The sequence below is a fragment of the Spermophilus citellus genome, assembly GCF_964194105.1.
Source record: "Spermophilus citellus genome assembly, chromosome: 8".
Lineage (NCBI taxonomy): Eukaryota > Metazoa > Chordata > Mammalia > Rodentia > Sciuridae > Spermophilus > Spermophilus citellus.
Window position 1 is genome coordinate 109,355,474 of NC_138189.1, and position 72,089 is coordinate 109,427,562.

The following is a 72,089-nucleotide window of genomic DNA, read 5'->3' on the forward strand; positions in this document are numbered from 1 at the left end:
TACATTAGATTGAAGTGGGTTATGAACCCCCAATTTTACCCCAAATGCAGATTGCAGAATCACGTAGGTTATACATCCACATTTTTACATACTGCCATATTAGTGACTGTTGTATTCTGCTACCTTTCCTATCCCCTACTATCCCCCCTCCCCTTCCCTCCCATCTTCTCTCTCTACCCCATCTACTGTAATTCATTTCTCTCCTTGTTTATTTTCCCATTCCCCTCACAACCTCTTATATGTAATTTTGTATAGCAATGAGGGTCTCCCTTCATTTCCATGCAATTTCCCTTTTCTCTCCCTTTCCCTCCCATCTCATGTCTCTGTTTAAAGTTAATCTTTTCTTCCTGCTCTTCCTCCCTAAAAATACAGTATTAGTTTCCAAAAACACAATATGGTGATAATGGAATGTATGTGAATTTCTTTCACCTGGTTTAAGTAGTTAGGTTAGTTGAAGTATATATTATAGTTTATTTAGTCATACTATATAGTTCAATTACAGTATAGTAGAATTTAGGTATAGCATAATTAGTAAGAGTAACAAAACAAATAATATGTATGTATATGTGTCTATCTTTCTGTGCCCATCTTTGTTTTCACTACATGATGTGTAACTCTGAACCCAGGAAAACACACAGATTTATGTTTACTTAACAATTCTGATTTATTAGGAATGAATTCTTAAAGGGTTGCTTTGAAAAAGATCATGATCCTGAGTTTGGACTCAAGAGAAAAGTTTCAAATTGAAGTGTCAGTATCTGCCACAACATGGAGCTTGGGGATAAAGGTAGATTGTGTGCAGTGTAGCCTTATTCCTATATTTGAATGAAACTGTATATTAGCTCTGTTTAGTATTTGAGAAAAAAATTGTTGGTTCCAAGAAATATCAATAGACAAATGAATAGATACTCCTAAAAAACAAAATTTCATTTCTTTCACTGAATTTGTATTAGAAATAAAATTAAATTAAACCATGCCTAAGTAGAAAAGTATTGGACATTGCCATTTTAAAATAAATCTCTATTCTTAATCTGCTTTGAGTGGTAAATATAGCTTGGATGTAAAAGACCTTTAATGTCAAAAGCATTTATGGTATTGTATGTGCACCAGGCTCAATTTGGGAATTCAAACTTAAATTAGAAACACTTGTTCTGAAGGATTTATCATTTGGTAGATGCTCTAGGCCACAAATACTGCCAGCCCAAGAAAGTGTAGAGGGTTTAATACAAACAATATTAATGAAACTGACATTTGACAGTGTTATCTACATATCTATAGGTCAGCATATATACCCACTTGCAGTTCTATGAGACACTAGAATTAGAATACTCAGCACAGGTGGATAATAATTCAGGCAGACATGAGACCAAAGAGTCATTTTATGTATTTTCCACTCCAGTGTTTTCATACAGAATCATGAATGTCTCTGTCTTTTATAGCTGGCTTCTTCCTGCCCTGCATCATAGTGCTCATTGAAGACTGCTAGTGAATGAACAATTTTGATTCTATTCCCAGGATAACATCTGTAGGAAAACAACTCAGGCAGGTATGATCAGTTATGCAAGAAAATGCTACTTTCTTTTTATCTCCAGAAAGTCATTTGAAGTGTGATTATGCAGCACCTTCCAAAATGTTATTGGGTGGTTCTTTTCCTCTTAGAAGATGTGGTTCTGATGACCTTGATTGTCTTGAGCAAAACAGGTTGTGATTAGGTCATTGTGGTCTCTCCTTGGAAGGCAAATTTCTGGATGAGACTTATTTTCACTACAGATTGTTAATGTGAAAGAGAAAAATGCCACAAATACTTGAAATAAAATGGCATGCTTGCAGCACCCAAACCTGGAGTTTATCTTCCCCAAAATAGATTTAGCTCTTCAAAACAACCTTTTCAAACTTTCCACTATCTTTCCGTCTTAATTGAACTCCTTCCCAGTGAAAATTACTGTGTTTTGCTATGCTAATTATATTTACCTTTTGTTTTGTCACCTTGTAAAAATTATATTCTTCATTAGAAATATAGGAGTACTGAATATTTTAAGCATTGACATATTGTTTCTTTACTACCTTTGTGTGTTAACCATTTTATAGTATAGTTGTTTATGATGAAATTATTTAAATTCCATTACATGTCTTAGTGCTTATCTTAGCTTTATAGAGTTCCATGGTCTCATTTTATATACATCTGCTCACATTTTGAATTCTTTTCTCAATGGGGAAACCTTTAATTTGCTCTTCTCTTTACTCTAAGAGATATCCTCTGGGTTGTTTATTTTGCACTTGGCTTTAAAAATTCACTCTGTCCCCTTCTTGACCCTACTCTGAGCCTCAGATTTTTACTTTCTGTATTGCATCATCTCGACTCATTCATTGTCTTATATGTCTCCAGTAGAAAACTACAGTGAGAGATTGATGGGCATGAAGAGAAAGCTGCCATTGTATTAAATCTCTGCCTCCCTCTCCATTATGCTCTGGTTAACAATGGCTGGTTCCTTTAAGAAAGTCCATATTTCTGGTTGGGCAGCTCCCTCTGGGAGATGGAAATCCTATGGTGTTCAATCCTAGGAAATCGGAGGGTCACCAGTTGCTGCCAATGCATCAAATGCTTCATATTCCTTCTTGATAAAGTTGTCCACACAGTTGTAAATCATCTTTTATTAAATCTTCCAATTGCCTGTTTTTCAGTATGTCACATATTTTTCCCCCTAGAAGGGTGTCTGGATTCATGTTCTGTCCACCATTACCAATGTTAGCAAAGACTAATTGGAGAACAAATGAAAAAAAAAATATGGAGTCTCAGTAAAGAAATAGAAGGTACAGAGAAGAGACGAATGAGAATTTTAGAATGAGAAGATATAATCATTGGGGAAACTGAGTAGTAAGTGTATTATTGTTGTATTATCCCTAACATCTGCATGTGAATCCAACATAATAAATAAAAAGTGTAATTTTAAAATTCTATTTTGCAAGAAGAAACTTGCGATTATACTTTGGAATTGTTGCTGCTAGTATAAAAATGTTTCAAAGCAATAACTTTAAACACAAACCCACAGTATTAACATATCTTCAAAATTCTTAACAATTGTCTGCTTTGATAACCTATAATCTGCCTCTCAATAGCTAGTTTCTTTTTTTTAGTTTATTATTATAATACATAATAGTGGAATTCATTGTTACGTATTTATATGCACACACAATATAATAATATATTTTATTTGGTAAATGTACTTTTATTTTTAAAAACTGGCTGTGTTTTCTTCCAATTATGAAGCAATCAGTTGCAATACTTTATATATTAGGAATACTGAATGATAACCATGACCAGACTATGTAGGGCCTTTGTGAACCTGGAATGGACTGAATTTTATTATAAATGTGAGTCATATTGAGAGTAAAGTCAATTTGGGTTAGAATTAGAATTTTATCTTTGTTTATGCTATCCTTTGCCAAATAATATTTTTCATGTTATGGAAGTGATTCTCTGAGGATTTTTATTTGTGATTTGAGCTTACCTAAATTGCTTAGGTCTCTTCTCTATGCAGATTATAGAAGCATTCTGATTCATTCTTCTAACATGTTTTTAAATTCACATTTAGAATTATAATGCATCTAAAATCAATTTTTTATATATCATGAAGGGAATATTTATATTTATTTTCTTTAAATAGAATATTAGGCTTACTAGAACCATTTTTGGAATATTCTTATTTGAAAATGTATTTTTATTATTATTAATTTTTTAATTTTTTTTAAGAGAGAGTGAGAGAGGAGAGAGAGAGAGAGAGAGAGAGAGAGAGAGAGAGAGAGAGAGAATTTTTAATATTTATTTTTTAGTTCTCGACGGACACAACATCTTTGTTGGTATGTGGTGCTGAGGATGGAACCCGGGTCGCACGCATGCCAGGCGAGCGCGCTACCGCTTGAGCCACATCCCCAGCCCATATTATTATTATTATTATTATTATTATTATTATTATTATTATTTCTACAGTGCTACTCTGATCAATCTCTTCACTTTCTATCTTTTCCACTGACATCTTAAACTTTTGCTACACAAATAAAAAAGGCAGGTAACTTTGTACTGTTCTTTTAAAATATTTATTTGGCAATTTCTTACTCTTATACAATCCATATAAACTTCAGAATCATTTGATATATTTTTTTTAAAAGTTCTTCATGATTCTGTTTGACATCAAATTAAATTTATGAGTTTGTATGTCTTGATGACTCTTGTTATAATCTTAACGTTTTTCTTTCATTGTTTTGATTTTTTTCAGGTATCCGTGTTCAAAAGTACATTTCATATGTCATTGATAAAATTTTTAAAATAATTAGTATAATAAAATTATACTAATACTGAAAAATAAGCTGGAAAATTATTCATGATGTTTTGTGATGATCTTTTCAAAGTGTGAAGGATATAGCTATCCATTGAACACGTGTTCAATTTCATAAATAAAACTATCTGAAATCTTTTCTCATAAAGTTTTGGAATGTTAAATATTTTCTTTCCTTTTAATTAGTTATTAAAATATGCATTTTTCTGCAAAATCATCAAAGATGTCATGCATTTGCTGGAATTATCACTTATAATAATTGAAATCACTTGTTCTGTGATTTCTAACCACTTTCTCACCCCTCTTTTTTTTAAATTTTTTTTATAAAAAGACTTGCTCTATTTAAGGAAAGAAGTTGACTCTATGCAGAATTTTGCATTAATTTATTTTCAACTTAAAGTTAATCTAAGTTTTTATCATTCCTTTCAATTTTAACAGTTTATTATTTTTCTACTTTATAAACTAAATAATAGCACACATATTTTTTGTTTTTATTTTATTTATTCTAATTTGTTATATATGACAGCAGAATGCAATTCAATTTATAGTACACAAATAGAGCACAATTTTTCATGTCTCTGATTGTACACAAATTAAAGTCACACTATTCATGTTTTCATATGTGTACTTAGGGTAAAAACGTTCATCTGGTTCCACCATCTTTACCACCCCATTCCCCCTCCCTGCTTCTCCCTCCTCTTTGCACTAGCTAAAGTTCCTCTATCTCTCCTATGCTGCCTCTACCATCCCCATTATGAATCAGCATCCTTATATCAGAGAAAACATTCGGCATTTGGTTTTTTTGAGATTGGCTAACTTCACTTAGCATTATATTCTCCAACTCCATTCATCTATCTGCAAATGCCATGATTTTATTCTATCTTAATGCTGAGTAATATTCTATTGTGTGTATATATACCACATTTTCTTTACCCATTCATCTACTGAAGGGTACCTAGCCTGACAAAAGAAAATATTTAAGCCAATACAGTTCTTTGTTTATAAGAATCTTCCATAAGTTATCTTTTAAAATCTCTTTTTTTTTAAATTCACAGATGATTTCAATTTTAAATTTGTTTAATTTTAAGCTTATTTTTGTTGCTAACTTTCTTAATTTATTACTTTAACATCTGAGTACATGGCCTCTAAAATCACTGCTTTTAACATTCACAGACGCTATGTTTGCTATCCAAGTACAAGATCTATTTTTGGAGACAAAGGCATAAAAGAAGAACATATTTTTTTTTCTGTTTGTTGCTTCAGACGCTCTTTTACCTTTGTGTTTACATCCAAGTTTTCAAATTACTTTTTCTCTTCTCATGAAGTGACAGTGATTGTAAGGATAGGGAAGGGAGACGTGGGGAAACAATACAGCCTACATCAGATGCTTCGTAAACTGATGTGCTGTCATTGCAGTCCCACGGCTATTCTGTGATTCCTTCTGAATAATGTGATTTTAGCTGCTTCCTACTTCTGTCTGAATTGATGTTTCCTTTTATTGCTGTTAGCTAACATGTTATTCAAATTCAAACCATTATTATATTTCTCTCTTTTCTGTTTCCGATCAAACCTTATTAGCACACCTGATTCCTACTCATTTCATTGCTAGTTCCCTTAAGGTATAACCAGCAGCCTTCATGCTTTTAGAAAGGGGAAGGGGGCACGATTAGTTTACTAAGAGCTGACACCTTAAAGGCATAATGTTAAAATATCTATAAATCAAAACTCATATATTAACATTTTAAGCAAAAATGTCCCAAAAGCCACTTAGAGGAGGATGGATATAAGCTTTTCTTTCCAAAGACCTCCTATCATTTCTTTTTAAATATTTTCCTCTTTGATATTTTGGCAAGGGACAAATGTGCCATTATGTACCTGCTTTAGAAAAGCCATTTTAAACAACTAATGTGAGAAAAATCAATGTGAACTCACAATCCATTTCAAGTACCATTATAGTAAGCTGTCTATCTTCATATAATATATGCATCACTCTTCAAGATGCTTAAAGAAATGTACTACATTTATAAAAGATACAGTTGATGTGAAACTATTGATCTTACAAAATGTAAAGGATAGGAGGCGTATTACTAAGTGGACATAATTTCTAAAAATTGCTTAGTGAAAAATCCAAGAAAAATGTATTTCTAGAATATTCTCTCCTATAGTTTTATCCATACCCATAAGGAATGGTCATTAAACAGCAACCTTACCAATATGAAAAACACAAAGGCACACAAGCATAAACACAAACACAGAAACCCTCATATGTTTGAATGTACTCAGATGTACACTTGCATACACAGAGTTGTGCCCACTCACACTCACTCTCAGGCAAATGCATGTATACACACACTCATACACACACACACACACAACACACACACACAGAGAAGCTCAATATTTCCATATTTCATGGCCTTGTTAGTAGCTCTTTTCAAACTGAAATTTGCATAAAAAGAATTTGGGAATGCATAAAAAAATTCTAGATCACTAGATACTTAAGAAACAAACGGGGATTAAGAATTTGCCTTTATAAAAACACCTGCTGCTTCAATGCAAGGGTTTCCTAAAATTTTATACCTCTCATATTATGCAAATAAACTTTGATAAAATCACGATTGGTGTCTGAAATGTTACTCTTTCATCTTGTTATTCTTTTATTCATCAAAATCTTTTTTAGAGTGATAGAGAGAAATTTTTAATATTTATTTTTTAGTTATCGGCGGACACAACATCTTTGTTTGTATGTGGTGCTGAGGATCGAACCCGGGCCACAGGCATGCCAGGCAAGCGCGCTACCGCCTGAGCCACATCTCCAGCCCCATCAAAAACTTAATAAAGTTTTCCTCATATTACATACATTAAAATCAATAAATAAAAGACATTACATAATAAGCTCATTTCCAGACACATTCAATTACTATGGAATTTTGCCCAAATCCCATTTTTTACTGAACCTCAGTTTCACATCTGCAAAATGGAATAAGTTTATTTCTCTTTTTCATAATCCCAAGCATGTGAAATGAGCTGAAATCTATGAATAATATTTTTAAATATAAAGTATTATACAACACTACTATTTTTAAAATCTCACATTAACATACTTTGGGAATTTTCTTCCTTACCACTCATAGTCAAAAAAATTATAAATATATATTGTTTCCTCATTCCGAGGGCCAATATATAGATATAGATATAAAACTGTATATATGTAGTTATATATAGTTTCTGCCATTATATATATATATATATAAAGCATACTAATAAGAAAGCTTTCTACAAATATTCTGCCACAAAAAGGGAGTATCCCTTTGATCTAGGAGATAGAGGACAATTTTACCTCAGCCAATAGTCAGATACTAGACCAATTACAGATATTAGACTAATCAGAACTTTAATGTATTTAGAATTTAACCTCTTTCTATGTTAATAATTACAACTATATGTATATTTACAAAATTTTAAGGGGCTGGGATTTCGGCTTAGCGGTAGAGTGCTCGACTCACATGTGTGACGGGCTGGGTTTTATCCTCAGTACCACATAAAAATAAATAAATAAAATAAAGTTATCATGTCCATCTACAACTAAAAAGTATTTTTTAAAAATTTAAACTAAGAGATGGACACATATTTTCTTAAATTACTATTAACTGGTGGCGTAACCACAATTTTTACATTTCTATATTAAGAAAAATTGCGACTGTTTTATCTTAATTACTCCCACATCTAAAACTTATAGATTTGTTTATCTTAATTTTCACAGTGATTCTTATGATTCCAAAAATCACATTGTTATTAACTTTGGCTAGCAATATGTTAAAGATTGCACAATAATTTCCTGTTTCTGCCAACTTATGCAGAATATATTTTTCCACCCACTGACTCTGAATACGTCATGTGCCATGCAATTAGAATTAATAGAATGTAATGGAAATTACAATGGTCATCTTCTTAGCGTGTCATAAAGGCTTTCTTGTCATACTGTGTATAAGCCCAAAGAATGCTGGAAAATGAAAGAACATGACCAAGATGTCATTCCCCATCCATCATTTGTTGCTTCAGCCACAAGCTACCTAATCAGTAAGCATAGAGCTGCACTGCTGAGCTGCTGCTCACTGCAAACATGAGGGAGTCCAGTTGCCTAGCTGAGCCCCACCCAAAGTGTATAATATAGAACTTTGAATCATATATATATATATATATATATATATATATATATATATATAGTACTTTTAAGCCACAATGTTGGAAGGTTTTCTATATAAAAAAGAGAAGCATCCCCCCCAACACAGACATAGGCAACACGATTTTGAGACATATCCTCCATCTAAAAACAAATGTCATTCCATGGTCACTCTGACCCATAACAATAATAAAAGCCTGACGTAAGTCCCAGATAATACCTTGTAACAAAACTGTTATCTGGGACTGGAATCTTGAGAAATGCCTAATTCAATATGAAATAGCGATGATCACAATGATGGTGATGAACACAAGAAGCCCTCCTTGACAACCATCTTGGAACAACCAAACCACAAAGAATTCCCTCAACCTTCTCGTTCCCCTATGACTTCCCTTTAAGCAAAAGAAAAGTTCCAGCCTCTGTTGGGACCTACCTCTGCAGGTAAACCTGCTATACTGTTGAGCCGCCTCTTCCATTTCTCTATTTCCTTCTTTCGGTTCTTCCCAAACACCATTCTAATAAAAGAAAATGAACAAAAGAGCCAAAAAGCAAGCAAGCAAACAAACAAAAAAAACTGTAGATATTGACAAAGGGAAAGCTGATTCTAAAATTTATATTGAAAGACACAACCAGAGTAACTAAAAAAAAAAAGTGGCATTTATACACCATGGAGTATTACGCAGCACTAAAAAATGACAAAATCACGGAATTTGCAGGGAAATGGATGGCACTAGAGCAGATTATGCTTAGTGAAGCTAGCCAATCCCTAAAAAACAAATACCAAATGTCTTCTTTGATATAATGAGAGCAACTAAGAACAGAACAGGGAGGAAGAGCAGGAAGAAAAGATTAACATTAAACAGAGACATGAGGTGGGAGGGTAAGGGAGAAAAAAAGGGAAATCACATGGAAATGGAGGGAGACCCTCATTGTTATACAAAATTACATATAAGAGGTTATGAGGGGAATGGGATAACAAACATGGAGGGAAATGAATTACAGTAGATGGGGTAGAGAGAGAAGATGGGAGGGGAGGGGAGGGGGATAGTAGAGGATAGGAAAGGTAGCAGAATACAACAGTCACTAATATGGCAGTATGTAAAAATGTGATGTGTAACCGATGTGATTCTGCAATCTGTATTTGGGGTAAAAATGGGAGTTCATAACCCACTTGATTCTAATGTATGAAATATGATATGTCAAGAGCTTTGTAATGTTGTGAACAACCAATTAAAAAATGGAAAAAAAAATAAAAGAACAAATTTGGAGTCAAATTACTTTAAGACTTACTGGAAAGATAGTAGGATACTGACATAAATAATAGGCATTTAGGTTAAAGAAATAGAATTTATAAATGTAAATATAGTTAAGTAATTTTTCTTTTTACAAATGTACAAAGGCAATTCAGTGGGTAAATGGCAATTTAGAAAAATGTCTGATTTTTGAAGTGAGGCAGAGAAAATGCAAAATTAATCTGTGGCATCTTATAGTGACATATCATAAGGAAGTTTAAAGCAAAACAAAAACCAAACACAGGCTCAGGGTATATCAAAGAAATAACAGAGCAGAATTAAATGAGCTTCCAATGGCCCAAACTGAAACAACTGAGCAACAAAATAAAGAACCTAATATTGAATTATACCTAAAAATATACAAAGATACATCTATCACTCCATATGGATACATAAATATGTGATTAAAGAAATAAGTAAACTGGCAAACAGACAAATCCATGGCAAAAATAATTCTAAATAATTTATGTAAATGCTCCTTTTGCTGGAGTATGAACCATACTTTATTTTAAAAGTTCGAATAGCCAAAAGGGGGTACTGGTGAATAATTTTACAGTAGGGAATCTTGACAAATAGCTGCCTTAATCAAGACATCATAGTTAACATTACCAGACATAAAATATCAAGTTAATAACACGTGCCCTGATATCATCTACCAAGAAAAACTCAAGCTTTCTGATGTTCTTCCTTAAAACCTGTATTTTATGTGTAACCCTCAACTTCAGGGTTTTTGGGGTTTTCACTTTTTTTAAATTGAGAAACCATTCTACAAAACTATCAGGATAAGAAACAAAAGGAAAAACTTAGAAAATGTCCCAGACAAGAGGAACTGAAAGAGACATGATAATTAAATTTAAAGTGATTTCCTGGCTAGGATCCTGGAATATAAAAATGACAATAGAGCAATCATTATAATACATCAGTGAGGTTTTCTTAGATTTTATAAAGGAACCATGGTAGGCATTAAAGGCATTAACAACAGGAGAAACTTGGTTAGGGATATATTGCAACTCTCTTTATATTCTTTGCAACTTTTCTGTTATTTGGAAAATATTCTAAAATAATAAGTTTATTCATTTACATTTTTCAAGTTACCTGATTTAATACCTCTCATTGATTGTTTTCCTCATTTCAGACACTGTGATAAACTACACACATATTGATTCATTTCACCCTCAAAACAATATAAAGTGGGTAGATTTTATGGATCTCTATGATAAAGATACAGAAAAGGTACTAATTCCTTAATGTCATACAATCAATAAACATGACACCAGATTAAAGATGACTATCAACAGCAAAACAAAATTTTAGCTGGTTTTACAATCAAACTAAGAAAAAGGATCAGCCAGGTGCATGAGCCCCAAAGAGCATTGGACTGGTTTTTACATGAGCAATTAATGGTAATGGGCTGGAAAAAGCAGTGGAGAACCAAAAATACATCAGCTCTACTTGATACTCATATGGTGGTGCAATGTAGGAGAAAAATAGATTCCTGTTGCATATTCTGCAAAGAAATCTACATCAAACAGGCTACAAGTTTAAAGGGGGAAGAGTCTATAGTGGTGTTTAATCAAGGAATCCGTGTTTCAGAATTCACAATGGAATTGTTTGAGAGAAAGAAAGCATTGTCAATGTATATTGGAAGGAGATCACGAATGAATAAATTACAGAAAAGCTTTTATCTTAGGCACTGGTCAGGGGTTCCTAGGACATGAAAAATGGTGGATAGTAAATTTTGTGTAGTAGGTTACATTTATTAAGATGCATGTTCTGAGTCTACTATACCGGGCTAGTTGTAAAGATAACCATAAAATGTTGTAATATTGAAGTTGTGAAAAGCTCTGTTAGAATTCTAGAAGTTCTTTAAGTTTTATATGCCTTTAATTAATTTATAGGACTATTTAACTTATAAAGAAACATGATATAATCCTATGAGACTGATATGCTAAGATGACAATCTTTATAATATATCATATGTATTATCACAATTACCACTTCACAGATAAAGATTATTTCTTAAACAATATTCAGAAAATAGGCTTACTAATGATATTACCAATAAAATTTTACCTATGAAAATGTGTCTTCTCTAGGACAAATGTACAAATATGAACATTTAAATACTATTAGAATTTTGCTGCACAATGATCAATTTTGTACTCTTAAATAAACCATTTTTATGTATTATAATGTCTTGAATTCTTCACATCCAAGAAATTACTTGAATGTAGATTTAAAAAACTATTTTAATGTAGTTATTTATATGTTTTATCTTTAATGTTTCAATTTTTCCAATTAAAGGAAGGTATTTTCTAAGATGAATAGAAAAATCCAAATACATACCCCATATTAGGTGACTCACATTTCTTCCTAGTACATTTTCTCCATAAAACCATGGTAACAGTCAAGTGGGTTGGTCATTTGGAGAACACTGTTGATTTTAAGTCCTTTTCTATGCAGTCCAGTTAATGATTGTCAAGAAACTTGTGTGTATTGACTTATATGCCATGTGAAGACATGGGCTATGACTTTGCAGAATGAGGGTTCATTTATAGATAGATATTTTGGAGATAAAGTGAGTCACTCTGCCAGTTCATTCTAAACTCAGGAACTTACTTCTAACTAAATTAGTTTTATATACCCAGGACAGCTTGGAAAATTGGACTATATCCTATTCTGATAGAACAAATAAAGTAATTTTCAGACAAATTTCTTTTCAAAAAATTATCTTCCATCATTCCAGTTAAATTATGTCAAATAAGGGTGAATGTTTTAGCTCTTTATTAAGTAAACAGATTAATGCAATTATCAACCTGAGTTTCCTCTATCACAACTATAAATACAAAAGCTCTTGGCATCTTCTCAAAGCTGTCAATCCTTACCCTTGTGAAGAGGCAAATGAAACTAGGTGAATGTACCTTCTCTGACACACGCAGCCAAATTTATTATCTGTTCAATGTGTAAACACAGTGATCATTCTGTTATTTACATTCCAATTAAAAGAATTTAAATCTTCTTTTCTCATAATCACATAATAAAATATTTATTTTATGTATTTTGCTATATGTGTGTTATTTGTATTCATGAGAAAATATACAACTCTTTTTATAAAGACTGTTAGATTTTCATCTACTTAACTCTTCCCATTAAATTAGAGCAAAAGAAGAGTGGTTACTTCAATAGATAAAGAAGAGAGTTTAAAAACGTATTAAAAAAAACAGGTGTTGAAAGGCAAAAATCTTGCAAACTCTAGGAATTACAGCAATCAAAAGTTTTTTCTAGGTAGAATTACATTGTTTCAAACATAAGAGGCCTCTATTCCTCTATTCCTCTATCCTGGGCAAAATTCTGGGAAATAAATTGACCTATCCTGAGTCATCCGTCCATCCTGTGTTTAGTGGAGCCAGTATCACATAGAGCAGAAGTCATCTCAGAATACTTGAGCCATATATATATATATAACTGACACACATACATTCATTTTTGTTATTTATCATGTGTCATTCTATTGATATATAACACACATACCCTACCGCCAACAACCTTTCCCTATATATTCACTTCAAAACTGTCTCTTTCTATAAAACTGACACACTTAAAATTGCAAGCAATTTCACCAACTTGTCAAAACAAGACAATGTAAAACAATGTCTAGTTCAATCTTACAAGGCCAACATCATGAGTTTTCTTTTCTCCAAATCCAGGATCTTTTGAGTATATAGACTGATGGATGGCTCAGTGTTAAAACAAAATTATCCCCCCAAATCATGTGTGGTGTAAATAAAGAGGAAATACTCAACTTCTTGTCCAATCCTCTAGTCTGAAGTCTTAATTTTCTATTCCATTAGTCAGAACTCTCAGATTAGTGTAGATCCTGACCCTAGGCCAGCACTCCTTTTAAGCAGAGTAGAAAAGAACACTGTAATGGTTGAAGATTTTGCCTAATCAGAGATTTTTTTTGTAAGGACTTGCTATTAATGAGGCTATAAAATTCCAGTTGGTCTCTTATTGCTGTTGTATGCATGTTTTAAGAGTCATATGTACTTTGGGCAAGAGCTTTACTTAATTCTAAGTGAATTGATCCAAGGCAGTCCCTTGATTTCTGTTGCTAGCAGTGGGAAAGTAGTATAAATGAATGGTACTTAAGAAATATGAACTTGCTGATGCAACTTTTGTTTTTCTTCTGAGGCTGCTCAAGCCTCCTTTTACATATGCCAAGTCTACCTGATACCATGAAGTGTGTAGCATTCTTATTTTTCAGACAGATGAGTGAGATAAGGCAGGGTCCATGTTGCCATCTAGATTACACAGTCACCAGTTAGACCAGGAATAAGTTTGCAGTGTCCCTTAAAAGTCAGTGATAAATCAGAATCTGTTCCTCAAGCTGCTTTCAAATCCTCTGAATGAAGCTAAATTTTATGACATTTTACAAATTCTACATTCCCTTACATTTGAATGCATATTACCTTGTAAATAATAATCTGAGACATTATTTGAGGAAAGTTAGGTTTCCTCTATAGGATGACCACATTATCTTTGGTCAGATAAAGTACAGTGCAGATCATTTTTGAGGGGTTTGAGAATTTGGGATTCTCCACTTGTTTGCTGTACTCCTAAAATGCCTTATGATCATCAGCTAAAAAGAATGACCTTGGATTACCAAGATCACCAGAACCATCAGGAAAGGAAAAGAGTTCTTCCCGAAGAAGTGTTTATGGGAAAGATACTAAGCAGTTTAATTTTCCACAGAAATTCTTATATCACTCTCTTTTTTTGGAGATTCATTTTTATTTAACTAAACTTTTCTTAATAAGAAGTTTTCAAACTTATCATGGTATCTATTATATCCCCCAACAAATAAATCTTATGAGATAAAAAGTTTTCAAAAATGGAAAAGAATGCTAATTTTACCTGCTCAGGACTGACTGTTATGTTATAGAAGGACTATGGTGTTCCACCCGTTGTACTTTATACAAAGCTCATTATCTAAAGTTATTTATCTACACTCTTTTATTTATTCTTAGCAACTATATAGGCTAGCTGTAATTAGTATCCCCCTTAAACAATGTGTCCAAAATTACATAGGTAATGGTAGAATTACCCCGATTTTATTTGTATCAAGAGGCACCATTCTTAATAATCAAGCTATATGACCTCATTAGATAAAGCCAATTATATGAAATTTTTTATTCAGAAAAATTTTAAGTGACCAAGGAATCTAACTGCATTTTAACAGGTAACATACTGAACTAAAAGTTTGAGTTGCTCAAAGTTGTTCTGAATAATAATAATGTTTATCATTTGCACAATGTTTAAATTCAAAGCTTCTTATGGCTAGAACTATTGTGGTCTATTAGACATAAAATTGTATTAACTGAGGACTTTGTACTCTTTTTTCATGTATGTGGCACTTTCACTAGGGGTAGGTGATTACAAAGGAGTAGACAGCTACAGGTTTCCCTAGTCACTTCAAGCCAAATACATCCCCTAAACAGCCTGTTGTCTTCTTTCTCAAAGATATTTACCCAACTCAACTTTCTAGAAGTTTTACTAAATTACAAATCCATCTATATTTCTAAGTCAAAAATATTATGGCAACTATTAAGTCTTTTATCTAAAACCTGGTCTTCCAATAACACACAAAATACATGTATACAGAATAACTCCCAAATTTAACCATTTCTTTTAATCCAGACATCTTTGCTACCTGTTTTGGTTCAGGTCCTTTATGTCTTTTAACTGGTAAATGTTCTTGTCCAAGTGTTTTTTTTTTTTATCCATTTATATGTGTGTGTATAATAGATAAAGAATAATACATACACAAATATACCAAAGTATTATTTTTTAAAGATTTTGTTACCATATTTTTTCCAACTAAAGATATCTGTTGGTTCACCGTTGCCTTCACAATAAAATCAAACACCATTGTATGTGTAAAATGCAGATAAAGTCTCACAGGATTTGGCATCTATTAATGTCTTTGATTTTATACCTAATATAAATCATTCTTAGTTTCTCCAAAAGCTTTTGCTTCAACAGAAGTAAATTCTAATATATCCCAGGTGGCAATTTAATTAGTTTTTGATTCTATGATTTTTACAAAGAGATATTTCTTATGCCAGGGCCTTTCCTTCATCCTCTTCCTGAGCATTCTTATTCGTTATTTGAAACACAAATGTCACTTTCTCTCTAAAGCATCCCCTAACTATCATAGTGCTTTCTCTGAGAGTTCACTGTCACCCTAAAGGAAGCTGCAAACTGTTGAAAAATAATCCACAAGCAAGAACTATGAATTTACTATTCTGATCATTATTAGATTAGATTAAAATGAACTGTTCCATGGCCATCTCTCTGAGAAGCTTCTGAGTTTTTGACTAACAAGACTATAAATAATTCACCCTGTAAGTCAGTGCTTAGCACTGGGCACGGCTTTTCAATTTGGGGTTCAGTAAGTTTTTAATCAAGTAAATTGATAACTGAATCTCCTAAACTAAAACATGATACCTATCTACCATGAATAATTTTGATTTGCAATTATGTTACACTACTCAAAAACTTTTAGAAATTTACAACTATCTATGTAATTTACCAATATATATTTATAATTTACAACAATATGTATAATAATTTGGAACTTTATATATATTTCAACTTCCCCCTCTAACTCCACACACAGGGTGGACCTGAGGAAAACGGGTGGTCTACTCTTAGATTTGCCTAATTATTGTTTAAAACCATTTTACTAATATTTAAAAAAAAAAAATTAGGGCTGGGATTGTGACTCATTGGCAGAGTGCTTGCCTCACATGTATGAGGTACTGGGTTTGATCCTTAGCACCACATAAAAGTAAATAAATAAAATAAATGTATTTTGTTCATCTACAACTAAAAAAAAGATTTTAAAAAAATCTAAACCTTTGTCAAGCAATATAAAGATGACCTTGGTACACTCTCAAAAAAAAAAAAATAGCAGGGAAGTGGATGATTTTAAGAGAGCATGCTTATTTTGAAATTTTATCTTACTCATTAAGATAAAGGTGTAGCATTAACTATTTTTGAAAAGAATTCCTTCAGCTGATCAAGTATACTTTTATGTATCTTTAAACATTCATCTTGGCAGAATGAAAGAAAACTTTTAATCAAAAAGATCTCACTAAAGCTATGCCCAGTGGGAGGTAGACTGTGTGTGCACAGAGTGAAGAAATAGCAGGATTCTCAGGCAGTGCAATGTTCTGACACCTATCCAAATATGCCAGGAATAAAAATCTTTAAATGTGATATCAAAATGCTTCCTTTCTTTTTCAAAACATTTTTTACATGCAGCAAGTTTAAAAAATATTAACTTCACAACTCACAAAAATTAATGGAGACAAGTATATAATAAGTTTTTTTTTAGTTTTCAAAATTCTTTCAAATTTAAAACTTGCAAGGGACAAAGATGAAAGCCCAAGCAAAAATTCATAGTTAGGTCCTTGAGAAGGTTATCTTTGTGTGAACTCACGAAGCAGTGTGGATGTTCAAGATGGAACACATTTTAGTAGCACAGATTAGCAACTGTTTCAAGGTCAGTGGTATTATTTGAGGTATCTCTGTGGTACCAGACAGTGAATCTACACCTTAACTCATTTTGCAAATATTGACAGACATTATTCTAGCATCTGGGATAACAGAGTAAAAACAAGCCTTTGTCCTTAATTAAGGGACTCACCAGATACTCTAGGGGAAAGGTTAGTGCCACAAAAGTATTGGTTCTGCAGAGTTGTAGTGATTGCCCTGAGCTTCAAGATAAAATGTTAGGAACATTTTACCAGAGAGCCATGGAGCAGTGATAGTGCCTCCAAGCAGAAGACACTCTTTCCTTAAAATATTAAAAATTCTTTTATGTAGTTAGGACAAAGTGGGATCAAAACAAGATTGTTATTTGTTGCTTTGGTTTGATTTTTAGTTGACAAGTATTATAAGTTGTGTCTGTGAGCTGAAGGAAAACAACCCAGTAGAGTGGAGAAAATTTACTGTTCAGATGAAAGAGAACAATTTCAGTGGCAAATTCTTGGGAGGTGAGTGAAATTGGATTCCCTGAACAATATATGGGGATATGAGAAAAGGCAAATTTTATGGAAGCACATACAAGCTGGTTATTAGATATGTTGGTGGGATGATGAGGTAATTCCAATCTGATGGCTTCTGTTATTTTATTTGTTCTTCTATAATGAAAGTGTAGTCTTTTCTTGATATATTTCTGAAATATCTGCTTTAAAGCTTTACAATGTATGGAGAAAGTGTGTTCCTGTTGTAGATTTGATATTGTGCTTATCATCATGGCACTGGGGTTTTATTCCTTGTTTTTAAATTTATAAGAAGATTTTATTTATTTATTTATCTATCTATTTATTTATTTATACAGAGTAGTATAAAGGCAAAGGATCCAAGCAAAATGATATAAATTAAATTTGAAAAAAAACAGAATATGATTTTTAATACCAAAGAGTGTTAAAATTGGGGGTTATTAAAAGTCATTTAATATGCATTAAATGGAAAAAGAAAAATATCATTCTAATCAGGATAATATCATTCCTCTTTCATCCTTCCTATCCCTCTTTCCTTTTCTCTCTACCTTTATCCATTATTCTCTCTTCATGCCTTTTTTATTATGTCAATCTCCTTTGAACCTGTAGATATCAGATGTCTATGAAAAAGTAATTTCAAAAACAAATAACTAAAGATTTGTTATAATTTTTTAGTCTGATTTGCTGTCAAACATCCAGATTTATTTTTTTCAGAATTTAAATTACTTTTGAAAAGTGAAAATCTACCTATTTTAAAACAGGAAATGAGAGGCAAAGTAGGAGACATTTTCTAGCTTCTCCTTTGAGAGGTGGCTTGTGTCCCTTACACAGCTAACAATATGACATCGTTACCCTATATTTAAAGGTAAATCATACAGAAGAACAGCTATAGCTCAGAAGTTAGAATGGTGGCTACTGTTGTGTATAGAGGCAGATATGACTAGAAGGGGCCATGAGGAGATTCTGGGTGGCTGATTATGTTTTTTTCTCTTCCAAGTCACGGTTTTAGGCTCAAACTCCAAGACGGTCCAATAGAGTCCTTGAGGGCAAACCAATCATCACCTTTCCTCCTCATATCTGTGCTACACTCCATCACAGGTACTTCAAAGCAGTTCTGCAAAGTGCACATGCTATATCTCATGTTTGACTTGATACTTGTTCTAGAGCCTTTTCTCACATTCAGAGTTTCTCTTCTAAGGAAGACCCTCGGAGTTAAGATAATTTAAGAGAGAACCATTGATCACTCAACCTCTCCTTTCCCCAGACTGACACATGATTTATGAAAAAAAAAATATGCCACCTGCAAAGTTTTTTCTGTTACAATGACATTTTCCCAGAAGTTTCATCATCTCTTCAGGAAAACATCTCCGTGATGGGCAACCTCAGGTGAAGAGAGCTGAGACTCACAAGAGCTTTCTTGCTCCTACAGTGCTTTGGTACCTGTTGCTTTCATTTGACACAAGGTCACAGATTGCATTTTTTGCCCACAGAACAAGACAATATTCCCAATTCTCTTGTGATTTCCATCCATTAAAGATTATAGATGTGAGTTCTGTAAAATAATTTAAACTATAAGATTTAAACCTTTTCTAGCTCTCAGTTTTTATTGTTATGTCTTCTTTCTACAGCAAATTATACAATGCTGAACTACAGAAAGTTTGTGCAGCATGAATTTATCTAAAGGCAATGTGTAAGGTAAAGTTTTAAAATGGGAATAATTTTATCTATGGTTATGGCAGGTATAGAAGACGGGGAAAACATATGACCTTATATGAGGATAATCATGTTTTTATCAATTCGATCAATTTATTAGTTTGAAACATATTTCTTGGTAGAAAGGAAATGAGACATTATTTTCTAATTTTCAAAAATATCTGTCCTGCCTTACCAACACTTAGGGTGACATTGCAAAGTACACATGACAAATTTGAAATAGAAAATGTTATAAAAATTCTATCTTGCAGGATAATGTTAGCTTTTACCTGAAGGCTTATCTTCTGTCGTGGCACTGAGGGTGACACTGCACCATTTTAAATGTATCTATATTGAGATGATAAAACATGGCAAAACTTTGGTTCCACAGAGAGTTGCAGTAATTGCTCTGACCCTAAAGGTAAAATGTTAGAAACACCAGGACAATCAGAGAGCAGTGATAGTGCCTCCAAGCAGAACCCACACTTCCAATAAAATGTTACCATTTCTTTCTATGCCCTCCTGTAACCATTCACAGCAATTTGTAAATGTACTTTTATAATTCTAAATAATAAAAATCACCACAAGCCACACTTCCCATGAAGAATGTGAAGGGCAATTAGTCACTGATTTACTGCCTCAGTAAATGTGCAAGTTAGAAGAATAATCTTGTGATATTCTTAATAGATGTAAATGATGTGACAGAATTACAGGGAATGAGAGCTAAACAGTGAACCTCAAAGTGTTTTTTTGAAACTTTTTATTTTATTTCACATGATCTATTTTTTACATAGCCTGTGTATTTAAGGATTATTCTAAGGGACCATATTTATGTATACTTCTTGAGAGTAAATTGTCAAATGTTTCCAAATTTTGGTAGCAAAGGAAAACATACAATTAGCAGATTGATTGCTTTATTTATTTGGTGTGCATTTTTCCCACAAGGCTGTCTACACCTGCACAGCAGATGTGCTTCTTTCTTTTCAAGGATTCCATTTATCAGCCTAATCTCTCATTCTTCCATTTTAATGCAGCTAAACTGTCTCATATTTTAATCCAGAATAAAAACTTAGATTTCAGAAAAGATACAGTAGACATCTGCTATCTGTGGGGGTATACATTCCAAAACTCTCACTGGATGCCTCAAACCCCAGACAGTACCAAATCCTATATATACCTTGTTTTCCATATATATATATATATATATATATATATATATATATATATATATAATGATAAAGTATAATTTATAAAACAGGCACAGTAAGAAATTAAAGATGATAATTATTAGTAAAATGGAATGACTATAACTATATACTTTAATAAAAATTGTGTGAATGTGTTCTTTCTATCACTCAAAATGTTTTCTCTTTTACTTGTACTTTTTTTTACTTGAAGCACTTTACAGTTTCTTTGGTATATACGAATTGTCAGCATTGGTACTCTTATTCTTTGTGGCTGTTATTTAGTAAGATGACTTGAACACAAGCATTGCAAATCAGTGACAGTCTGATAACCAAGATGGATCCTAAATAACAATAGGGAAGGTAGCATACTTAGTGTGGATACTCTGGTGAAGAGGTTATTCACATCCCAGATAGAATGAATTGAGGCTAAATATTTCATCATACTACTCATAATGGTGTGCAATTTAAAAACTATGAATGGCTTTTTCCCTGGAATTTCCCCCATTTAATATTTTTGGGTCACAATTGAAGATAAAAGTGAAATCATGAAAATCCAGACCATGGATAAGGCAATACTACTGTGTTTTTATCCTGACTATGTCTTTAATCTCAGTTGGTTTTGACAATGTGTATTCTTATTTACAGACCCAGAGCCATTTGTACCCCTTGCACATATTTGCACTTACATACTTGCATATTTATTGCTTCCCCAGAATCTAGAATACCTCAATCTTAGGCAAGGGATATTTAAGCAATAGTAAAATCACACTCTGGACCCAACACTTACTCTGTTGCTTCTCCAAGTCAGATATAATTATCTCTGTTTTGAAAACTCAACTTCTTTTTCTTTTGAACTGTTATTGAATCATTTATTAAAATCTCAGTTTTGTATTATATTTTTTATTTGTTCTAATTAGTTATACAGAACAGTTGAATGCACTTTGACACATCATACATAAATAGAGTATAACTTCTCATTCATCTGTACATGATGTAGAGTTATGCAGATCATGTAATCATATATGCACAGAGAGTAATAATGTCTGATTCATTCTACTATCATTCTTACCCTTATTCTTCTTCCCGTCCCTACAATCCCCTCTGTCTAGTCCAAATTACCTCTATTCTTCTCTCTACCTTATTGTGAATCAGCATCTTCATGTCAGAGAAAACATTTGGCCTTTGGTTCTTTTGGATTAGCGTATTTTGCTTAGCATAATATTCTCCATCCATTTATTGGCAAATACCATAATTTTATTCTTCTTTCAGGCTGAGTAATATCCCATTGTGTATATATAGCACAGGTTCTTTATCCACTCATCTATTTAAGGACATCTAGGTTAGTTCCATAGATGAGCTATTGTGAATTGAGCTGTTATAAACATAGATGTAGCTGTGTCACTGTAGTATGGTGATTTTAAGTCTTTGGGGGTATAAACCTAGGAGTGGAATGACTAGGTCAAATGGTGGTTCCATTCCAAGTTTTCTTCAGAATCTCCATGCTGCTTTCCATAGTGGTTGCACCAATTTGAAGTCCCATCAGTAAAAAAATCTCAGTTTTTCTAGGACTCGATAATTCTCTTTTCTTCTTGTCAGATTTTTCCCTGGACAAATTTTCTTTCACCATTAGTTCTACCTTCCTCCTCTTCTGCCCTCTGCCTTTATTTCGAAAGTGATACAATTTATTCATGTCTGTTGTCTTCAGTTTATCACATGGCCCCACTTTATAGCAAGAGGACTGGGAAATATAGTTTCCCATATGTTCAGGAAGATGTTATATGAAACGAGTTTTTGTGAATACAGTACTTTCTCCATCATATCAAAGAAATTAATTTAAAAATAAATAATACCTATCAACAAGTTTAATGGGGATCTTTTCCACAAAGGATTCTCTCTGAATGCCAAAAGGTACTAGGTAAACTTCAGACACTGCCCAGAAACTTCACAGTGCTTCTTTTTTTCTCATAAACGTATGGAAAATGTTTACTATCACCTTTGTAGTTATAAGGAATAGAAATTAATAAGAACAGAATAACAGTAATATGACCAATTTTAAACTTATATCATTTGAAAATATTCATGTTTATTCATTTCTGAATTGCCTGGCCTGAGGGTAATTTATTAATTCATATGCTAATTAAATATAACATGATTTTTATTTGGAGTAAGTGGAAGACAGAAAGAATTTGGAATCACACCAGGGTTTGCATACCGAGTACAAGCTATAATTAACCTGTATGATCTAGTGTCCTTTTTCATGAAATGGAAACTATTTCAGATGAATAAGAATTAAATAGATCAATGTATGCATACTTTCCACTCTAATGCCTGACACACTCCATGTGGATTAGTTGCCTTAGTTGCCTCTTTTCCCACTCCAAAGGCTTCTTAATATTGAGCTCTTGATTACCTGGCTGATCTTCCATATATCATTTGTCTCTGAGTTCCTGTTCTGTGCTGATGTTTGCTTGTGCAAAGTTTTGCATGGAACTGTTTTACTGTTGACCAGGTTTTCTTCTGGCACTTTGCAGAGTCTGTCCCTGTTTGTATCCTATCCCAGGGAGGATTCTTTAATCCAGTCCTACAAGCCAGATCCCAGTTAATGTGTCATCCTCTTTGCTTCTCCAAAAATATTTACACAAATATTTAGACAAAATATGTACAAAACTCTTTTAATACCTATAAGAAAACAACTCCTTAAATATTCATTGGTTTAGACTTGCTACATGCTACACAGAAAACAAAGAAGCAAACACAAACCTATTTAGCATTTCAAATATTCTCCAGAGAATTTGCATACATACAAAGCCTAATACTTCCAGGACTGCTGATGAGTTTTGAAAAACTTTTTAGTATTTATCTGAGTGATAGAGATGGTGAAACTATTTATGGAAACATATCTTCTGATATTCGAAGTTTTGTTTTCCAAGGGAATTTAATTAGCAGATTATATTATTCTAATTAAATGGAAGTATAACTATACAAACAATAAATGCTCCCAGTTGAAAATTGTTGAAGTTAGTTGGACTTCCTGGAAGAAAAAAAAATAGTAAAATAATAAAAAGTTTAAACATACAGATAATGCTGTTTTGCCAACAACTAAAAATAACTCAGTGCATGTAAATTTATTATTAATATTTAACCTTTTCTAAAGACTAATTTTAGGGAAAGTTTAGATGAAGATTTTTAACTATCTAGTTTAAAATCTATTGTAATAACATTTTGCTGAATAGGAACTAGGAGTTTATGCATGTAGAGTCCATAGATATTGGAAACAAGACGTTAAAATATTTCCTTGAGAGGGGAATGCACTATTTACTATAAATCATCCATTTTCTTACGCACAGCTGAATAGGAATCAAAGAATTTTTTTTTATTGGTTGTTCAAAACATTACAAAGCTCTTGACATATCATGTTTCATACATTAGATTCAAGTTGGTTATGAACTCCCAATTTTACCCCATATACAGATTGCAGAATCACATCGGTTACACATGCACAATTTTACATAATGCCCTATTAGTAACTGTTGTATTCTGCTACCTTTCCTATCCTCTACTATCCCCCCTCCCCTCCCCTCCCATCTTCTTTCTCTACCCCATCTACTGTAATTCATTTCTCTCCTTGTTTATTTTCCCGTTCCCCTCACAACTTCTTATGTGAAATTTTGTATAACAATGAGGGTCTCCCTCCATTACCATGCAATTTTGCTTTTCTCTCCCTTTCCCTCCCACCTAATGTATCTGTTTAATGTTGATCTTTTCTTCTTGCTCTTCCTCCCTGCTCTGTTATTAGTTGTTCTCATTATATCAAAGAAGACATTTGGTATTTGTTTTTTAGGGATTGGCTAGCTTCACTAAGCATAATCTGCTCTAGTGCCATCCATTTCCCTGCAAATTCCATGATTTTGTCGTTTTTTAGTGCTGCGTAATATTCCATGGTGTATAAATGCCACATTTTTTTTATCCATTCATCTATTGAAGGGCATCTGGGTTGGTTCCACAGTCTAGCAATTGTGAATTGTGCTGCTATGAACATCGATGTGGCAGTATCCCTGTAGTTCGCTCTTTTAAGGTCTTCAGGGAATAGTCCGAGAAGGGCAATAGCTGGGTTGAATGGTGGTTCCATTCCCAACTTTCCCAGAAATCTCCATACTGCTTTCCAAATTGGCCGCACCAGTTTGCAGCCCCACCAGCAATGTGCAAGAGTACCCTTTTCCCCACATCCTCACCAGCACTTGTTGTTTGAATTCATAATGCTGCCAATCTTACTGGAGTGAGATGGTATCTTAGGGTGGTTTTGATTTGCATTTCTCTGACTGCTAGAGATGGTGAGCATTTTTTCATGTACTTGTTGATTGATTGTATGTCCTCCTCTAAGAAGTGTCTGTTTAGGTCCTTGGCCCATTTGTTGATTGGGTTATTTGTTTTCTTATTGTTTAATTTTTTTAGTTCTTTGTATACTCTGGATATTAGGGCTCTATCTGAAGTGTGAGGAGTAAAAATTTGTTCCCAGGATGTAGGCTCCCTATTTACCTCTCTTATTGTTTCTCTTGCTGAGAAAAAAAACTTTTCAGTTTAAGAAAGTCCCATTTGTTGATTCTTGTTATTAACTCTTGTGCTATGGGTGTCCTATTAAGGAATTTGGAGCCTGACCCCACAATATGTAGATCAGAGCCAACTTTTTCTTCTATCAGATGCAGAGTTTCTGATTTGATATCTAGCTCCTTGATCCACTTTGAGTTAACTTTTGTGCATGGCAAGAGGAGGGGATTCAGTTTCATTTTGTTGCATATGGATTTCCAGTTTTCCCAACACCATTTGTTGAAGATGCTATCCTTCCTCCATTGCATGCTTTTAGCTCCTTTATCAAATATAAGATAGTTGTAGCTTTGTGGATTAGTCCCTGTGTCCTCTATTCTGTACCATTGGTCCACCCGCCTGTTTCGGTATCAGTACCATGTTGTCTTTGTTACTATTGCTCTGTAATATAGTTTGAAATCTGGTATCGCTATACCTCCTGATTCATGCTTCCTGCTTAGAATTACTTTTGCTATTCTGGGTCTTTTATTTTTCCTTATGAATTTCATGATTCCTTTATCTATTTCTACAAGAAATGCTGTTGGGATTTTGATTGGTATTGCATTAAACCTATAGAGAACTTTTGGTAATATCGCCATTTTGATGATGTTAGTTCTGCCTATCCATGAACAGTTTATATTTTTCCATCTTCTAAAATCTTCTTCTACTTCTCTTTTTAGGGTTTTGTAGTTTTCGTTGTATAAATCTTTCACCTGTTTTGTTAGGTTGATTCCCAAGTATTTTATTTTTTTTTGAGGATATTGTGAATGGAGTGTTTTTCCTCATTTCTGTTTCAGAAGTTTTGTCACTGATATACAGAAATGCCTTTGATTTATGCGTGTTGATTTTATATCCTGCCACTTTGCTGAATTCATTTATTAGTTCTAGTAGTTTTTTTGTAGACCCTTTTGGGTCATCTAGGTATAGAATCATGTCATCTGCAAATAGTGATAATTTAAGTTCTTCTTTTCCTATTTTTATGCCTTTAATTTCTTTCGTCTGTCTAGTTGCTCTGGAGAACTATATTGAATAGAAGTGGTGATAGAGGGCATCCCTGTCTTGTTCCAGATTTTAGAGGGAATGCCTTCAATTTTTCTCCATTGAGAATGATGCTAGCCTGAGGCTTGGCATAGATAGCTTTTACAATGTCGAGGTAAGTTCCTGTTATCCCTAGTTTTTCTAGTGTTTTGAACATAAAGAGATGCTGTACTTTGTCAAATGCTTTTTCTGCATCTATCGAGATGATCATATGGTTCTTATCTTTAAGTCTGTTGATGTGGTGAATAACATTTATTGATTTCCGTATATTGAACCATCCTTGCATCCCAGGGATGAATCCTGCTTGATCATGGTGTACAATTTTTTTGATGTGCCTTTGTATCCGATTCGCCAGAATTTTATTGAGGATTTTTGCATCTAGGTTCATCAGAGATATTGGTCTGTAGTTTTCTTTCTTTGAGGTGTCTTTGTCTGGTTTCGGAATCAGGGTGATGTTGGCCTCATAGAAGGAATTTGGAAGAGCTCCCTCTTTTTCTATTTCCTGAAATAACTTGAAAAGTATTGGTATTAATTCTTCTTTAAAGGTTTTGTAAAACTCCGCTGTATACCCATCCGGTCCTGGGCTTTTCTTGGTTGGAAGTCTTTTGATTGCTTCTTCTATTTCATCTATTGATATTGGTCTGTTTAAGTTGTGAGTATCCTCCTGACTCAGTCTGGGCAAATCATATGACTTAAGGAATTTATCGATGTCTTCACAATCTTCTATTTTATTGGAATATAGGTTTTCAAAATAATTTCTAATTGTCTTCTGTATTTCTGTAGCGTCTGTTTTGATATTGCCTTTTTCTTCCCGTATGTTAGTAATTTGAGTTCTCTCTCTTCTTCTCTTTGTTAGCATGGCTAGAGGTCTGTCGATCTTATTTATTTTTTCAAAGAATCAACTTTTAGTTTTGTTAATTTTTTCAATAGTTTCTTTTGTTTCAATTTCATTGATTTCCACTCTGATTTTAATTATTTCTTGCCTTCTGCTACATTGGCTGTTGTTTTGCTCTTCCTTTTCTAGGGATTTGAGATGAAGTGTGAGCTCATTTATTTGTTGGTTTTTCCTTTTTTTGAGGAATGACCTCCAGGTGATGAATTTCCCTCTTAAAACTGCTTTCATTGTGTCCCATAGATTCTGATATGTTGTGTCTGTATTTTCATTTATCTCTAACAATTTTTTGATTTCCTCCTTTATGTCTTCTGTAACCCATTGATCATTCAGTAACATATTGTTCATTTTCCATGTGATGTAGGATTTTTCCTTCCTTCTTTTATCATTGATTTCCATTTTCATTCCATTATGATCAGATAAAATGCATGGTATTATCTCCACCCCTGTATATTTACTGAGGGATGCCCTATGGCATAATATATGGTCTATTTTTGAGAAGGATCCATGTGCTGCTGAGAAAAAAGTATAGCCACTTGATGTTGGTTGATATATTCAATATATGTCAGTTAAGTCTAGGTTGTTGATTTTGATATTGAGTTCTATATTTTCTTTATTCAACTTTTGTTTGGAAGATCTGTCCAATGGTGAGAGAGGTGTGTTGAAGTCACCCATAATTATTGTGTTGTGGTCTATTTGATTCTTGAACTTGAGGAGAATTTCTTTTATGAACGTCGCAGTACCATTATTTGGTGCATAAATATTGATAATTGTTATGTCTTGTTGGTGAATGGTTCCTTTTAACAGTGTATAATGTCCTTCCTTATCCCTTTTGATTAATTTGGTCTTGAAGTCGATTTTATTCGATATGAGGATGGCCACCCCTGCTTGCTTACGAGGACCGTGTGTGTGGTATATTTTTACCCAACCTTTCACCTTCAGCCTGTGTATGTCTTTTCCAATCAGATGTGTCTCCTGGAGGCAGCATATTGTTGGATTTGTTTTTTTAATCCATGTTACCAGCCTATGTCGCTTTATTGGAGAGTTTAAGCCATTAACGTTTAGAGTTACTATTGATGTATGGTTTGTACTTCCAGCCATGTTTGATTATTTATCTTCTTTTAGTTTGTTTCTCCAAGGTTAGCTTTCCCCCCACCCCTGACTTTATAGAGGCACTTCCCACTGATGGTTTTGGTTATTGTTTTTCATTTCTTCCTCGTGAAATGTTTTGCTCAAGATGCTTTGCAATGCTGGTTTTCTGGCTGCAAATTCTTTTAGCTTTTGTTTATCATGAAAGATTTTTATTTCGTTGTCGTACCTGAAGCTTAATTTTGCTGGATACAGAATTTTTGGTTGGCATCTATTGTCTTTCAGTGTTTGAAATACGTTGTTCCAGGATCTTCTCGCTTTCAGCGTCTGTGATAAAAAATCCGTTGTTAACCTTATTGGTTGACCCCTGAATGTGATCTGCCTTCTTTCTCTTGTATCTTTTAATATTTTCTCTTTGTTCTGTATATTGGATATCTTCATAACAATGTGTCTTGGCGTTGGTCTACTGTAATTTTGTCTGCTCGGTGTCCTGTATGCATCTTCAATTTGTATATCTGTTTCCTTTTTTATTTCTGGAAAGTTTTCTGTAATGATTTCATTCAGCAGGTTACTCATTCCCCTGGTTTGAATCTCTGTACCTTCCTCTATCCCGATGACTCGTAGATTTGGCTTTTTTTATGTTATCCCATATCTCTTGGATGTTTTTCTTGTGATTTTTAACCAGCCTTTCTGAGTTGGCTAGGCTCTTTTCAATATGATATATTTTGTCTTCATTATCTGACGTTCTGGTTTCTACTAGCTCCATTCTGTTAGTGATACTCTCGATTGAGTTTTTAATTTGGTTTATTGTTTCCTTCATTTCTAGAATTATTGTTTGATATTTTTTATAATCTCTATCTCCTGATAAAGATGCTTAACTTCTACTTTTGTCTGTTTATGTAATTCATTTTCAATGTGTTCTTTCACTGTTTGGATTTGCTGTCTCGTATCCTATTTAAGGTTCCATTCCATCTGTCTAAGGTGTTCCTTGAGTTCTTTATGTGACCATTTTTCTGCTGACTCTAGGTCCTCCTGAATATTTAGGCTGTTGTAGTCTTCATTGTTTGTAGTCCTTTTCTTCCTTGCTTTTTTTATACTGGTCATGTTACTTCTTTTTCTGTTTGAGTGCTGAGTTACTGTTTACTCTTATAAATTTATTTGATGCTTTGGAGGAAGGATATTAGAAGGGCAGGGAAGAAGTCACTAAAGAGAATGAGAGTAGGCAGGTAGAATTCAAGGAAGGGGGAATAAGAAAATTGAAAAGAAATGAAAAGACAAAAGAAACAAAAACAAACAAACACAAATTAGAAAATAAATAAAGAAAGAAAAGAATAAAATTTTTTTTACAAAAATAATGATAATAAAAAATGAAAATGAAAATTAAAAAAATAATAATAAAATAAAAAACAATTAAAACAAAAAAATTAAAAACATTAAAAAAATTAAAGAACAACAACAACAACAAAAATTGAAACTGAAAGAAATAGGAAAAAAAAGAAAAAGAGAAAAAATGATAATAATAATAATAATAAATGTAGTTCAAGAGTTCGATTAACTTCTCTTCCAGTAGGTGGAGCTGTGCCCACTGGGTCAAGCTTCTCCTCTCAATTGGTGGAAACCGATCGCTGTGCAGCAGCTCTTCCTCCCAGACTGGGCGGGTCTCCAATCCTGAGTGCTTAGGACCTTCTTTTGTGGTTTCTCAATCCAGGCCATGCTCACCTGTGACACTCACCACAATAGTGGCTACACACCAGGTCTGCTGTTCCTGGTAGCCCTGTTTTCATGAACACCTGGGCTCCCTCTCCCTATTTGCCTCCCTCAGACCCTAAGTTTGTAGAGCTTGCGGCTGAGAACCCCCAGCGAATTTGCTTGCCCTCCAGTAGCCTCGCCCCCGGTTGCTGGTGCAAGAGACCTCAGCTGTCAGCACTGGTGGGAGCGGTAGCCGGGAGTTTCGCGCCGCGAGTCCTACACCACTCCTGATTCCCTCAGTCTGGCTATTGCGCTCACAGGAGAGCTGGGAGGGGGCCTTAAGGTTTCCCCCACTGTGTGGAGGGAGATGACTAGGGGATTACACACCTGTCTCGCTGGTTTCAATGCAGTTATCTCCTCCGCCCGTGATGTCAGTTCTCTTCCAAGGTGGTATCCCATGCAAATGGTGACCATTCGTTCCCTATGCCGGGTGACCAATGCAACGGGTGGGTCCTGACTATCTCTCCCAATCCCCGTTTAAGTCCTGTGGCCACTGCCTATGAAGGCTCAGTTGGCTTTTACCTCTAAGTTCAGAAGGTCCGACCAGTTATTTCAGCGGGATTGTTAGTGCTGAGTCACGAGAAGCAGGCGAAACAGATCTTGAATGTAGCTGATCCATGCTCCATGTGTGTTTTCTGAGGGGCCCAGACCGTACACCCCAGATCCACATCAGCTCAGCATTGCCTAGTGATCCTGAGCAAACAGCCTTTAGATAATTTACAGCTCCCTGTGCCCGCGCAGTTCAAGAGGTCAGAGACTTGATCTCTCCGCACCTGCCGCCATGTTAGCCCTCCTCAATGATATTCATGTTACCCTTACAGCTTCCTGGCATAAGCAACATCTTGGGATTATACAAACTGCTGCTTCTGTTTCCTCTCCAGTTTTCTAGAAATGAAACCCTGCTGCCGTCGCCTCCACCTCTGGGCCGCGCTCACGGGCGCCGCACTTGTCTGTGACCTTAGCAGCGCCGCTGCGGCCTCCGCCGCTCCTCGGCCCGGTGCCCAGCTCCCGGGGCCCAAGCGGCTACCGCCGCGGCTCTCCAGCCCCCTCCTCCAGAGCACGGTTCCCCTCACAGGGGGATGCCGAACGACCCCAGAGCAGGCTCTGCCTGAAGATGCAGCGGCGAACAGGCGACCGAGTCACTCGGGGCCGTGGTCCAGCCTTCGGAGGACAGGGCTCGGCATGCAGCCCAGTTCCAGCCTTTAGATGCGGCTGCTGTACAATGTAGACAGAGCCATCAAGACAGCAAACAGAAAGCAAATGGCGGCTCCCACGGAGTGGATTTTCGGCCCTGAAACCACAGCCCAGCCAACAATCCCAATCCACTAACTCTCCCTATATAGAAAATATTAAAAAAAAAAAAAAAAGGCGGGGCGCACTGAGCTTTCTTTGCCTCAAGTACTTACAATCCACTGCTGGTTACACATTCAGCTTCTCTGCCAGGAGCGAAGTCTCAAAGAATATTTTATGATTATTTGCAAGGTACATTTTTGATGATTTGGGTTCACCAAAATCAATGGCAAAGCAGAGTTTGTTGACAAACATTGAATGGAACTCATAGCCTCAACACAACTCTAGTATTGTCTTAGACTTCCTCCTTGAATCTAAATTTTGGCACCTGCAAGAGTAAACCTACCTCTGAAAAATGGGAGGATATGTCCTGTTCTCCAGCAGGATCTGACTAATCAGATAGAAAAGAAGACACCCTGCTTAGTTATGCTCCGCACAGGCAGTCTGGACTTAGAGGTCTTTAGAGTTAGTCAGTGCATCCTATATATTCTTTCACTGAACCACTGCTGAACCTTGCCTAGAGGTGTTAGTAAGTTTATGTTAACATTTAGTTGAACTAATTTAAAATGAAATTCACTCGCAATTGTAAATCATTATTGAACTGTAGTTTTTTTCCTAATTGAGTGCTTTAATGTTTCCTCTAATAATGATTTTATTTAATAAGTTAAAGGATATCACATGTAGAGAAAGAAACAAGAATAAGACATGCATATTCACCATCCAGATTGAATAGTTGCTACAACATTTGTTCCTAAAAGTTTTATTAAAAGGGAATTTTTATTAAAAGTATAGCAATTTAACTCACATCAACAAAGCTATAATAGGGCCTATTTCTTCTTAGTTTTACAAAATAGCACCAACTGTTATCAGATATTAATTTTCATAATATATTGAATACAAAAATAGCATCTAATTGTTATAATTTTCATTGCCCTCTATTTTCACTAAGAAAATCTCTTTGTGTTCTTTTCACATTTTTCTGATGTTTCATTTGCTTATGGATTTGCAACATTTTTCCACTAATTTCTTTGTGCTCTTTGTAAAACCTGTTCATATTTTCCACATTAGTGTTTTCAATTCATATGAAATTTATCATCTGGCATACAGTATCCATAGGGACCTTAATTATTTTTCTTTATATACATGTTTACCTCAGCCATTTTTGCCTCACTGATTTGGGCTGCTCATATATTTCAATCCATTGATCTGTTTTGGAGATTTTGTTTTTTCATTTTTCTATTTTACCAACTTTGTGCCATTTCTACATTGTCTTAATGTAATTTATGTAAATCTTGCTAGTTTCTTCCACTGAGGTTAAAGAAGCATTCTTAGTTCTCTTAGCCCTCTGCTAGTGTCCACCCTCCATTGCAGAATTTCAAAAGCTCAATGTAACCAGTGATCATCCAGCTCTCCTACCACAGTTAACAGGAGTCTCAATCCACAAAGCAGTCCACTATGTCCTGTATTCCACCACTATCTCCATAGGGTCACAGTGAATAATTTATTTATGTCTTTTTAAAGTTTTCCTATTTATTTATTTTACCAGCAAAGGAACCTCAGAGAACTTCAGGTACTTTTTCTTATCCATATGATTCTGTATATCTTCTTTTTCTAAATACATCTCTCCCCCATTCCTGAGTCCTCCCAATTTTATCTTAAGTCCTCTGAATTTTATACATATATAAAATACACACACACACACACACACACACACACACACACACACACACCTGCCCAATTCCTTGATCCATTTTTCTTCAATACTGCCAATCTCCAGTTCTTCATGGCATCTGCTTTTGGAATTCCAGTAGGAGTTTTAACTATTTTGGCTTCTTAATTTATCATATTTCTTAATCTCTCCATCATAATTATGAACTGTTCTTATCTGTGAATTTCAGGTAATTTTCTTGGTTTTACTTTCCAGGTTATTTATTTTTATAATTAATGATTAACCAGTGTATTGTGCAGACATTAGTTCAATAATTACTTTATTTGCTTCTAAGAATTTTAGTAGTTCAGAAAAAAAAATTGACATTCTTTCTTTTTTTTTCTTTTTATCTCCCATGAAAATAAAAGGAAAAATTCAATGAAAACAACATCCAAAGAGCTTTCCAAAATGAAACCAAGAGTCCACCAAGGGAGAAGGACCTAAGCAAGATCCAGCTGGTTTTTGGATCGTGAACTTCTATCACTTTTACAATTTATTACAGGCAGCTGGAACAAATAAAGGGTTAGATAATTAGATTGTGCCCAGAGGCTCAAGATGTTTACCAATGGTTATTGTCCTCTTGTTTTATGCACATTTCCATTCTGTTCAGACAGTCTTTTCTGTATTTGCTATCGATCATAGTTATATAGCTCTGTTTCTTCCAACATTCATTAGCCATATAAATTGCCACTTTCTCTGCCTTCCTCAGAACAAACACTGAACCTGTGTGTTCCAAACAGTGATTCTTTTTTTTTTGAATTTTGATATTTCTATTTATTTATTTATTTATTTATTTATTTTTAAGTTTTTGGCGGACACAACATCTTTGTTTGTATGTGGTGCTGAGGATCAAACCGGGCCACCCTTTGAGTTGGGTGACTTACATGATTCAATTCACTGCAGAAATCCCAGAAGATGGACAGGTACCTGCATTTGCCATTAGCGTCTGATCTTTTAAATACCACATTTGTGGTTTGTGTAGTATATGAGAAGAGTGAGAAGTTGGTCACTTTGGTCAGAACCAGTCGTCTGAACTTCATATTTAGAACTCTGCATCAGTACTGTCCTGGGAGTACATATGTCCAGTTTGCATAGACAAAACTTTACTTGAGACTACCTCTCATTCTGTCCAAACTGAAATTCGTGTGCAAGAAAGGAAGCTGGGAGCCTATACAACTAGTTTTGGTTCCAGGCCATTCCAACTGACAGCCTAGTGAGCAATTCAAAGAGGACAAGCTTAACAATACTCAACCTTACTTTCACTAAGGACTACATAGACAAAGAAGTAATGGAAAGAAGCACAAATTGACATAGGAAGCAAATATCCATTCTTGTCAACAATTTAGACCACCTCGGTGGAGACAGCCCCTTCATTTTGCATTGACCTTTTTTTTCCATTAACATATTTTTTCCTTTTCCTTTTCCATTGAGTGTGTTATGTGTGTATGAGTATATGTATGTGTTCTGACTGTGTTGATTGGCTCATGGATTATATTCATATATATATGTATATATAATTATATATTAATAGTTATATATGTATATATACACAAATATTTATATATAAATATTTTTTCTCTTCATTTGTATGACTTTTGACTTTCTTTATTCTTCCTTTTTAATTTTTTTTAAATTTTGCTTTTCTCAACTCTTTGTTATTTTGCCTTGGTTTAACTTTACAGGAGTAAGGTTATATTGGTTTTTGTTTGGACTTTTTTTCACTTTGGATATGTTTTTGTTTCTTTGCTTAATCCTTCTCTCTTTTCTCTCCCCCCACCCCACCCCACCCCCACACAATAGCCAAATACATTTATTCTCTCTCTCTATGTTGCTCATTATTTGTTTCTCGTAATTTTCTCAGTCCTCCTTCTTTATACACAACACTTATTACCTCTCTACTGCTAAACCTGTTTGCCTTTTGAAATTTTTACACATTATTTGGCCTTTCTACCCCGTTTTCTTTCCTCTTAATAAGCTGTAATTTTACTATCACTAAGAAAAATATGGTTTATATAATTATTAATTCTATCACTCAAGTTATGGTAGTTATTAATATTGTGAAGGGCATATTTGAAACCTACTGTTCAATGTTAAATCTAGTTTGCAGCTATTTATTGTTGTTACTATTGTTCAATACTTAACCTGCCATTCCAATTTTTGTAGTAATTAATGGAGTACATGCCAAATAGGTACCAGTTATTCTAATTCTTTATATGAATCACTGTGGTTGATGCTGGTGCTTGTTTCCCCTTTTTCTACGAGGGACTCAGAAGAAACTAGCATACTAAGGGTGCACAGGGTAGACTCTGTGACAGAAATATACCCACAACTCAGCAGAATGACAGTACACCTTCCTCCTCACAAAATGCAACTCTGCTCAACTTTCAACAATACTTTAAAATATAGAATAGGGAGGAGAAAAACTCCAAACCAAAGAGTAGCATTCAAGGAGTAAGAACTAGAGGGAGACATCAGATCCCTCTCTTGGACATCTACTCCTATAGCTAGTCAGAGAATATTCCAAAAATAAGGCCCAGAAAAAAAAATCCACAGTGTTATATCAGCTTTATAAGAGTGAATTAAATTAGCAACACTGCAGTGACAGAGAGGCATTGTTGGTTAAAATTAACACTTGAATTGCACTGAGCCTATGTGTTGAAGCTAACAGATACCAAAAACACAGAAATTGTTACAAAATAGACAACTATAAGCCAAAGCACATCCAATCAGAAAAGGAAGATGAATTCGTCTCAAAAGATGTGCAAGTATAAAACTTCGAAAATTGTGAGGATACAGCTAAACATGTCTCCCACCAAAGGTTACAGTCCCCAGCAGAGGAACATACAGACACAGAAGGTGATAAAATTACAGAAAAGGATTTTTAAAAGCTGATTATTGGGCTGGAGATGTGGCTCAAGCGGTAGCGCGCTTGCCTGGCATGCACAGGGCTCTGGGTTTGATCCTTAGCACCACATAAAAATAAAGATGTTGTGTCTACCGAAAACTAAAAAATAAATATTAAAAAAAATTTTCTCTCTCTTTTTTTAAAAAAATCTGATTATTAACATGATTAATGAACTCAAAAACAAACCCAGAACATTCAAGTGGATGAAACTCTGTAGAATAGCAATTAAGGAAATTAAAAAAAATTAAATATATGTAAGAAACAAACTAAGGAATGAACTAGGAGATAAATTACATGAGATGGATGAACATTTCATAAAGCAGAGATTCTGGAAAGAAATCAATCAGAACTCCTAAAAAGAAAAAGCACATTAAAGCAAATAAAAAATATATTTGAAAGTATCACCAACATCAGACCAGATTACATAGAAAACACAGCCTCAGGACTCAAAAATAGTTCTAGGCTGGAACACTCAGGACACAGTGAATAAAAAATAAAAAAAGAACATGATCATAATATGCAAGAACTCTGAGACAATATTAAAGAGACTTAATTTGAGAGTCATTGAGTAGAAATTACATGGAAATATAGGATAGGGCATGAAGAATATTTTTAATGATTTTCCAAATCTTATAAACAAAATGGACATTCATATTTAAGATCCACATAAAACCCCAAATAGAGAAGTTAGAAAAATAACTTCTCCAATACACATTATAATGAAATGCCTCCCACAAAAATTAAGGATAGATTATTAAAAGGTGCAAAAAAAAGACATCAACTCACATTTAGAGGTGCAACAATAAGACTCACTTTAGTCTTCACAATTCAAACTCTAAAAGCCAGGAGGGCTTGGACTGTGATAATCCAAGATCTAAGAGAAAAATTTCCAGCCAAAATTTCTATGTCCAGCAAAGCTATTATTCAGAATCAAATGAGATATAAAAACTTTCCATGACAAGGACAAACTAAAAGAATTAATGACCACTAAACCTGCAGTACAGAAAATACTGAAAGAAATACTACATAAGGAAATCAAAAACAAATGTAGAACTTTCAGAAGGATGAAATGTTGTAGAAAAGCAATTAAATAAATGAAAATGAAGAACAAATTAATTCTATGAAACATGATAAAATGGATGGAAACAATAAATATATTTCCATAATAACCTGAATGTAAATTGTGTCAACTGTCCAATTAAAAGACACAGGGTGATAGACTAAAAACTGTGTTCCAAAATGTACTGTTTGCAAGAAACTCATCTTCAAGGCAAAGATATCAACAGGATAAAAGTAAAAGGAGAGAACAAAATATTCCATGGAAATGGAGTTAAAACAAACAGGATTAGCTGTTTCATATCTGACAAAACAGATTTCAATCCAAAAATAACTATTTGAGACTAGTAAGGTTATAACATACTATTAAAGGGAACAATCCTAAAGAAGATATGATAATTATAAATATTTATGCCCCAAATTTTGGTGCAACTTGTTACATTAAACAAATGCTTCTTAAATTTAAGCAGTAGATAAACTCAATACAATAATACTTTGTGATTTCAACATGCCTCTCTCAATAAGACATAGGTCATACAGACAAAAAAAAAAAATCACTAAGGAAATTTCTGATTTAAATGATACTATAAATCACGTAGATCTAACATCTATGTCTCACCCAAAAACAGCTGAATACTTTCTTTTCATAAGCTCATGGAATATTTTCCAAAAATTGACCATATTTTAGGACACAAAGCAAGCCTTAATGAATATAAATATATAATATTATTCCATGCATCTTATCAGATCATAATGGATTTAAATTAAAAATCAACAGCAAGGAAACATAGAAATTACATAAACACAAAAAGATTAAAAATACTCTTTAAAATGAGGTATGGATCATTGAAGAAATGACAAGAAAAATAAGAAAATTTAGAATCAAACAACAATAGTGATACAGCATAACAAAATCTGTGGCCCCAAAATAAACAATGTAATGCCATACTGAAAAAGAAGGAGCAAATTTATTTTAAAAGCAAAATATAAGAAATAATTAAAGTCAGAACTAAAATTAATGAAAGAGAAAAATAAAAATCACAAAGGATCAATGCAAACAGAGTCAGTGTTTTGAAAAGACAAGCAATGTTGATAAATATTTAGTCAACTATTCAAAAGAATAGGAGAAATCCAAGTCAACAAAATTTCAGATAAATGAGTGATATCACCAAAGAAATTTCTGAAATTCAGAGAATTATTAATGATATTTTTAAAACTTGTATTTTAAGAAACTGAAACATCTAGATAATATTGGCAAATTTCTATAAACATGTGATCTACACAAATAAACAAAGATGATATAGAAAACCTAAACAGACCCATATCAAGTGATGAGGTGGAAGCAGTAATAAAAGCCTTCCAACAAAGAAAAATCTATGACCAGATAGATTATTAACTGAGTTCTACTGGACCTTCAAAGAAGAGCTAACATCAAGTCACAAATTATTTCATAAACTAGAAAGAGTGAGCACAAATTCATTCCATGAAACCAGTATTACCACAATACCAAAACCATTTAAAGACACAACAATGAAAGGAAACGAAAGGAATGTCCTGATGAATGTAGATGCAAAATCCTGAATAAAATATTATAAATCCACATTCAAAACATATTAAGAAGATTGTACACCGAAGTCATGTTGATTTCATACAGAATTGGTTCAATGTACAAAAATCAATAAACTGTAATTCCCACACAAATAGAATCCGGGGAAAAATTTTCAAATGATCATCTTAATAGATACAGAAAAAACCTTTGACAAAATTCAGCCCTATTTATGCAAAAACACTGAAGAAAATAAGAATAGAAGAAATTTGCCTCAATATCATAAAGTTTATTTATGATAATCCCAGGGCCAACATCATACTGAATGGAAAAAGGCTTTTTTTCTACAGTAAGGTGAAAGACAAGGACGAGCACTTTCACCTCCCCTATTCAGTATTGTTATTGAAACTCACCAGAGCATTTAGATAAAAGAAGAAAATTAAAGGAATACAAACAGAAAAAGAAGGAGTTAAATTATTGCTGTTTGCTGATGACGTGATTTTATTTCCAGAGAACACAAAAACCCCACTAGAGAACTTCTAGATCAAAAAAAAAAAAAAAAAACAACAAATTCATCAAACTAACAGGATATTATATCAATATATAAAAATCAATAGCTTTCTTATACTCCAATAATAAATTTGCCAATAAAAGAATAAATCTACTCCATTCACAATAATTTCAAAAACAAAAGCCACAACAAACATCAGAATAAATCTAAGGAGATGAAATAGTTGTCCAACGAAAATTATAAAACATTGAAGAAATAAAAAGGCCTTAGAAGACTGAAAGACCTACTTATGGGTAGGTGAAATTAATATCATCAAAATCATTTTATTACTAAAAGCAGCTGATAGGTTTAATATGATTCCCATCAAATTTAACAATGACATTTGTCAAAGAACTAGAAAAACAAACAAACAAAAATGGTTCTAAAATGTATATGGAAGAATAAAAACCCAGAATGGCCAAAACAATTCTAAGCCCAAATAGCAATGCTGGAGGCATCACAATACCTGACATCAAATTATACTACAGAGATTTAGCAACAAAAACAGAAAGGTATTGACATAAAAACATATACATAGACCAATAGAACAGAATAGAAGACATCAAGACAAAGGCACTCAGATAAAGTAATTTGATCTCTGGCAAACTTGCCAAAAGCATAGATGGAGAAGAGAAACTTTTGAACAAATGATGCTTGGAAAACTGTTTTTCCATATGTAGAAGAATGAAATCAGATCCTTGTTTTTCACCCTGCACAAAAAAATCAATACAAAATGGATCTAAGACCTAAGAATTAGATCAGACTCTATGCAACTACTAGAAGAAAACTCCAACATATAGATGCCCACATTGACTCTTTAGATTCCTAAAGCTAAGGAAATAAGTCCAATAATTAACAAGTGGGATGACGTCAAATTAAAAAGCTTCTATTCAGCAAAGTAAACAAAAATATGAATAGAGAACCTACAGAATGAGAGAAAATGTTTGCTGGCTATTCTCTGACAGAGGGTTAATATCCAGAATGTATCTTAAAGAATTTATGAAAACTTAACACCAAAAACCTAAATAACCTGATTAATAAATGGGAAAATGAACTTCTATGGTTTGAATATGAGGTATTCCCTCCCAAATGAACTGTAATCTAATAAATCCATTATATTTTGAATATACTGAAGGGGTGGTAACCATATGCTGGTTGGGCATGGCTGGAGGAAATGAGTCACTTGAGTCATGACCTGAAAGTGTACCTATTTCCTGTGGTCGCTTTTCTTTGCTCTCTCTTCTTCCTGACCCTGCCATGAGATGAGCAGTTTTTCTCCACTAAGTTCTTTCCCCTTGATGTGCCAAAAAAAGATAGTCCAAGCAATGGAGTCAGCTTTCCATGAACTGAGACTGCTAAAACTATAAACCCCAAAGAAACTCTTCCTTCCCTTAGTTATTACCTGGTATTTTTCTTACAGTGATGAAAAGTTAACTAAATTGTGAACTAAATAAACATTTTGCAAAGAAAAAATAAGAATGGTGAATAAATATAGGAAAAATATTCATCATCTTTAGCAATTAAAATGTGAATCAAGAGTACACTGAGATTTCATCTCACTTCAATTAGAATGGCAGTCATCAATAATACAAACAATAATAAATTCTAGGAATATTGGGGAAAAGGAACACTTTTACACTCTTGGTGGGATTGCAAGAGTGCAGCAATTATGGAAATCTGTATGGATTTTCCTCATAAGACCAGGAATGGAGTCACCATGTGACCCAGTTGTACCATTTCTTGGTATTTATCCTAAATATTTAAAATTAGCATACTATACTGATACAAGTATATCTGTATTTATTGCAATACAATTCACAATAGCCAAACTATGGAACCAGACTAGATGTACATTAGCAGATAAATGGATAAAGAAAATTTGGTATATATAGGCATGGATTTTTATTTAGCCATGAAGAAGAATCAAATCATGTCATTTGTAGGAAAATGGATGAAACTTGAGAATATTAAGTGAAAGCCAAACTCAGAAAGTCAACGGCTGTATATTTTCTCTCATTTGTGAAAGCTAGAGAAGAAAAAGAAAAAGAAATTTTGATGGAAGATCTCATAAAAATCAAAAGGAGATAAGTATAGTAGAAAAAAGAAATCAGGGAGAGGGATGAGGAATGGGAAAGGGGAAATATCAAAGAATGATATTAATCAAATTTCATTGTTATATTGTATATGTACAAATATATAAAAACAAATCCCTCTATTTTGAATAATTATAATACAATAAAAATATGAAAACTTTAAAAATATGAACTATGCATTTAATATATATTATGAAAATCCATTGTTACATATAATTTAGAACTACACAGTTCCAGCAAGACATAGTTATCAGAAAATAGCAAATAATGTAGAATTGCACTTCTGAAACATCTTTATCCAGGTACAAAACAGTAGTTTTGTTCTAGGTGGAATAGCTATGTTTGCATAATGTTGGTATATTTGAAAAACAAACAAATGTATAGCAATATTACATTGAAAATATGTCCCTAGTAAGTAAATAAAATACTCCATTAATTGGTGTATAATTTTCAAAGTGTATTTATTTATTGGTTGCATTATAATTATACAATATAGTGGGTTCATTTTGACATATTCTTAAATGCATATAAAATCGCTTTCTTCATTTCAATACCCAGTAGTTCTTCTTTCCCTCCCTCTGACCCCCTACCTTTATTCTATGGTCTTATTTCTAGTTATTTCTATTATTGAGTGGGATATATATATATATATATATATATATATATATATATATATATATATGATTTGTGATATATTCATATATACATATAGCATAATTGGCCAAATTCATTCCCCAGTTTTTCCTCTTTCCCTGCCTTCTTCCTTCCCCATTGATCCCCTGAGCTTATATCCTACAGACCTCCATATTTTCAGGAGTTTTTACTCCTTTTTTTCCCTCTCTAGTTTCCACTATGAGAGAAAACATTTGACCCTTGCCTTCATTTGACCCTTGCTTACTGAGTTTGACTTATTTCATTTAGCGTGATGCTCTCCAATTCCATTTATTTACCAGCAAATGATGTAATTTCCTTCTTCTTTATGGCCTAGTAGAACTCCATTGTGTATATATAGCAAATTTAAAGGTTTCCAACACCAAAAAAATAAATAAATAAATGTTAGCAGTGGGGCCAAACTTGCAGGTTCCAGCAAACAATGAACGGGGATAAGAAAAATAAAGACTCACTCATGCAGATTTGAGGATAAAGCTAGGGTCAGGCAGAGTGCTGCTCTCTGATGGAGAATCAGATATAAAGAGTTACATCAGCAATCTTTATATCTATAAGTCTCATTATCAGGTTAAAGACTATGCAAGCATTATTCTTTGTATTCAGAAAAGTTACAGAAACTGGAAATATTTATGCAGCTTTTCCACAGTTGTAATCCACACTTGCAATGTGCAATGCTAGGAGTTTTGTGTAGTGCTCAAGAAAGTCCATTGTTTCAAGTTACTGTTAAGCAAGCAGCCTCTGGAATAACAGAACTGGTGAAATATTATGCTTGTCTAACAAGAGAGTTCATCTATTCCCAGGAGGTATGTGCCTGAGATCAAGGTAGAGGTTGATAAGACTCTTGCACAGAGCCTCCTCATGTAGGCTGTTACCACAGAAGCTAAGCATCCTATACTTGTGCATAGGAACATTCCCTGACACCAGGCATGCCACAGTGATGAGGTCATCAGAGATCCCAATCTCAGCCACTGCTGTCCCCTTTTCTTTCACCACTCTCTACACTTATGAAGAACTTAAAAATAGTCTAATTCAGTAATTTTTAAATTTATCTTGAGGACCACAGGATTTCAAGTTCAACTGTGGAGAAGGTGAACCATAACAGAGGAAGAAGGATTGAGAAAAAATGACGATAACTATCCTAGTTTCAAACAGAACTGTTCCTCCTTTATACGTATTTAACACACATTTTCTTTATAATACTTTATTTAGAGAAAGATTTCCAAAACTATAAGTTGTAGCAATAGTATCAGCAGAAGCTGTATCATAATAAGTAACCCCACTGTAGAAAATGTTTACTATCCTCCCCAAGGATGACAGAACTTAATCCTTGGAATCTGTAAATGCTGCCTTATTTTGAAAAAGTTTCTTTGAAGACATAGGAAGATTTTCCTGGATCTCCAATATCAACACATAGGTCTTACAAAAGAGAGGTAAAGGGAGACTTGACTCAGAGGAGAAGGAGACTTGAAGATGGAGCAGAGAGTTTGAAGAGGCTGGTTATGAAGTCTGCATGATGCATTCAAGGAGTGTCAGCACCCACTATAAGCCATAAGGGGCAAGAAGTGGATTCTCCCCAGGAAGAATACCCTGTTGATACCTTAATTTTAACTCAGATACTGGTTTAAGAATTCTGGTCTTTAGTAAGAGAATGCATTTCTGTTCTTTTAAGCCACTTTGCTTTTGGTAACTTGTATAGCAGCCTCAGGAAACACATTCAATACCAGTCATAAGCACCAGTTGAATCCAACTTTATTCAATGTTTCAATTGGGGAAATTAAAGTCCATAAGAATGAGAGAATCAGAGACACAAAATTGACTCATTAGTATTAGCATAGCAGTGTTGCCCAGGTCTTGGATCTTTGGAATTTTAGCCTAATATTTACATTATATTCACTGCATTGCAAGTACTATTAGCAATAATATTAATGAGAATAAACTGAGCCAAAAAGATAAAAGGGCTATTTTATACCAAATAAGCAGCCTTGTATTTCTTACTGAAATTATTCTCTCACCTTTTTTCTTTTATTATTTTCCTTCCCTCTGAGATTCAAATATTTACTCAAATATATGAACTGAGTAGGCACTGGTGATTCACATGTAAAGAATTTAGCAGAGCTTTGAGTTCATGGACTTTGCAGGTCTAAGTAGGGCAATAGACAAAAAATTTTTCATGACAATGTGATGTTTTGATAGCATAACTGTGGGGTGTTCCTATTGGAGCATATATTAAGGGCACCTAAACCTGTCTGAGAAAGGTGATCAGATGGTCAGAGTCAGTGACAGATATGGTAGATAGAGGGGTATTCCTGTGTGTGTGTGTGTGTGTGTGTGTGTGTGTGTGTGTGTGTGTGTAGGATCAATAATTATCTCTGGAAGTTCAAAGAAGTTTTCTCAGATTACCTCCTTTCAATATGGCACTGGAAAGATTAAACAGGGCACAGCAAAGTTCTAGAGAATGTAGTTGTTTGTGGAACTTTTCAGCAGCAAGAGTGAACTGAATAGAAGACTATCAACACTGAAGCAGAGTAGCACTGCCTGTTTCTGTGTAGGCAGGGGAATAGACAGCAGAGATTTCTTTGTCGTGAGTCAATTAATCTACCTACAGTTTTTTTGTTTTGTTTTGTTGTAAACCCATTTGTTGCAGGTGTGGGTTGAAGGCCAAAATTAAACTGAACCTGGGCACAGGAAATGATCAGATCCTTTTATATACAAGAAGAAAAGAATCTACAAAGGGAAGAATAATAAACCTAATTCAATTCTTCCAGTAGATGGAATGGATGGCAACTGCAGATAAAAGAACAATCTTTATAGGATAAAAATACTGTGCTATATTCGCTCTTCTCAACCATAGTCCTATAGACAAATAAAAATTATAGATACTTGTATTATCTTTATAGGTCACAATTTCTACATAAAAAAATTAGAATGCACTGTGTGTGGCTTAGAAGGGGGAATCTAACCTTTTTCTATCTACCTGAAGCCTGGTCTTTGTCAAGCATGCACTCCTCTGAATTAGTCCTTGTACTTTTATCTTCTACCCATGTCCCTAATGCTTGCTTTGTTTCACTGAACCAAAGAATATATAGTAAGTAAGTAGTCATCACTTTTGTCTGTTTCTTGGTGATTCTCCTTTGTATTTGTAGCAAAAATAAAGTTGAAAAGGAATGGTCGATTGTTTAAGAAGTCAAGTGAGATAACTCAGGCAAGTGCATTTACCACTGCTTTGGAGTATAATAAGCATCCACTTAATGATCTGTGAATTCCTCTTGGAACAAATACTACTGCTTGAGTCCACTGCTTTTTGTGCTCATTTTCTGAAGGATAATTTCCAAATTCTTTCCTTATTAATGAATCATTTTAGAGTAGGCTGCCATGGCAGTAAAATTTGTCTATTTAAAAAAAAAAAGAATTGTGTTTTTAAGACTTTAAAGCTTTATCATAACATATAATGAAATAATGATGAAGGGTTAAGGTGAATTGGAACATTGTAAAGAGTATTGGTGAAATGAGGCCCCTAGGAATTTAATCCACGTGTGGTTAGAATTGAAGACTCCTGAGAATTCAGATGAAATAATATTGGTGACTGAAGGCCTTCCTAAAAGTGAATGGAGCCACAGGCACAGTATCAAACAGTGAGCTATAAAGAAGGAGGTCCTAATCGGAGAGTGCAAAGTCCAAGATGCAGCTATGAGTGTCAACTGTTATGACAATGTTAACAATGATGAAAAAAAATGAGTGATTGTTATAAAAAGCACATATATTTGTTGACAAATAGTATTGTGATAAATATTATTGTGACCTGGGCTTCATTTTAGGCACAATTTATCTACTCAACAATCCTAATTCAGTTATTATAATTCCCCTTATTTCAAAGATGAGAAAATTAAGGCAGTGTTTTAGTAACCTGCCTTGGGACTTCTGACTGGAGCTGTGTGATTCAGTAAAAAGGCAAGCAGGCTACACAGTCCACTTCTTTAGCTGTGACCTATGTTGACTCTTGAAAATGCCTGGTATAGGATAGGTCTTCTACGTGGAGGCTAAAGTCATCTACACCCTTGATGTTCAGGATAGAAGAGAACACTGAGTACCAAACATTCAAGGAGTGGAAGTCAGATGACAATCAGCAGGAGGGGAAGAGGGTGGCTGAACTACACAGCATGAGCTGCCTTAGTTGAGACTGACAATGAGATAATCTGAAAGATCTGGAAGATACCATATGGATCTAAGGGGGCATATCCTTAACACACTGAATTATTAAGATAGAGAATTAGGATAAACAAAGAGATATACAGAGTCTCAAAATAAATGCCCAGGAGCCACTAGGATGCATAAAGCACCAGGAACAATTTTGATTCCTAAGCAATATGCCCTTGGCACCTGATCTTGTAAAATGGGGGAAATACACAAGAACTAGGAAAACTGAAGTGAAATTTTGCAGTTCCACCCTGGATGCAAAACCTCCACATCCCCAGCCCTATTTTGTATTTTATTTAGAGACAGGGTCTCACTGAATTGCTTAGCATCTCTCTTTTGCTGAAGTTGGCTTTGAACTCCCAATCCTCCGACCTCAGCCTCCTGAGGTCAGCTTCTGGGATTACAGACATGCGCCATCAAGCCCAGCTAGATTGAAGAAATATTTTGATAATAATTTTGTTGTTTACAAAGCATTAATAGTACTTAACTATTCATGGGTAAGCAGATAACATCCTCTCTGTTTGTTAAAATCTAGTAGGTGTGCTGGGGACATAGTTTAGAGGTTGAGTTCTTGCAGATCTTGTGTGAGGCCTTTAATTTGATCCCGACATTATCATCATGACCATCGTAATCATCATCCTAAAAATTATGTCTAGAATTTAAACCTTAAATTAATAAAGTCTCATAAAGCAGCATCTGAGCAGAGAGAAATCAGCTATTCCATGAAATATCCTAAGGATTTTTTTGTTCTTCCATATCTTAGTCAACAATATCATTTTTGTTTAGAGAATAATCAGGACTGCTAAAAATAGATTATCTTTTATCACCTATTCACCATAATGAACAGAGCAAAAGATCTTTTCATAGGATGGAACAAGTTTCATTATCAAATATTTGGAAAAAAACTTGCTGGAGTTAAGGTCAGAAAGGAAAATTAATAAACACAGTGAGAAACATTTACCAAAGTTTTGCTCACTCAGTTCCACTGCACATTATGTAAATATGTGCAAAGACACTTAAATAATATTTGATCTACAAAATGTAATATTTTAAAACCTTCCCTAATAAGAAAATTGTAGAATAAGGTTTTTTTTTATTAATTGTCATATTTCAGAATATGATTTGACATAGTGTCTTCAAATAAAAGATCTCTGTGACATGAATGCATAGAAACAAGAGAGAAAGAGAAACAAGATAAAAATTTAATGTATTCCTATTTCTCCTCTATTTCCTTAGGAAGAAGTTCAATTCCAAGGCTCAGATTTTCTCAACAATTTCTGGAATAATGCATTCATGTTATACTGTCATTCCAAATTCCACCACTTGCCAGTTATATCTCAAAGTTCAATTAAAGTGACAAGGATGACACACATAAATAATTTTGGAGTGAAAATGAAAAGTGAGGGATCTTCTAAATGACATTTAATTATGATCTTACAGTAGAAATTATTCTAGAAAGTACGGAAATGCAATAGAAAGCAAGATTTCATATTTTGGAATTTTCATCCCCTGAGACAGTTAACCAACAAAAGCTATAGCACGGTTTGATTAAGTCTGCATGTTGTTCTTGACCTCATTAATGGAGTTAGCTGATGGATTTCTGGATCAATTTGTATGCAAATGTAACAGAAATAAGAATGCAGTTTTCAAGCTAATCTGCCTACTTTCACTGATGATTCTCTTTTTGTTCCCATCCTCATTTATATACCAAGTGATATTTATTGGTGCCCTCACAAAAGTGTTTTGATAACTGATTGTATATGTTAAACAAAAAAATGAAAATGTAATTTTATAAGTTTGTTTCATATGAACATGGGTGGAATTTAAATTCAGTTCAACTTTTTCTGAAGACTTTTTAGTTGTGATTTCCTTTACTCCTAATGTTATTCTAATGCATTAGAGTGAATAAGTACAGACACAGCATAGCTAAAGTCCATTCACTTGCCAAGGTAGAAGGGGACATCTCATTAAAACAAATAAAATGGGACAAAGAGAGATATTTTCTGCTGGTTTGAAAAGTAAACATCTATAAATTATAATAGTTGTGTCCTTTTTTAGGATAATAGATGCAGTATCATTCTGACTCCTCCACACACATGATTTACACTTGTTTGTTTTCAACTATTTATATAGTTAAAGTCAGTCAATGAGTAATATATTGTGAAGTATTTACTCATAATTTTTCCAGAAATTATTAGAAATGGTTGGGGAAAAGAGTTTAATTTTTAAAAATGTCATTACATAAAATTTTTATACATCTGAACTAGATAGATGAAATGCACCCCAAAAGAGAAAGTCTAAGAGACTTAAGGGGCTAAAGGAGGAAAATTCTATAAGTTTTATAGTTAGTTATGTATAGGTATGTAAGAGAAAAGACTGGTGTGTTATGTTCAACTGAAGAACTCCTAAGACCACAGTGATGAGTCACTGAATGGGGAGGGTGTGTTAGTGGGGTAATGAAGTGAATGATCCTTTATGAAAACAATACTTGAACTTCAGGTTCCATTTCAATAAGATTGAAAATAGTTGATATTTCCACTTCCTCCAAAGATCCTGTTAAAATGGTCATGAATAATGACTGAAACAATAAGGTTATAAATGAACAGAGCTAATGCTACTATTATTTAAAAAATTGACAAATCCTCATTTATTATGGCAAAAGTCAGCACATAGTATCCACAGTTCATGAATTAATATATAATGTTGTAATTACATAATATGGATATGTGAAAGTCATCAACAGAATAATGAAGTCAGAGAATTTTTTTCTATTAAAGTTGTGAATTGAGTCAGAGTGCAGTTCAGGCAATGGGACTTTTATTATCCTTGTGCACTATTAGATTTTTAAGGTGTGTGTGTTTATGTTTGTGTGTGCGTGAAACTTTGATAAAATCTAACACTATTAAGAGAAAAAAATGTTTTCCCTATGTATTGAGAATTCCACATATTCCTAAATACACTATTTAATTTAAAATAGGGATTACTAATTAGACATTTAAAATCCCTTGACTGCCTCAAAACTTATGTTAATACTGTTCTCCATTATAGATACCAATTGTTTAAAAATATAAAGTTTTTCAAAAGTCAAATTGTATGCTAAGTTACTTATTAAGGGTTGTTGTTCAATAGTAATAAAGTCTGTCTTACATGTGCTTTTATGTTTGCAAATGTGCTATGTTTTTGTGAAAACACATAGTTGGCTTACTTTTATTTATTTTATTTATTTATTCATTTATTACCTTTATTTATTTATTATTTTTATCTGGTGCTGAGGCTCGAACCCAGGGCCTCACATGTACTAAGCGAGCACTCTACCACTGAGCCACAACCTCAGCACTGATGTTTTTTAAATTTGTGTGAAATTCTTGAATCTCAATATTTTGAAATTATTTTTCAATATCGTATCATCAAAAATCTTTTCAGTCATGTTTTGGAAAATCATGACATATGTTGCCCAATGCTACTCAAAAGTTCTGAAGAATAAGCAGTATATTTAAATTCACTTATTAACTTGTCAATCCCCATAGATACATAGAAGACTTTCACCAAGCATGAGACTGAAAAGTAATGCTGATTAGAACAGCTTATGTCTTACAAACTCTCTTTATAAGTCAAGTCGTTTATTAAAGTGTGATTTTTATTAATGTCCTGAAATAGAAATTACCTATTTTAAGCATACAATTAAATGATATTTCATTTTATTAAGAGAGTTGTGTAAACATCATTGAAATATAATTTTAGATATTTCTAGCACCCTAAAAAATAAATGCTCTTGCATTTATAGTACTTCATTTTCCCCATCCCAAGACCTATATCACCATCAATTGTTTTTTTCTAAGTTTTCTGGTCAGTTCTCTAGGTATAACTTGAGATTAGATATGTTTGCAGGCAAGTAAAAGTTTGAATATTCTTGTTCAGTTAAACTGTTAAAATGAAATAATTTTATGTTTTAATTTTGACTATTTCCTTCTTAAAAGACAGTCTGAAATACAGGAGTACTTTTGAAACTCATCATTAAATAGTTTGACTATTTTTATTCTTAAACATTTTAATATATAACTGATCAAAGCTAGCAGGACTACTTAATAATCAGTGTATTCATATAAATTAGCCAAATAAATGCATAAAATTTATAGCATAGTTGAAAATGCTGGTTTCTCATCAAATTTTCCTCACCTCAGAAACTCTAACTCAGGATGAGATTCCTATCTGTTTGCAATTAGTTAAAAGTAGATTTACTCTGAACACAAGTCCAGTTATTTTCTTATGTACATTGCACTACATGTATATTGACAAATCTCTCCTGAACTGAAAACTCAGCCCAACTGTAACCTTTTATAAACAATGGTGTGAAATGTCAGTACAGTATTCATAATGTCTGCCAATTATTAGTTAAAATTGTTATTTTATACTTTATCCAAATCCGAGGAAAATAGTTTGGATAAATTGGATTAAGAAGCAAGCAATATCATTTCATCAAAGAATATAGGAAAATATAGAAATATTACTTCTTAAAATTATGCACTGGGAGGATGATGGCTTTGGCAGAATGAATCCATTATCCTAGAATCTTTCATGCCACAGCCTGAGGAAGAGGAAAGGTTTGTCATTCTCAACTGCAGATTTATGAGGCGATGCTCTAATCCCTCATGATTATCTGTCCTGTTGTTTTCCATTACTGCTTCCTCAAGGAGGCTGTTTTGTTGTGTACTTCTTGTGACGTGCTCAGCTGAAGTATAATTGACTGGACGACCACCTATACTTATGCTGCATTCACACACAAATGAATGGATGCTAGAAAAGTTGTACATCCATTAAGCAGAGCATTAGTTTTGATGTTATTCATTTATCTATCAGACATACTTAGACATATGAGTTCTCTGAAGCTTTGTTTACTGAGAAATGGCGCTTTGCTCTTTGATGGGGAAAATAAAAGATATTGCTTCTGTCAATGAATTTAAAGGCTTTTATACAGAAGTCTGAAAAATGAGAACTCACGTCATTTTTTCCATTGTCTATTCTGTAGCAGTTTGAAAATGAAGTCTTTCAGCAGGCTATTTTCATGTTATAATCAAAACAAAAATACACACATATTCACTTACCATGGCTGTCTTATTTTATCTCCAAATACAAATGTACAAAAATTTAAGTCATCAGTGATTTACATATTTCCAGTTGCATGTAGTCTTTTTTAAAAAAATAATAAATCCTGATAAGCCAAGTATTTAAAATGTCAGTTATTATTTGTTAGTGAATATTTTCTAAATTTCATATTGCTGGGCATAAGAAAGAATCCAGGAAGGGAAATCAGCTCAAACAATGCTCAGGGTATGGCCAATTTTGAGAAGGAGAAGTATATCATACATGGTGTCATGTAAAATACAGTGGAGGCATTAATGCTGGTACAACTAACTATGAAGACTGAGCAAGAGATAGCAATGAAAAGGGAGGAAGAAGAATGAAAGACTTTAGAAATCAGAAGAGTGATCACCAGGACATACAAAAAAAAAAAAAAAACCAGGCTCCTTTGAAGAAAGAGTCTAATATTACTGAAACATAAAGAATCAAGTGTGCTGAGCTGGACTCTGCAGGGTTTATACTCTTTGTTAATAGCTTTGTGGATACTTTTTTTAAAAGCAGTGATAAAAATCAGATATAAAATTTTAAAAAGATTATTTTGACTGCCATTTGGAGAAGAAAATAGAATAGGAAAGTCCAGTTTATGGCATGAATGTGGTCCAGACTAAGTTGGCAATTGTTATTTGGGACAAGCATATAGAGTAATAGGAAAATAAACACAACTGAAATGAGGGAGAGGAATTTAAAAACTCTAGGTGTTATCTTAGATGTTTTCAGATGTATCATTCATTGAAATTCTGAATTATTTTAAGAAAGTCATCATACCATTTTTAAACATGCAAAAGTTTAAGATTAGAAAAAGCTGAAAAACTTGAAGTGTCAGAGATATAGCACACCTTGTACTAAATCCAGAATTGCATGTTAAAAATCTACCATCTGCCAAATAAGTCAACATTTTTGATTAACCTTTAAAGTAAACTCATAACATTTTAACAAACCATCTTTTAACATCACTAGCATCATAAACTTTATAACATTTTGTGTGAATATAAATGGAAAATATTTTTTAAAACACTATCATACACATAGGGTGGATATTAGTAGTTAATTGCCTAATGTCACCTATTATATTAGTTACTCTAACATAATTCCTAGCAGTATTATACTAAAATTTAACATGAGGCATAGATATATTAAAATATATGTGTATTTGAGGGTGCTCTGAAATAACATTGCCTGCTTCATATTCCTGCAATAATTTCAGGATGCTTGAAAATATCATAAAATTATTCTAAGAATCCTGTAGTACATTTGTTTATGCATGGGGTATAGAGTTGCTATTGACCATCCTCTTGTTTTATTTTAATAATAAAATATATTTATCCTGAGTATAAAGGCATTGTTTCATATTACATAAAAAATAAAATGAAAAAGTATGAAAATAAAATGTATACTCCCACATCTACCACCTTATTAATTTTTTACTGTATTTTTTTAAACTCTAAAATAAATATAAGATTTGCCCTTTTAAGCCCGATCATATAAACAATTGGAAATTCTTCTTTTTTAGTTCAATTTAAACAATTTACATTTTAAAATTTATTTTTAAAAATATCTATATTTTCAGAAACTCTAGTTTAAAGGATAGACTAATGATGAGCAGAATGTTTGGGACTCCCTTTTTTCTCCAATACTTAGGAATATAGCCTTAATGTAGTTTCCCAAAATGAAACTGATGAGAATAGGGAAAACTGTTAAAATTTATGATGTATATTTCCAGATGTGGCTTATTTAATTTTAAGTAATTATTATTTGACTAAGATTCGATGTTAGTTTTATGAATGATAAGCAGTTTTTTTTCTCTGATTTATGTTACAAGTTCCACATGTAATTATACATTAGGAGCTATACACTCAAATTAACTTGAGAACCAGAAGGAACTTGTGGGATCCCAGGTGGTTCTTGTTTCTGTGTAATAGGCTGATTTTCTGATTCCTCTACTGCAGTCATCAATTCCAGGCTGAAATACAGCATTTTGAAACTTTCACTATTTCCTAATTTCTTTCAAAAAGCTTGTGATGGTTTGAACTTTAAATGATGCAAATATTCCTCCAACACATCTGCATCTAATTTATGATCCTTTGTTCATCATATCTTTACTTCTGTTTTCTCTTTAACTTCCAAATCTAGAACAGAATACGTCAGCAATCCTCATGTTTTAACACACATTATTTTCAAAGGTGTTACCCTCTTACCTCTCAAACGAGAATCCATGCTTTTATCTCAGATTTGATTATTTCCACCTCAGTAAAATTAATTGAAGTGAATTTTAAACTTAAAAACATATGCACATTAAAGATATTCCCTGTAATTTTTTCTTTAAGGATTAAAAGATAAAAGATAAATTATATTCCCACAGATAATTATAGATATATTTACAACCCCCTGCAGTGAACTCTTATGCTTTCATGTTGCCTCAGAATTCATTTCAATACAAGCTTAACTTTCTTATACCAGAAGAAAGGTCCAATTACCCTTGACACAATTTATACTCAATTCCCATAAATTTTTCCCTCAATATCTAAGAGAATTTAGTTCCAGGACACCTTAGAATACCAAAATTCAGCTATGCTGTAGTTCCTTATGTAAAAATGTATAATATTTTAATATAACCTATGCACATTCGTCTATATTATTTAACTTATGTCTAGATGACTTATAATACCCACTGTGATTGCTATATAAATAGTTGTTTTAAAGTTGTTTAGGGAATTACAACAAGAAAATAAATCTCTATATATTTAGCACAGATGTCATCTTTTAAAACTATTTTCAATATTTAAGTCTATATATGTGGAACCCCTGGATATGTAGGGTCCACTGGACACTGGTGGTTGCTATGCTCTCTCTTTCTCTCTCTCTCTCTCTCTCTCTCTCTCTCTCTCTCTCTCTTTCTCTTTCTCTTCTCTCTCTCTCTCCCACTCTTTCTGTTTCTTTATCCCTGCTTCTGCATCCCTGCCTCATCCAGAATTGATCTCACAACTCATTATATCTTCCTTGTCCAGGATCTAGAAATAAAATCCTTTTACTCATTTCTACTATGGGTTATGTACTGAATGTACACCTTCCTTCTAAAGAACTAGGTGTTATTTCAGGTGGGTTTTGCCCTAACATGCAGAAGAGAACACAAGGTTTGGGTGCTAGTGCCAGAGTAAGGGTCTGGCAGGGGTAATATGAACATGGTAAAGAGTCACAAGGACATGTGCCATTATAAACAAGTTTCTTTTTTAAAGTTTGTAGGCCAGACACTAGGCATTCAGCTGCTTGCCAGGTAAAAGAAATATCCCATGAAAGGACACTATAAACACCTATGGCCAGCTTCCCTTCATTTTTTTGTTGAGGTAGGATTGCTTGCTGCTCTGATACTGGAAACCAAATTTAGGAGTGTTGCAGGGTGGTCATAAAACACTTCTCTTTGTCCTTTATTTATTCAATAAATTGTGTATCTGCCTAAAGGCAGCCATTGGGATATAATATAGCCGTTTCTTAATTGACTAACCATCTGTTATCAAAGTTTAAAAAAATCATTCTCAATTTCTAAGGAGTTGTCCAAAGATGAAAACTCTTCAGTGTGAGAGAATGTCTAGATATATGAAGAAAAATCACTCAGATTCTTCTTCCAGGCATGATAGAGAATAAGAGAACAACTGAAACAATTCAAAAATTGAAAAGAATTTCTGAAATCAGTTGTCAGCCACTGGACTAAGAATAAACCAAGAAAATAATTTGTGAGAAAAATTGAGTCCTTGGATTACTCCAGAACATGCACTAGCCACTGTGCAGATACTACATCTTAATATGTCTAGTTATGGCACTATTCTCTCTCACCTTTTATCTGACACAATTAACATTTTCTTAACTTTTAAGTCACTTTGAAATCTTCAAATAGACATATGCAAAGCACCATTAAACATATTCTATGTATGAGTTTTTAAACCAATTACATATCAGTCACTAATTTAGAGCTTTTAATAGCTTAGCCACTGTTTGATTTATAATATTAACTATGTATATTCATTTTTATCCATTAATTTAAAAAATTTAATTTGAACACTATACAAAAGCATGTCATTTATTCCCTAATTTGGTTCATCATGTAGTCAAAATTTGGACCAGCTTGTTACACTTTGCATATACCCTCTAATGTGTGTGTGATAAAACTTTGGAAACATAAAAAAATGTAGAAATTACTATTTTAAGTAATTAATTTATATCTCCATTTCTTTTCCTGTTCAAATGTATGTGTGACAATATAATTATTCCTTAAATTTCTAATTATATATAAAGTGACACAAATTTCCAGTGGTGACACAGAGTAGCCTGAGTCCAAATAACATTTATGCTTTTATATTTAAAAGAAACTCAAGATTACATCCTGGTGGTAAGATGCACAACTCATACCCTACCTAGAATCTATTCAGGTCTGAAGTGGAAACTAAATTAACTCCTACAAATCACTGACAGGATTTATGCCAATTATTTTCTAACTCGGCATTCTTGGTAAAGAGAAAAGAATTTGCAGATAATTCACAGGAAACACGATAAGAAATGTATAGTGTTTCATGTTTTATTTTACTTCTTTTAGAAGCAAACTTTACTCTGTCTACAGCATGTATTATATTCTGTAGCATATTAAAATATATCTAAGAGAAATATGGTAGAGTTTTTAAAATCGAGCTTTGGAAACTGCTCATGGAACACAAAAATAATTTAAGGGAAAATAAATAATATATCAACATACCTATGAGTTGAAGATTGTCTTAAAATTTCATTGTATTTTGGACATTTCACTCATTCAATCAATTATATTCATTATAGACCTACAATATGTTTGTCATTATTATAGAAACTGAAGATTCTGTAGTAAACAAAGAGAAAAAGAAATATCTCTCCTTACAAAATTTTAATTCTAATTGTTCATCTGGTCAATAAACAAATATAAAGAATATAGGACATTAGAATATATGTTCCAGTTTACCTACTTTCTAGTAACTTATAATGAATACAAAATTAAACAGATATGACTGTTGCCCTAGCAAAGCTGAAATTCCTTTTGCTTGTCCTAAATAATTTTGCAAGGACAAATACTCAACTAGGGCTATTGCTCATTTTGCCTTGGAAGGAATCTATTTTCTTTGTTTACTTATTAAATTGGGTTCTATTCAGTATAAATATATTCAGTTCTCACCAGCTTTTGGAAATGTTATCCTTCATGCATTCAATAGGACATATTTTTATTAAAATAAATTGTTTGTTGCAACTGGGTTTACTATAATTTTCCAATATTCATATTTATGTGGTTGCTTAATGCTGTTAAAACTATAGTGAAAAAACTGTCATAAATATTGATAATATTTAATTTAATATTTAATTAAATATTACATTACATTTAATTTTCCTTTAATGTTTCTATTGTCCAAAATTCTTATTTTTTATGTATGCCTCCTTTTTATGTTGAAGAATCACTTTTTATTTTCAATGTATACTTACTATAATTACCAAAGTATAATAAAATTCTTAACATCATTTTGAATCTATTAAAAAAGGGAACATACCTGTATATTTTAGTCATAATTTTGCTGTGGGTGATTACATTATTTTATTTTATTTTTTGTCACATATTTTACATTTAAGTGTCCTTGTTTTTTTAATGACAATAGTCTCTTATATCCATCTGTTCAGTTTCTAAGAACAACTGCAACAGATATAAGATCACAAAAATCAATAAATATAGTCCATCACATTTGTAAATTATGTACTCACTTTTCCTGCTATGAATGTTAGCAACTATATGTGCTATATTTCTGAGAACTAAATAGCTGTAATTTCAGAAGAAATATCAGACTTCTATATTGAATGAAATTAGTAAATGTGCTTTTGTGACTTGGTATGACATAGAAATGCCTTCCCTTGTGAAGCAAAACAAAGTAACAATAAAGTGCACAGAAACATTTCAGCATAGTTATTTGTTTTCTGAGTTTCCAAAATGTAGATAATTAAGTATTTGAGAGAGTTTATCTCATACATCAAAACTCTTTCCAAAAAGAGCATCACTTTCTATATTCTCATATTGCATGTCCACTATCTACTCTGTTATTTTAAATAGCACAAGAAAGAATCAAATAATTACATTAAACAGTAAATTATATTTTAATGACTTATTTATACTTCACTAATTTGTAAGTAAATATGAATGAGCGCACTTGGTTTCACAGAAAAAAAAAAAATATATATATATATATATATATATATATAATTTCAAAGAAATTTAAAGCAATCACAGAATATAGTGTTATGTACTATATTTCTATTTATTGTTTGTAACATATGTATATGAATGGGTATATATAAAAGTTTAAACTTATACTCCACTTTTATTATTAAGAAAGTTCATATGAAAGATAGCCTATTTAGAAAATAAAGAAGCTTCCCTTTTTTGCACATACACACACATATGTGTTCTAATGGTTTTGTTTCTTTGGAGAACTCTAATATGATGGATATTAAAACTGGTATCAGAGAGAACTGATGCAAGAAAACTAATCTGTTGACAAAAAGAATGTAGATTATTTGGAAGACTTTCAAAACATGTTAAATATGATTGGATTTTTTAATATACAGGATATTCATTAACTCTATATATTTGTTCGTGCAGACAGATTTCTATGTTCTAATTATGGAGGTACTTTTTCACAGCAACAAATGAGATGAATATACTTATTACTTACACTGTAGAAGTGAATATAGTTCACTCATCCCTTCCTAGTAGAAATGAGAAGAGAAATAGACATCAGAGACAAAAAATGATCAGACTTCTATGTCCCAACTCACCATCCTGGGACAAATCATAGTATTAATCTAGAGTGGGACATTAAGATAATGAAAAAAGCCTGAATCCACCTTCCATTCTCAGTTGTGAATATCTAAGGAGAATCTCAGGCATGGTGACTCCACATGAATACAAGAAGACTGAGGAGTAATCATTTTTAACACTTGAGTGTGAAGCCCTGATGTTAAATGGAAGTGGCTGGTTCTATATTGCCAAGCTGCAGCCACAGAATTATTCATCTTTGGGTGTTGACAAAGCTGGACCTGGAACTCATGAGCCTCCCATAGCTCCATAAGTATCCATAGAACCCACTCTTCCATAGCAGATTTGTAAATTCAGTAGTTTTGCTTCCACTGGGGACAGGCATAAAATAACTCAGTAGTGACATTATGAAATGGGTACTCACTCCAAAGGAAAGATAGTAAAAAACAGCAATTATTTGGGGGCTCAGTAATACCATTAAGAAAAAAAATAAAGCAACTTGGCATAAAGACTAAATGCAGACTAACAAAATCTTTCACACAGAGCTAAGAGTACCATAACCTCCCTTCCCCCACACATAGAGATCACCCCTTTAGTTGCAGGGACTAAGCTGCCTGGAAGACTCGTTAAAATGGAAGGAAATATATTACATTCAAAAGCTAAAGTTTATACTCCACTTTCATCCTAAGGAAGTTCATAAGAAAGATAAAAAGCTATTCAGAAAATATTTTTTTGCATAACCAAAATCCAGTGTATTACATTTGATTTGTATTAAAATGTTTGTAGTGAAATGATACAATAGAACACTATTAGGAAGTCTGTTACTACTATTTGACATATTTTAATCATTTAACAAAGAAAAGGGTAAAAACTAGTCACACATTCAGAATTCTATAGAAATTAAAGTACATCAACATATATTTTTTTATTTTACCTCTTAAAATGTGAAACATAAAGGGTCTTTATAAACACACTCCTATGATAACCTCTAGAAATATGTTTATGTCTGTGTGTGTGTATATACATTACACACATATATATGCATATATCATATACTAATATACATATATTATGAATATATTTATACTAAACACACATATATGAATATATTTATACTAATGTATATATTTATACTAATATACATATACATATATAGGTTTAGTAAAGCATTTTCCAACATTAATATAACAGGAAATTTTGTGAACTCATGAGAAATTTGAATCCCCAAACAAGCTTAATGAGGATTTTGCTCAGATATTTATAGTTAATTTTGCATTGCAAGGATAAGTATTCTGCGGTTTACTCAGAAGATTGACTTAACTTATTGTTGCAAATGGCAATTTCTGAATTTCTTAACATAAATATTATGAAAAGTTGGTGGAAAATATTAAAAATTGAGCCAAGACTCCACTCATCATTTTTTCTACCAGGATTGTTAACAGAAGATTTTAAATTTCTAAACTCATAAAAAGAACCAATGCTTTAAAATTTTTAATTTCTTGATTAGTTAAATAATTTCAATACCAAATCAAAACAAGTATCAATTGTATTGTCTTACTGTTAAGAAAGTGGAAATGAATCTGTTACATCCACTTTCAGGTTTTTAAAGGAATTTTAAATAAAGTATAATACATAAAACTTAAAATTTTATTCTTTGGATTAGAATGAAAACATGCATATATTATAACCTCAAGTTTAATAGCAGTTCTTTATTTATTTAAGTTTATTTATTGGTTCTTTTTAGTTATACATGACCGTAGACTCCATTTTGGTATTATAGAAACATGGAATATATCGTATTCTAGTTAGTATCCTATTTTTGTGGATATATGATGATGAGATTTACTCTGATGTTTTCACATATGTACATCAAAAAAATTGTGTTAGATTCATTCTAGTGTCTTTCCTTTTCCTAACTCCCTCCCCTCCTTCCATTATCCATTGTCTAATCTACTGAAATTCTGTTCTTCCTATCACACTGCTCCCTTATTGTGAGTTGTCTTCCACATATCACAGAAAACATTCAACTCTTGGCTTTGGGGAACTGGATTATTTTGCTTAGCATAGACAGTCTCCAGAAAGATCATAGTATCATTTCTCTTTATGGCAGAGTAATACTCTATTATATATATATATATATATATATATATATATATATATATATATATATGCGCCACATTTTCATCTGTAGACAGGCACTTAGGTTGGTTCCATACCTTAGCTATTGTTAACAGAGCTTCCATAAATATTGAGATGTCTACATTATTCTACTAAGCTGATTTTAAATTCTTTTAGATATATACCAAGGAATGGAATAACTGGGTCAAATGGTCATTCCATTACAAGTTTTCTAAGGAATCTCCATGCTGCTTTCCAGAGTGGTTTGCAGTCCCACTGATTTGTAGTCCCACCAAAAATGTATGAGTGAACATTTTCCCCCACATCCTCTCAAACATTTATTGTTATTTGTATTCTTAATAATTGCCATTCTGACTGGGGTGAGATGGAATCTCAGTGTAGTTTTGATTTAAATTTCTCTAATTGCTATAGATGTTGAACATTTTTTCATAAATTTTTTAACCACTCATATTTATTCTTATGTAAAGTGCCTGTTCAATTCCTTAGCCCACTTATAGAATAGGTTATCTGTTGTTTGTTTGTTTTTTTCTTTTTCTGTTAAGTTTTTGAAGTCTTTGTATATCCTGGAGTTTAGTGCTGTATCTGAGGTGCTGATGGCAAAGATTTTCTACCACTCTGTAGGTTCTCTCTTCATGTTCTTGATTGTTTCTTTTGCAGTAAAGAAGCTTTTTAGTCTGATGCCATCCCATTTATTGATTTTTCTTTTTTTCTTTTTCTTTCTTTATTTTTTTTATTTTGATGGAGGGGTGCTACCAGGGATTGAATTTAGGAACACTTGACCACTAATCCACATCCTCAGCCCTATTTTGTATTTTATTTAGAGACAGCATCTAACTAAGTTGCTTAGCACCTTACTTTTGCTGAAGCTAACATTGAACTTGCAATCTTCTTGCCTCAGCCTCCTGAGCCACTGGGATTACAGGCATGTTCTACCATGCCTGGTACCCATTTATTGATTCTTAATATTAATTCTTGCACTTTAGAAGACTTACTGAGGAAGTTGGTTCCTAAGCCAACATGGTGGAGAGTTGGGCCTAATTTTTCTTCCAGTTGGTGCAGAGTCTGGTCTAATGCCTAGTCTTTGATCCAGTTTGCCTTGAGTTTTGTTCAAGGTGGAGATATGGGTAGAATTTTATTCCACTACATATGAAGTTCCAGTTTTCCCAGCACCATTTGTTGAAGAGGTTACTTTTTCTCCAATGTGTGTTTATGGTGCCTTTGTCTAGTATGAGACAACTGTATTTATGTTGGTATGACTCTGAATATTCTAGTCTCTTTCATTTTTCTTCTGTCTCTTTTGGTGCCACTACCTTGCTGTTTTTCTTACTATTGCTCTGCAGTATAATTTAAGGTCTGGTATTGTGATGCCTCTTGCACAATGTTTCTCATTAAAGATTGCATTGGTATTATTCTTTTAATGTGTGAGCTCAAATGCTATGAACTTTCCTCTTAGAACCACGGCATAGTATATGAGATATTTTGATATGTTGAATCATTATTCTTATTTAACTCTAAGAATTTTTTTTTATTTAATCCCAGATTTCTTCTGCTATCCATTCATCATTCAATAGGGAATTATTTAGTCTTCATGAATTAGAATAATTCTTTATCATTGATTTCTAATTTCATTCAATTATAATCTGATAAAACGCACAATACTATCTACATTTTTGTTTCTGCTAAGAGTTCCTTTGTGTCCTAAAATATGGTCTATTTTAGAAATGTTTTCATGTGCTGCTGACAATAAAGTATTTTCAGTCACTGATGGATGAAACATTCTAAATATGTCTCTTAAGTCTAAATTATTTATTGTAATTTTAGTTCTGTAGCTTCATCACATAGTTTTTGCTTCGATAATTTTTCTAGTGACTAGAGAAATGTGTTAATGTCACCCAGTACTATTGCATTGTGTTCTATTTGATTCTTGGTATTTAGGAGGGTTTGTTTGATATACATAGATGTTCCATTGTTTGTGGCATAAATATTTATAACTGATATTTCTTGTTGTTGTATGACTCCCTTAAGCTGTATAAGATATCCTTCTTTGTCTCTTCTGATTAATTTTGACTTGAGGTTCACTTTATCACATTTGAGAATAGAAACCTCTGTGTGTTTTCAAGATCCATGTGAATGATAGTTTTTTAATTTTTTTCTCATCCTTTCAACTTCAGTCTGTGGATGCTTTTGCATATGTAATGAGTCTCATGGAGAAAGAATATTGTTGGGTCTTATTTTTTAAACCAATCTGGCATCCTTTGTCCTTTGATGAGTTGAGTCCATTAACATTCAATGTTATTATTGAGAGAGATGTTTTTATTTTCTGTCATTTTGATTTATTTGTAGTTTTAAGTTGTATTAGATTACCCTTTGATATTCTAATTTTTTTAGTATAGTTTACCCTCTGATGTTTTCATTTGTATTCTCCATTTCTTATTCATGAAATATTTTATTGAGTAGGTTTTGTAGTGCCAGATTTCTTGTGAATTCTTTTAATATTTGTTTATTATGGAAGGTTTTTAACTAATTTTCAAATCTGAAGCTTAATCTTGCTGGATATAGTGTTCTAGTTTGGTATCTATTTTTTTTTACAGCTTGGTATATATTATTCCAGGAACTCCTAGCTTTTAGGGACTGGGTTGAAAACCAACTGATAAACCAATTGGTTTACTTGTTCCTGGCCATTTTGCTCTAGCCACTTTTAAAATTCCATTCTTTTAATTTGTATTTCTCTAGTTACTAGAGATGTGGAACATTTTTTTTTCATATATTTGTTTATTGAATGTTTATTTTCCTCTGAGAAGTGTTTGTTCAGAAGTGTTTGTTCATTGATTGGGTTTTTGTTTTTTCTTCTTTTTTGTGTGTCAATTTTTGTTTGTTTGTTTTTTAGTTCTTTATAAATACTGGAGATCACTGCTCTATCTGACATGCATGTGGCAAAAATTTGCTCCCAAAATATAGGCTGTCTCTTCATTGATTGTTTTTTATTTTTCCAGAAGAAGCTTTTTAGTTTGAGTCCATCCCATTTATTAATTTTTTTATTTTATCTTTTTGCACTTTAGGAGTCTTATTAAAGAAATTAGGGTCTAATCTGATGTGATAAAGATTTAGGCCTTCTTTTTCTTCTATTAGGTGCAGGGTCTCTGGTTTAATTCCTAGGTCCTTGATCCACTTTGAGTTATGTGCATGGTGAGAGATAGGGGTTTATAATATTTCATCTTATGTCAGTCAGAATGACAGTTATCAAGAATATAGAAAACAATAAATGTTGGCAAGGATATGGGGGGAAAGACACACTCTTACATTGTTGCTGGGACTGAAAATTGGAGCAACCAATTTGGAAAGCAGTATGGAGATTCCTTAGAAAATTTGCAATGGAACCACCATTTGACCCAGCTATCCCACTCCTTGGTCTATACCCAAAGGATGTAAAAACAGCATACTATAGTAATGCAGCCACATCAATGTTTACAGCAGCTCAATTCACAATAGCTAAACTGTGGAACCAACCTAGATGCCCTTCAACAGATGAATGGATAAAGAAACTGTAATATATATTACAGTTTCACTGTATGTATATATACATAAGTGTATGTATATATACATATATACATACATAAACACACTATGGATTATTAGTATTAAAATAGAATAAAATCATGGCATTTGCAGGTAAATGGTTGGAGTTGGAGAATATCATGCTAAGCAAAGTAAGTCAATTCCAAAAAACCAAAGGCCAAATGTTCTCTCTGAGAAGTGGATGCTAATCTATAAAAAGAGGGGAGCATGGGACAAAAGGAGGATCTTTGATGGGACAAAGGGAGGGAATGGTGGGAAGGGAGTATGGGGGTAGGAACAATTGTGGAATGAGATGGACATCATTACCTAGGTACATGTATGACTGCACATATGGTGCAGCACTACATCGTATATAACCAGAGAAACGAAAAGTTGTGCTACAATTGTGTACAATGAGTCAAAATGCATTCTGCTGTCATATATCCCTAATTAAAATAAATTAATTAATAAAAATTTTATTCTTTTCTATAGGTTACACATTTCATAATAATGTGCCTAGAAGTGGGTCTGCTGTATTTTGTATATTTGGAGTCATATATGTTTTCTATATTTGATTTTACATTTTATTCTTAATATTTGGGAAATTTTCTGTTATTATTTCAATGAATATCTTCTGCAATCCTTTAGATTGTACTTTAGAGCCTTCACCTATCCCTATGAATCTTAGATTTGGTCTTTTAATATCATCCCATAATTCTTGGAAATTCTGTTAATGGTGTCATAACATCTTTTCTCTATAATTAGCTCCATTTTCAAGATTATGTAATTTTTCTTCATTGCCTGAAAATATATCTTCCAAATGTTCCAGTCTCTTGGTGATGAGTTCCATTGAAGTTTTAATTTGGTTTATTGATTTCTTCATATTGAGAATTTCTGATTGATTCTTCTTTAGAATTTCTATTTCTTTATTGAAGTGGTCTTACACTTCTTTATTTTTCTCTCTGATTTCACTTTTACATAATCCTTTATCTCATAGATCCGTTTATGAACTAGCCAATTCCTAGAGATAGCAAAGAATTAGTAGAGGCAATTTTTTGATAATCAAATCCAGTCCAGAGCCAGGCCTCCTCTATCTGGATCATATATTCTAGGAGGTAATATTCTTCTGCATTTATTATCACTGAGCCAGGTGTTCTGACTCAAACTTAGCACTTCCCCTCATACCTTGTGTGGCATGTTGTCATCCATTCTCTATAATTTGTGAATAGAATAAACTTTTTTTTTTTACTGGTCTTCTCTTTGGCTCTTCCTGGAGACAGATCTGAGTGGCCATCACCTAAAAGAACATAGAACATGAACTTGTTTCAAAAGAACTGATGAGTCCCCTTTCCAGTGTGTGGTAACCTAAGTCATTTTTGAGCAGTGAGTGAATCAGGTATGTTTGTGCATGCATGTGAGTGTGTGTGTGTGTGTGTGTGTGTGTGTGTGTGTGTGTTATAGACACTTGACACCCAGATACAGAGATATCGATAATTGGCCAGGGCTTTACTCAGCTTTTCATCAATGACTAAAATACCTGACAATAAGAACTTAGAGAATAAAAAGTTTATTTGGACATATGGTTTTGAAGGTCTCAGCCCATTACTGGACAGTTTCATTACTATGCACCTGGTGAGGCAGAAGCATTATTGCAGACGGGCTTGGCGGAAGAAAGCTGCTCAACTCATGTCAGCCAGAAAACTGGGGCACGGAGCATGAGATGTACAGTCCACACCGCACTACCAGTGAGTACTTTCTCCAGTCATGCTCCACATGACAATGATTACCACCCAGTAACTCATTCAAATTATTAGGTCATCAAATGGATTAATCCAACAATGATGTTATAGCTCTCATAATCTAATTATTTTACCTCAGAACATTCCTGCATTGCCACATGAAATTTTGGAGAGACATGAAAGATTCAAACCATATCATCAAGGAAATTTCTCCAGGAAAAGGGTAGCTGGAATTTTTTATTTTTATTTTTTAGCTGACATAGCTAGTACTTGGGAGCTGAATACAAGTGCCTGAAAAGGAGATTTGTACAGGACAAAAAGCATTTCTTGTATCAGCTTCCTTAATGTTCCTTTGCTAAATTATCATGTCAGATACAGAGCATGGGACTAGATGAGCCTGTGCCTTGCCTGGCATTTATTTAATTCAATATAATAGATGCTATAAAGTTGTATCTCCTACAATTTTTGTGAGCTGATGTGCACATTGCCTGAAACTCAAAAAGATGACCACTGCCTGGCAACTATCTTTCTAATCAACGACACATTTACCAAATGTGACAAGCTAATTTCAGAGTATACTAAAAATATGGCAACTACAAGTTAAAATGCTGGTAATTTCTAGTACATCCTTTTGTAATTACCATAATTAAAATGATTTAAATATGAATATTTTTAATTATACTGCGGTCCAACAGTTGAAATTCAACAGAACCTTTTTGCCAGTTATAGACAACCAAAATCATTTGCAAAGTTCTGTAAGAAGGCAGGAAAATCAACTCCAGTACTGTTAAAAGTCACCATTGTGTACCTCCATGTAAGTATTATATAGTGGGTCTCATTATATTCTTTGTGTTTGTGTGTTCTAGATTGTTTTCTAGTTTCTGCATAATGATATGCTGCCCTTTCCTTTATCCCACAGGCATATCTAGAATAAAAACTGAGAGGTATTAAGGAAAAAATAAAAGAAATCATACAACCATTCTCTTATTTCTCAGAGTAGGCAAAAGATAGATCCTGTTCTCTTCTTTGTCATGTTGCCATTTCTTCTTTCTCATCTTAAATGGGCCCTAACAATTTATTATTTGTAATAGTAAGTATGCTCTCAATTCAAAGTGGATTTTGCTCCTTATACACCCCTTTTATTTGGAAATGGTCCAATAACTGCACCAAGCGTATAGTGCACATAAAACATCAAATAGTCAATATATTACTTCCCACTTCTAAATGAACATTGCTAGAAAAATTTCTGCTCCCTAAGGAACATCTGAATGACATTTTACAAACTGTGCAGTCTTTTCAAAGCCCAGAATCCAAAACATTTACTGATTAGAAAGTAAATAAGCATATAGTATATGCTAATTATTTCCTTATGAATAGTTATTTGTGTTTTCACTATTTAATGAAGTTATGGACTGTGGCCTTTCTGTGAAAGTACAGTAATTAGGAATCAATTACACTTTACATTGAAACAGTGGTTACTCTGCCGCTGGGGGATAATTGGGAAATAACTATATTGTCATTTTTATGTACTTTGGTTACATTGAATCACAGCATTTCAGTGGTGATGCCCTGGCAAATTACACATACATTTGTTCATATTAGGTCATGCCATATAAAGACAACATGAAAAAATGCTCAAGAGGAATGAACTCCAAAGATAATGTATATGTTCAAGCAACTATGCAAAGATAGTGAAGGCTTCTCAATTAATTTCCATTCCAAATGCAATTAGTGCCACTTAATAGAATGTGGTGCAATTTTGGAAAGTGGATTTAAATGTCCTGCTGCTTTCTTGTTGTGTGTATGTGTGTTAATTTGATTACTAAAAAGAACATAAAAGTTTAGAATCCTTTTTAAAAGAAAGATTTCTTTAAAAATGCAAACACCTGAGAATCATGCATTAAAATAATTAATTGTAAAGAGCAATAAACTGGCTTCCACTGTCCTGATGAGGTTTTCTTTGGAGATTTTTAAAAGAGAAATAATTCAGTACCTACTTTGTGACTGGGAAACAAAATCTGGTGATATTACAAAATATTTTTGTTTTGTTTGCTTGTCTACACTTACTTTATTTCTAGCACTGGTACTGCTAACCAGGCCTCATGGGGAAAGCTAGTGATAAGAATGACTGAGTGAGGAATTTCGTTGAAGACTCTAATAAGATGTCATAGGAGCTTCCACATTAAGGGTCAATATGTTTCTGTTTGCTTTCTAAATACAAAACAAAGACGCTCCCAAGTGTTAACAGAACACACATTTATGACACTGTTTACACAGCTTGTCTCAATTGTTGGCAGTGAGGTGAATTTGGCAAACAGACTCATTGCTCCTTCCCATTTCCTTTCATTTGTTTCTTTTCTCTTCTTCTCATTTATTTTTTTTTTACTTTAGAAATATTATCACCAATTTAACAAATATGACATTCAGACTCTTATCACAGATGATTGTTTTTGAAGTGTTAACAGTAAAAAAATTTACTTAATTATCTATTTACCATCTCCAAATGCTTATCTAAATGATTTTTTCATCTACTGAGAGGTAACCCCAGTGACCTGATCTATTTCTGAGAATAATCCTGGTTTGTTACATCTTTATTTTGAGAGATCCATGTATGAGGGCAAGGAAAATCTTTCCTGGCTTCCAACTCTTAAATGACCACAGACAAACAAACAACAAACAAAAGCCTTTTAAAGCATCTGGCCCTGGAATGATGTTTCATTGTTTCATGAAAAGCATGTTCAGATATAAAAGGATCCCATTTTATGCTTTTAAATGTAGTATGTACTTTCCTCAATTGGGTGGGGGATTTTATGTAATACTAGCACTTGTAGTCCTTAAAATAAATTGAAAGCATTGTTCCAGAGCTGCATTCAACTAGTACCAACCTTATTATCTTTATTCTGACCACCCCACCCAATGAGGCGGTACAAATATCCTATAAACATCAGACTGTTCTACAAACCTGGTATACTTGATCACTGATTACACAATTACTTAGGAGGAGGAATCTGAGAACAAAACAAAGGTAATTAAGTATGAGAGGTTTGTATTTTAATTATATACAAAGTAAATTAAGTAAAACATGGAGTTAACACTGTGAAAGGAAGAATGTAACAGAAATTGTCTCAAATGTGATTCCATAAAGCTTTACTTAGTAGTCAACTAACTTGCATCACTTAACAATAGAAAATTAAGACAACGGGCACAAATGTGTTTTTCCTTTCCTGCAGCAGAATTCTCTTTGTTTCACTTTTGTAATTTTAAATTTAACAAATGATGCAAGAAGTGAAATTATTTTAAATTCTTTTGGCTAGAAACATTTTAACACTGAATAAGTCTTATTACATCAATTTGTATTACTTTTTTCTGATAGACAAAACATGGGTAAAGATAGGTCACCTGGACAAAGAATGAAAGTAACATGTTCAATATACCCCCCAAAAAGAAAGAAAATAGAATGATCTTGCTAATTTTAAAGATCCTAGATTTCCATGTTTTTTTCATTGTTTCTCAAAGTTACACTTAGCATACCAGGAGATTCTTTCCTGAAGTATTTCCATCTGATTAAAGTTAAGTTGTCCTTTCGATTTGAGATAGGCTCAGAAGCAATTGAAATATTAAATTGAAGTATATAGTCATATATAGTATATAGTCATTTCTATTCAAATATTTTTAACTTGAAAATGGTAATTTAACACGATTTAATCCAAAGTACTACCTAATTTGAGTTTCCTGAGGTCATTTCAGCATAGCAGTATTAATAATGATATCACATTTAAGGGAGAAATTTACTGAAATAGAAAGGTCTGATTCACCTGGAACTATAAAGAATTCTCAGAAATATGTTACTTCCATCTTATTATACAACCACACAGTACTATCTCTGTACTCTCAAATTAATGTGTATCCTTTTCTGGTGATGAATTTTAGGTGATTCTTCAGCGGTAAACTGTGCCCTGGTTTTGTACATTCAATGTTTAAGTAGTGCTTTATAATGGAGGAAAATGGTAGCATTGGTTGTCACTAGGACTCACTTGCTGAGGAATGATCAAAATACTGTTTGTTGTTGTTGTTACTGTTTTGTTTTTGAAATCAGCAAGAGTAATGCATACTTTTAAAATAACATAGCAAATCAGGACATAATCTATCAAGTCTGTTTATTTCTATAATTGAGTAATGACACTCTTCTTGTTTAACTGAGAATAACATGAAAAATAGCCAATTTTTGATCTATTGTCAATTATTGACATGGAATATATTAGACTTCTCACCTGGAGCCCCATATACTTTCTTGGCCATAAATATTAGACTAATATTTCTGTGTTTTTAACTCTATTTTCTTTATTGAAATGCTAACATTCTCATTGTGATTGATAATTCAGTCTTCTTATAGAAAATATATCATTAACATTGAAGAAAAATCACAGGACCAGACATTAGGGGATAAAAAAGTATCATTTTACAAATTAGAAAATATAAGTTTAAAAGCATTAAAAGTGCTTTACACAGAGTTACAGAACAAGGAGAAAACTGGAACTAGACTATATATCTCTGTTTCCTAATTTTCAGGAAACAGAAAATATTTTTTTTCTTATTAAATGATGCAAGTGAGTTGGCTACTAACTTGTTTCTCAATTTTTATAGTCCTCAATTATGTCTCAAATCAATATGTACCTATCAGAATAATATAAATAATTATCTAAATGATATCTTCTTATTATTGCTATTGAATCTATACAAACATTAGCAACCTAGATCAATATATATATTTTATATCAGGTTAACATATTTGGAACTATATTTTATAACTACTTCTTAAAACATCAATTTAATGACATACAATTTTTCTACTTACATACTCTAATAGCTCTTATTTCCTTGTGAAATAAAGTTGAAACTCTTTGATAAAGCATTGAAGTCCCCAAATAAATCAACTGACACATTATGACATATTTCTATGTAAGCCTATAAGCCATATTCATAGGATATGAAGATATAATTGTTGCTAAATTTCAGAGAATGTACCTGAAGCTCATAGAATTTAAGCAAGTTGACACATTATATTAATATACCTCTTGCAATGTAACAAATTAACAAAACTTATCAGCCTGAAAAAATTAATATTTGTTTTCTCACAGTTTCCGTGTGTCCAGAATTTAGTTACCATTTAGATGGATTTCTACAAAGCTCTGATGAAGGTTATTGATGAGGGTGGAAAACTTGACTTCGAAAGAATCTTCTTCTAAGTTTATGTAAGTGGTTTTTGGTACAATTCAGTTCCTTTTGGGCTGTTGCACTCAGCACCTCTTATTGTTGATTGGAAACCACCCTTAATTACTAGCCATCTGAGTCTCCCTTATATCACAATTAGTTTTATTAAATCCAGTAAGTAACACAGTTTTCTAGCTAGCTAGAAATTACAACTGTGTCATGCTATTTTGGAAATGATAACACTTAATGTATTTGGTTATAAGCAACTCACAAGCCTACACTCAAGGGGAGATGATTATACAAGGGTGCAAATACCTGGCTAGGATAACTAAGGTTCTCTTAGGGCCTGCCTTCTATACCCACATTCCCAGCTCTTTGAGAGTTTGTTTCTGTTGAATTAACTGTTCTTCATTATTTATGCATTTGTCTTCTCTTTGCCTCAAAATCACAGTCTCTATAAACTCAAATAATAGGCCCATCTCTATATTTAGTTATATTTATATTATCCTAAAGTAGAATATTTAGGAAATCAATTATATAAAAAGTCTAACAGGTGTAACTGATGCTTTGATATGGATTTCTTGTGCCTCATCTTCATCTATAGTATTTATTGTTTTGCAATATTGACCCATTATTTTTTAGCAAAATTTTTAAAGTATTTTTGTTATTAGTATGTAAGTTAAAGAGAGCATAAGTATCTTTATAGTATCTCAAATTGAAAAGAGTAACAAACAACTGTTAGCAACTGGCTTAACAAAACAAAACGTGAGTTTTATGATAACCTATGGAACAAATGTAATCTCAGATACTACAAGGGCTCCATTACATATGACAATTAAGTCCCAGTTATTAAAAACTTAACAAAGACCCTGAGCAAAAAGCCATATACAGTTAACTTGGGACTGAAATACCTTACTAGGAATCTCTTTAAAATTTTCAAAGAAAAAAATTAAAGTATGAACTGCTGTCTTCCATTATTATGCCTGCTTGTACTGCTGACTTTTATTTCCAACATAAGTAGCCAATATAAATATTTGCTTATCTAAAACTATTTATAACCTGTCTGAAAATATCCCACTAATTTATTCACACATAGCCCTTCTGATGTCCACTGTATAAAAATTATGCTGGATTATTATTAGGGTAAATGGGTGAAAATATAAATATTTTTTCTTTTTTAAGGCCAATTTCATGTATATAAAATAACTTGTGAAATTAAAAAAAAAGATAGCTAGGTTAATGGCTAGATTCCTGTTATACATTAAATTCTTGAAGAATTCAAAATGGTTATTTTAATTTTAATATATCACAATTGGCCTTTTGATGTTCTTTCATTAAATAGCTACATTATCAATGATGGCTATGTTTAGAAGGCAGA